This window comes from Phyllobates terribilis, unplaced genomic scaffold (assembly GCF_046119375.1).
Source record: "Phyllobates terribilis strain yellow unplaced genomic scaffold, ASM4611937v1 Scaffold_4__5_contigs__length_816908805, whole genome shotgun sequence".
Lineage (NCBI taxonomy): Eukaryota > Metazoa > Chordata > Amphibia > Anura > Dendrobatidae > Phyllobates > Phyllobates terribilis.
The window spans coordinates 530,438,361-530,510,449 of record NW_027362764.1 but is presented as its reverse complement, the minus strand read 5'-3'; positions in this window follow the sequence as shown (position 1 = coordinate 530,510,449).

Here is a 72,089-nt window from a genome sequence, read left to right as displayed (position 1 = left end):
TTTACGCTTCTCCCTGGCGGGAAAATCGCATGCGGATTTTACATGTGGTTTTCCCGCCAGGTAGAAGCGTTTGTGAGGCGTCTTTGCAGCGTCTTTGCATGCATTTCCGCATGCGGGTTATCAAGCACTTCTCCAAGTGATTTAAGCATCACTTGGAAAAGTGCTTGACGACTTGATCACACTATATAAATCCATGCAACCGACATGGATTTATATAGTGTGACTAAGTAATAGTTAAAAAAAAAGAATCAGAATGGTAAAAAATAAAAAAAGAAAGTTTATACTCACCTACCGATGCATTCTCTGCCCCGTCCGGAGTCTTGAGCGGCTCACGCTGTTGTGTGCAGGACCTGCGGTGACGTCATTGAGTCACGTGATGGGTCACATGACTCAATGACGTGGCAGGTCCTTCACACAACAGCGCGACGGAGGGAAAACATCAGAAGATAAGTCTAAACTTTATTTTATTCTTTTTTTTACAGGTTCTTTGGTACCCAGGTCTGGATGAGAGTCTCCTCTCCTCCAGACTTGGGTACCATCCGCACATTGATTCCGCATGCGGAAACGCAAAATTAATGAACATGCTGCAGATTTTTGACCGCAGCATATACGCTGCGGAAAAATCCGCAGCATGGGCATTGACATTGCGGAATGCCATTGGGGATCATGGGCTGCGGATATACATGCGTTTTACAAGCGTTTACGCTGCGGAAATTCCGCAGCATATACGCTTGTAATACGCAATGTGGGCACGCAGCCTTATTTCTGGAGAATGCCTTTAACCCCTTTACCACCCAATTCTGTTTTCACCTTTAAGATGAAGCCAAATGTTACAATTTTGACCAGTGTCACTTCATGTGGTAATAACTTTAAAAATGCTTCAAAGGATCCCACTGATTCTGAGAAGGTTTTTTCATGACATATTGTACTTCATGATAGTTGTAAACATTTTTAGATATGACTTGCGTTTATTTGTGAAAAAATTGGAAATTTAGCAAAAATTTCGAAAATTTTGCAATTTTCAAACTTTTAATTTTTATGCCCTTAAATCAGAGAGATCTGGCACACAAAATAGTTAATAAATAAAATTTCCCACATGTCTACTTTACATCAGCACAATTTTTGAAACATAATGTTTTTTTGTTAGGAAGTTATAAGGGTTAAAATTTGACCAGCGATTTCTCATTTTTCCCCAAAAAATTTACAAAACCATTTTTTTAGCAATCACATCACATTTGAAGTGACTTTAAGGGATTTCTATGACAGAAAATACCCAAAACTAACACCATTCTATAAACTTCACCCCTCAAGGTGCTCAAAACCACATTCAAGAAGTTTATTAACCCTTCGGGTGCTTCACAGGAATTAATGGAATGTGGAAGGAAAAAATTAACATTTAATTTTTTTTCACAAAAAAATTACTTTAGACCCAAATCTTTTTATCTTCACAAGGATAACAGGAGAAAATGGACCACAAAAATTGTTATGTAATTCCTCCTGAGTATGCTGATACCCCATATGTGGGGGAAAACCACTGTTTGGGAACATGGCAGGGTTCAGAAGGGAAAGAGCACCATTTGTCTTTTTCAGCGCAAAATTGGCTGGAATCGAGAGCGGACGCCAAATTGCGTTTGAAGAGCTCCTGATGTTCCTAAACAGTGGAAACCCCCCACAAGTGACCCCATTTTGGAAACTAGGCCCATCAAGGAACTTATCTAAATGTGTGGTGAGCTTCTTGAACCCCCAGGTGCTTCACAGAAATTTATAACGTAGAGCTATGAAAATAAAAAAAACACATTTTAACTTTTAGCCTAATTTTTTTATTTTCACGAGGGTAACAGGAGAAAATGGACCCCAAAAATTGTTGTGCAATTTCTCATGAGTACGCCAATACTCCATATATGGGGGAAAACTACTGTTTGGGCACACGTCAGGGCTCGGAAGGTAAAGAGTGACGTTTTGGAATGCAGACTTTGATGGAATGGTTTGTGAGTGTCATGTCGCATTTGGAAAGCCCTTGATGTGCCTAAACAGTAGAAACCTCCCACAAGTGACCCTATATTGGATTTAATCTAGTGTTTTCTTCATATGTGAATTTTATAATGTGGTGGCATATACATAAATTGTGTAGAGTGCATCAGGTTGGCATACGTGAGTTGAGTAGTGTACATCAGATTGCCATACTTGAGTTGTGTAGTGTCAGGTTGGCATACATGAGTTGTGTAAGTCAGAAATTAATTTAGTAGTCCATGGATTTGTGGTACAGTCTGAAGCATAGTCGTAGTTAGGGACTTACAGGGGTTGTCTCAAATTTGTAAATTATTCCCAATCTCTTGGGGTGTATCCCAGGTTTTATTTTCATGTTAAGCCTGTTTCTGTGACGCCCTGCGGCTGCAGGCTGTCACAGAACTCCTGGGTATTGCGCAGATGGATTCTCCCCAGTGGCCTCAATACATGCAGACACCTCCGCCCAAGTCCAATAGATGGAGCCCTGTCAGGTATATATATACTGGGGGGTGGAGTTCAGGAAGTCAGTCAGTGGGAAGCAGTGAGTGTGACACGATGCTGCAGCACCAGACAACCTGAAGTCTGTGTAGCTGAAAGCCAGGCTAGGCCCAAGCTGCGGGCTAGTCTGGCCAGTGAGAGCCTAGAGTGGGCTAGAAGGCAAGGAGAAGAGAAGAGCCATGAGGGACAGAGGAACCACAGAGGGTTCGTCCCCTGATGCAAGCCGGGCAACGGGCCCGAGCCTATTGGGATCTCTATGCCCAGTAGGGAATCCGGCATACAGAGGAAGATTTCATATCCCTCAGTCCACCCGTGAATACCGCACATTCAGAGGACTAGGTACCACGAAGGCCCCAGCATCCAGGGTTCATGGTAACAAGTGGGAAAGCCCTCGCCGCCAAGACGGGTGAGAGAAACATCAAGGGAGCTAGACCCTGTCCCAGGCAGGTCAGAAGCTCCAGGGAGAGAGACAGGAAGATACAGAAAGGAGGCCTTACACCCGCTCACTGGGGAGCAAGTCCAGAAGTGCACACCACCTACAAGTACCCCGGACCGTACCTGACTACCATCACCAGTAAAGGTACTGAAGCGAACCCCTGTGTGCGTGTCTGTTCTTCCTCTGACCCGGCTGGGTCCCCTCTCTCCTGCATATCTTCACACCACCCCTGCCCCGGGGGCCCGCTCCACCTGTGGGGAGCAGAAACACCTCAGCTGCCATCCCAACGCCCCCGGAGGTCTGAAGCAGCCCTGGTAATCATTACCAGGTACCACAGGTGGCGTCACAAACTATTTACTTTATTTTTATTTTCTATCCAAGTTCCAATCCCCTTTTTCAAGAGTGACCCCAGGGTATGGGCCCGGGAGCCGACCACCGCGACATCCCCAAACCAGGTAAAGGCCCGGGTACCGAGTTATCCCCATCCCCTGGGCGTGACATCGCTGTTCCTGTGCGCCTTAAAAGACTGTAACACTTACCGTGGTGAAGTTTTCCCGCCAATTGCCGCTGTTTCCCGGCATTGTCCTCCATTTTCGAGTCGCCGCCCGGGAAGAAGAGGGGCGTAACCGCGGGAATCGGAGAGGCGTGACTGCTAGAAGTGCACGATGCTCAAGCCCCGTCTCATGCACTGACGCAGCGTCAGGTCCTGGAAGGAGACCGCTGTGCCAGGAAGCGCACGCCCTACGTCAGAGACGCAAGGTCCTGCACCGGAGTTGCTCGACGGGCAACTCCCCTGTTCCCGTCCGGAGGACCGCAGCCAGCGCTAGAAGCCAGAAGGTAGGCCATAGTTAACTAGGGAGGCACAGCTATGGCGGATGATCAGCAACACGTTGGGGCCCCAGTTAATGCCCCAGATGACCAGTCTGCACCCGGCGCTGCTCAGGCAGGAGCAGTCGCCACACCAGCAGGAGCTGTGGCATGGATGGTGCCCATGGCTCTAAAGCATGCCCTAAATGTTCAGAGGGTGAGGCAACTGCTGGAACAGGACACCCTGACTGAACGGGAGGATGACCAGGACGGGTCACCTACCTTCCATCCCCAGGCGCAGCCCAGGAGGGGGCGCCCTTGAGCTACTAGTTCCCCGGTAGCTCTCATGTTAAGTATAAGTTAACCTGAACTTGGAGTCCTAGAACTATGAGCGGTCCCACCATTGTACATAGTTTGTACCTCCTGAGGTGCCCCCTGGTGGTTTACACAAGACCACTACCACTAAAACCTGCTTGGCGTGGCCGAACCAGTGGTCCTACACCAGTCCTGCAGCCCACCCAGGACCTTCGTTGGGGGTTTGAAGCAGGTCCCCCACAAGCTAGCTTACCCGGATGAGAGGGACACACCCGAGGAGGGATCTCATCAAAACTGACCGTTGCAGAAAGTAAAGTTGTGTTGCTGCTAATGTCCGTGTGCTCAATTGTTATAAAAGTATTTTATATATATTAAAAAGAGAGAAAATATATATATTTTTTGCAACAAGTCAAGTATAAACTATGTTTATTAAACCTGTTATTGCAACGTTCAAGCTACGTGCCTCTCATAAAGGGAATAAAAGTTGTTGTAATGTTTAAAAATATGTTATCCTTGTGTTACCTGTTATACAAAAATTTGTTTCAGTCCGGGAGTACTGACTTTTACTAGGGGAGAATGTGACGCCCTGCGGCTGCAGGTTGTCACAGAACTTCTGGGTGTTGCACAGATGGATTCTCCCCAGTGGCCTCAATACATGCAGACACCTCCACCCAAGTCCACTAGATGGAGCCCTGTCAGGTATATATATACTGGGGAGTGGAGTTCAGGAGAAGAGAAGAGCCATGAGGGACAAAGGAACCACAGAGGGTTCGTCCCCTGATGCAAGCCGGGCACCGGGCCCGAGCCTATTAGGATCTCTATGCCCAGTAGGGAATCCGGCATACAGAGGAGGATTTCATATCCCTCAGTCCACCCGTGAATACCGCACATTCAGAGGACTAGGTACCACGAAGGCCCCAGCGTCCAGGGATCGTGGTAACCAGTGGGAAAGCCCTCGCCGCCAAGCAAGACGGGTGAGAGAAACATCAAGGGAGCTAGACCCTGTTCCAGGCAGGTCAGAAGCTCCAGGGAGAGAGACAGGAAGATACAGAAAGGAGGCCTTACACCCGCTCACTGGGGAGCAAGTCCAGAAATGCACACCACCTACAAGTACCCCGGACCATACCTGACTACCATCACCAGTAAAGGGTACTGAAGCGAACCCCTGTGTGCGTGTCTGTTCTTCCTCTGACCCGGCTGGGTCCCCTCTCTCCTGCATCTCTTCACACCACCCCTGCCCGGGGGCCCGCTCCACCTGTGGGGAGCAGAAACACCTCAGCTGCCATCCCAACGCCCCCCGAGGTCTGAAGCAGCGCTGGTAATCATTACCAGGTACCACAGGTGGCGTCACAAACTATTTACCTTCTTCTTATTTTCTATCCAAGTTCCAATCCCCTTTTTCAAGAGTGACCCCAGGGTATGGGCCCGGGAGCCGACCACCGCGACATCCCCAAACCAGGTAAAGGCCCGGGTACCGAGTCATCCCCATCCCCTGGGCGCGACATCTCCACTCACAGTGAACCTGTGGAATACCACTTGGTCTTCAAGCCCTATTAGACGACAACTTGTACCACTGGGATTGTCTTACAACTACCAAGCATATTGTGCTTTGTAACCATCAATGTTAATGAAAGAAATCCTGAAAGACCAGTACTTCATAGAGTGACTCCTCCAAACCCCCTACTCCAAACTACTTGGGCAACTTCTCAAATGCAATATTCTCTCATATAAAATAAAAACAACCTATACTAATCTCTGGTGCTGGTGTCATTTTACCGATGTCGGAGCCTGGTCTTCAGGGGCATGCATGACATTAATGTGCCACATGAGCCCTTTAGCCAAATAGTGGCAGCTTCACTCTCACTTCCCCTGGATGAAACTGACACTCGGAAGAAGTGAGAGCTACTGCTGCTCTACTCCTCTGGATGTCAGTTACGTCTGAAGGAAGTGAAAGTCTAGTGACCACTGTTTGGCTGCAGGGCTCACAATGTCACAAATAACAGCATCATGTGAGCCCCTGGAGATTAGAATTCAACATCGCAGGAAAAGTGCAGGCACCGGAGGTTAATATATGCTGTTTATATTTTATACAAGGGAATATAACAATATTCCAAGTAGTGGACAACCCTTTTAATTACCCATATTTTTCCATGGAAACTATCTAGTTAATCTAATTGTGTTTCATGCTATAGCAGCTAGTATCAGCAAGAAATCATAAGGGGAGAAGGTTAGCAAAAGGCCCTCTGCATAGCATCGTCACAGCACAAATATCTTCTAATGACACCCACTGTGAGCTGGGACTGAGTCACTATATGGTCATATTCACATGTTCAGTATTTGGTCAGTATTTTGCATCAGTATTTGCAACCCAAAACCAGGAGTGGGTGAAAGATGTAGATGTGGTGCATGTGTTTCTATTATATTTTTCCTCTGATTGTTCCACTCCTGAGTTTTACTTACAAATACTGATGTAAAATAGTGACCAAATACTGAAAGTGAATATATTCACACCTTTTCTGAAAAGTTGCAGAGGCTGCAACACCATTAAGCAAAAGGCACCACTAACCAAACAACACCATGAAGACCAAAGAGATCTCCAAACAAGTCAGGAACAAAGTTGTTGAGAAGTCCAAATCAGGGTTGGGTTATAAAAAAAATATCCCAATCTCTGATGATTCCCCGGAGCACCATCAAATCCATTATCATCAAATGGATAGAACATGGTACCACAACAAACCTGCCAAAAAAGGGCCGCCCACCAAAACTCTCAGCCCGGGTAAGGAGGGCATTAATCAGAAAGGCAGCACAGAGACCAAAGGTAACCCTGAAGGAGCTGCAGAGTTCCCAACAGAGACTGGAGTATCTGTCTATATGACCACAATAAGCCGTACACGCCATAGAGGTGGCCTTTATGGAAGAGTGGGCAGAAAAAAGCCTTTAATTATGCCCAAAAATTGTAAGGCTTATTTTGAGTTTGCCAAAAGACATGTGGGAGACTGCCCAGATGTATAAAGGAAAGTGCTGTGATCAGATGAGACCAAAATTTAACTTTTTGGACACCAAGGTAAACGCTATGGCGCCAAACCAACACAGCTCATCACCCCAAGAACACCATCTCCACAGTGAAACATGATCGTGGCAGCATCATGTGGGGGGATGTTTTTTGCCAACAGGGACAAGGAAAATGGTCCGAGTCGAGGGGAAGATGGGTGCTGCAAAATACAGGGATATTCTTGAGCAAAACCTATTTCAGTCTGTCATTGATTTGAGACAGGAACGGAGGTTCACCTTCCAAAAAGAAAATGACCCAAAGCATACTGCTAAAGCAACACTCAAGTGGTTTCTGGGAAAAGATGTAAATGTTTTGGAGTGACCTAGTCAAAGCCCAGACCTTAATCCAAATGAGAATCTGTGGTCAGACTTGAAGATTGCTGTTCACCAGAGGAAGCCATCTAACTTGAAGGAGCTGGAGCAGTTTTGCCTTGACGAATAGGCAAAAATCCCAGTGGCAAGATGTGGAAAGCTCATAGAGACTTGTCCAAAGCGACTTGCAGCTGTAATTGGCACAAAGGAGGCTCTACAAAGTACTGACTTTAGGAGGGTAAATAGTTATGCACACAGAAGTTTTCAGTTATTTTGTCCTATTTGTTGTTTGCTTCAAAAAAACAAAACAACGCAAATGTTCACAGTTGTAGGCATGTTCTTTACATGAATTGATGCAAACCCTAAAAAAACAGTGACATTCCAGGTTGTGAGGTAGCAAAACAAGAAAAATGCTAAGGAAGGGTGAATACTTTTGCAAGCCACTGTATGTTTGTGTTAAGGTAGAATATATATATTATAGAAAATCAATTAGTTTCTTTTAATAGATTACCTAATCAGTGTGAATCAATATACCGATGATGGACTAATCTATGTGTATGTATGTATGCAAATGTGTATATGCACATGGATTTATATAACTAACAGCTTCTATTCTTATTGTAGACACTGTAATGCAGCGGCTTGCTGCATTACTAAAATGTCCAGGGGGTGTGTTCTGGCATCATCACTGGTCCTGTGCGCACAGACGGATATATAAATCCTTGTAGTTTTGAAACAGGGTGGAAGTTAAGAGGCCTGATCCCTGTGTCTGGGACACCGTTAGCCTTGGAAGGCAAGAGGCCTGGTCCCTGTGTCTGGGACACCATTAGCCCTGGAAGGCACATGGCCTGAGGGGCCACACCTAGTGAGCCTTAAGCCACAGTTTTGGCAGAACAGAGCTGATGGAAGCCGCTAGACCCGGCAAAGGTAAAAACGCTGCTTGATATGGACATTGATATTGTTACCTTGCTGAAGGCTGTATCTGGAGCCAAGCGGGCATATCTGCCACTGAAAAGGCTCTAGGATATTACATGTGTAACATGCCTGCGAGCCACTGAGATGGACTATGTTATAGGCAGTTTATGATGTTTAATAAACTGCTGGACTGTAGATTACTGGAAAACGTTGCATGTGTGCTTTAATTGACTCAGTGAAGTGAGTGGCCCTCAACATGATGAAGAGCGCTACCTTACAACACGAACAACTAAATAATTTCCTGGGAAAGACGTATGCATGTGCATGGCTGGTAACAGAGAGATTCATGTTGAGTTGGCAAAGATGGCGCTGAGAGACAAACTCACCCCCTCCCATCGTTATTCCTAAGGCGTTACTAAGGTCAAAAGATACATGGATGAACAAATTACAGTGTGTCGAGTTATCAGAAAAAGCAATACATTTTACTAATCCCATCTAGAAGGAGAATACTATTTAACCCCATGTCTACATAATAAAGTATGCCATTTGCGTGGTTCAGTCTCTGAGTGAAGTTTTTCAACCAGATTAGTAGATTTGGTTAATTAGCTTCAGTGCATGCACTCGGACATCTTTAATTTGGAGGAGAGCAGTTACCTAGTGTATCTTAAATTGGTGAAACCTCCGCATTTGCATGTCTGTCTATTGGTCACAGAATATTCGTCATACTGTTTTCTGTGCCAGCTCTCAGTTTAACAGCTGGTTTGGAGATCCGATGAATCACACTCAGAGAGTGGCAAAATTCCGCAACCTGAGAGACACCTCAGACCGCCACCTGAGGCAGGATGCTTATCTCATTTCATGGCAAAAGCAGTCCCAGTCCCACCTAGAGCACTTCCAGCCTCATTTGCATATCACTTTTAAAAACAAGATTTTTTTTTTTGCAACAGAGCAGCCATTTTTATTTAATAAATGTATGGATTCAATTTTGTTCTAATTACCTACACAAGTAGTCGGGTTCAGTTGGTAGAATGAGCTGACTAATTGACTTAAAATTTAGCAAAAATGCTTTTTTGGATCCATTTACTAGCCACCTCTATCTAGATTGCAATTAACAATTTTGAGATCAAGCGACACTACAAACAACAGTTCTCTAATAAACTCAATTTGTGCAAACAAACTGCCTGAAAGTATCAGTGTACAAGGTAGTAGATATTAAAGCTGGTGCTTCATATCTAGCATTCTTACCATTTACATATTTTTGGACTATAAGGCACACTTTTTAGAAGTACAGTATGCATTCTTCTTTACTCATAGCTACGTTTCCTGATCTGCAACTGAGTTTGTGTTGTTTTACGATTTTGGCTTAGAATTTTAGAACCAAAAAAGGATCATGAAAATCAAACATAGAAATAGACTCCTATTCTGACTTCATAATTAGGCTGGGAATGTGGGGCTCTTATGACACTGTTTCTATGGATGTCTTTATTAACCAGTACTCACACAAAATGATTTCATCAGATAGCTTTAACTCGACTGCTGAGGCATGTCCAAAGATTCCAAAGGAAGTTTTATTTTCAAGCTGAATTCTTGTATTATGCACAGGTAGCAGTAACTACAACAGCTGAAGCAGCTGCAGTGGCATTGGTAAAAAGACGTTTTGGACTAGAGATGTATAGATATGAACCTCAGATGACGATGGCTGACAAACACTGAACAAAGGAGAAAGAAGGAAAAAGTGAAGGGTGACTAACATAGGATCTGGGCTACAGGAAGAGGGACAGGATAAACTTCTAAAAGGGGCAACTCTTATTGTATAGCAGTATAACAGCAACAATACAATGACAATACAATAGTATATGATTCTCAAGTCATGGGACATGACAACCTCAATATATTGTAAATTAGCTCTGTTCATCGTAGCCTGGCAGCTTTTAATAGGGCTTACAAGATTAGGCTTTGCACAAGTTATTTTGTCTAGCAGGTCCTAGAAATACCCTGATCGTCACTGTTTCAACCCTCTACAAGGGTTTGGATATACACAGGCCCCCTTGGGTTGAGTCCACAGAGTGGGTGCTAACACATGGCAGAAGAGAAGGTAAAAGCCGGGTCAAAACCAGAGAGGTCAGAAAACTCAGAATCGTCAGGAAGCACAAAGGTCAACATAATCCAGTGTCAGCAACTGAATAACACACAGGATCAGGGCAGCAGAGGTACAAGAACTGAACCAGGGTCAGGGGTAATTTATAACTTACAACTGGAGGCAGCCAGCTAGTGTTTAATATATAATATATAGCCCCGCTCAAGGCTCACAGAAGGGAATTAATGAGATAATCATGTTCAGGAATTAACCCTGAGCTACCTGCCTTGGATGTTACCACAAGTCTCAGAATATCAAATAGAACTGGTGCATCTTTGCCCCCCATTGTCTGAAACAATGGTGCAGCACTGCTCAGCATCAAAAGTGTAAGCAGGGAGTCCAGGCATGCATGTAATATATACAATGCAATGTTTGTTTTCCTTTTTATGGAAATTTTATCAGATTTATCATTGTAAATAAATTACCGTATTTTTCAGACTATAAGACTCACTTTTTTCCTCCAAAATTTTGGAGTAAAGAGGGGGATGCGTCTTATAGTCCGGATGTGACTTATAGTGTTGCTGTGGATGGGAGAGAGGTTGGGGGTGGCAGCGACGGAGGAGCGGGTCACAGGAGGCAGGAGCCGGCGGCAATAGCTAACTCGTGTGCCGCTGTAAAAGAAAGTGAATATTCACTGCTCCCCACACCCGTAGTCCCTCCCACCTCTATGCACTAAAGCCGGCATTTAGAGGTGGGAGGAATTATGGGCATTTGTAGCAAGGAATATTCATTTTCTTTAATACCGGGCACACTGGTAGCCGCAGCCGCCAGCTCCTGCAGGAGCTGGACGATCACGTCTGCCCGCTATTAAAGAAAATTAATATTCACTGCTCTCTACGCCCATAGTCCTGCCCACCTCAATGCACTTAAGCCGTTAAGCCGGTGGCGAGAGGTGGGCGGGACCATGGGCGTGGAGAGCAGTGAATATTCATTCTCTTTAACAGAGGGCACACGTGATCACCCAGCAGCTAACACTGTGTGCACTATTAAAGAAAATGAATATTTACTGCTTTCCACGCCCATAGTCCCGGGCGTGGGGAGCAGTGAATATTCCGGCAGCTGACCACGGTGTGTGGGGGCGCATGGCTGTGACGTCATGTGCTGCTTGCATGATGAAATCAGCTGCTGGCATCAGAACAGGACACCGCTGCGAGGGAGCAGAGGGAAGGTGAGAGGAATTTATTTTTTTATGTGTGCAGTGTGATGGGGCCACATATACCAGGAAGGAGGGCCATGTATACCAGGATGGGGATGGGGGGTGCCATGTATAACAGGATGCGGACCATGTATACCAGGATGGGGGCCATGTATACTATGATGGGGATGGGGGACCATGTATATAAGGATGGGGGGGCCATGTATAACAGGATGGGGATGGGGGCCACGTATACAAGGATCGGGGAACATGCATACCAGGATAGGGAAGGGGGTCATGTATAAAATGATGGGGATGGGGGACCATATATATCCGTATGGGGATGGGGGACCATGTATACCAGGATGGAGATGGGGGGCCTTGTATACCAGGATGGGGATGGGGGCCATGTTTAACAGGATGGGGGGACATGTATACCAGGAATGGGGGTCATGTGTACCAGGATGAGGGGCCATGTATACCTGCATGGGGGGGCGTGTATACCTGCATGGGGGGCCATGTATACCTGGATGGGGGGCCATGTATACCTGGATGGGGGGCCATGTATACTAGGATCATATATATCAAGATGGGGGAGCCATATATACCAGGATGTGGACATATATATATATATATATATATATATATATATATATATATATATATATATATATACCAGGATGGGGGATATTAGTACAGAATTGGAGGACATTACCCCTATAACAGTGTCAGCAACAGATCCACCCCTAATTAAATAGATTTTGGATTACATCGCTTGGCCTTGGTGTGATATTTTTTCTTACACCTATTCAGCATAAATTTTCTTTATTCTTTTTAGCTTTCATATAATACAAATATACAATAACATAGGTATATGTGCCGCCCCAGCTGGGCCGCTGCCGTCACGGTACTGGTGCACGGCGGTCCGAGTGCTGGTATGGTCCGACCGGGGGCACACGCCAGTCTTTATCAATTGTGCGGGTTAATAATAAAATAATAAAAAGGGTTTGTGACGCCATTTGGGATTTTTGGCCTGGTATGGCACTGATGAAGATCCCTGGGAGTTAGCTGGTGATGAGCAGTGCCAGATGATTAACCCTTCCCGACCAGGGCTGGCTCCCAGGGGAGTTGGAGCAGTAATGGCGCAGCAGAAAATATTTAGCTTTAGACAGGGTAATAACCAGTTTGTATCTTTACTGGAATTCTGCAAACAGTCCCAGAAGTTTCTGTGCAATTCACATACAGGGTTTTGGTCAGACCTGCATGGTGAGGGTTCAGATTCTTTGCTGTGAGGTTGTGTAGCATCCCTGCTGCTAATTATACCTCTGGTAGACGATTCCTTGGCTCCCCAGGGGTCCAAGGTAAACAGTTACTGGATCTGTGATCCAGCAAGCAGGCAACATGATTCCTGTCAGAACACTTACTTTCTCTTGCAGCAGTGTCTTTGACTCCATGCGGCTGCTGAGCTCCCAGGTAAAACACTTTACTCCTCGTTATATGAACACCGAGCAGACTCACAGTTTAGCACAGACTCTGGAAGTCTCTGTGCTCTAGGGAATGGACCCTGCCTCATGCAGCTTGTCCTTGCAGAGAGCAGACCTCTCTCACTTGCACAGGGAACTCCATGATGGTGCTTTTTCTTCCTCACACTACAACTACAACTGAAGCATCTCCTCCCCTCTCTGAGGGATTGTGCACAACTCCCTGGTTTGGACAAAAGTTCAAAATTCTCCAGTAAGACTAAGTACCCACGATGCAGAAATGCTCCGGATTTTTCCTGAGCGTTTTTGCATCTCCCTAGCAGAAAAAACGCATGCGGATTTTACATGCGTTTTTCCTGCCAGGGACAAGCGTAATTGAGGCGTTTTGCACATGCGATTTCGCATGTGGGTTGTCAAGCGCTTTCCAAGCAATTTTAGCATCACTTGGAAAGAGCTTGACAACTTGGTCACACTATATAAATCCATGCAACCGGCATGGATTTATATAGTGGGACCATAAAAGAATGGTAAAAATTAAAAAATAAATATTTTACTTACCTTCTGATGGCCCCCGGTGTCCTTATCCGATGCGTCTGGCCTCCCCGGTGTCTCGCGGTTGTTTAAAAGGACCTGCCATGATGTCATTTAGTCATGTGATGGGTCACGCGACAGCTGATGTCAGCGGTCGCGTGACCCGTCACATGACTAAATGACATCATGGCAGGTCTTTTTAGACCATCGCGAGCTGCCAGGAAGCTAGGATGGATCGCTGAGGAGACCGGGTGCCATCATAAGGTAAGTATAATGTATTTTTTTTATTTTAATTCTTTTTTTTTACAGGTACTATGGTACCTGGGTCTGAAGGAGAGGCTCCTCTTCTCCAAACCCGGGTACCATCCGCACATTAAATCGCATAATATCCGCATGTGCACATGTAGTGATGCGGATATTATGCGATTCAATGCAAATCAATGGCGGTGAAAACGCCGCGATTCTGCAAAATAATTGGTAGTGCTGCAGATTTTTCCGCAATGATAATCCGCAGTGGAAATTTCCGCAGAATGTGCACAGCACATGTGGAATATCATTGGGGAACATGGCAGATTCCCTCATTGTCTTACAACTTTCTCAAGGCCATCACCTCTCTCTACTAATCGTTATTATTCCCGTTCCTCCACAGGAGCACTTGACAGGTTTCTAGTCAAATTTTTTCATGGTACCAAAGAAGGACGGCTTTGTTTGTCCCATCTTGGACCTCAAGCACTTGAACAAATGTGCCCATCTATTCCATTTAGAGATGGAGTCCCTTCGATCAGTGATAGTGTGTCACCCCAGGCCTGGATGCCACAAATATTAAAGGCTGTGTCTGAGAGCAGGAGGGAGGTTCCCTGGTCAGGGACCATTAGCATGCAGCACCTCCTGTCCCAGGCCAGTAGGGGGAGCAGGCTGCCCCTATAAAAGCTGGAACTGGGGCAGGGTTAGAGAGACCAGAACCCACTTCTGAAGTGACCAGAAGGGTTCTCAGAGAAGAGGGACAGGTCATCTGCAGCTGAGGAGTCCGTGAGGCAAAGGAGAGACTGCGAGCCAGGGACAGAGGCGACGAGAGCCGGTCCAGGCTGAGAGAAGTACACAACCGGACATTGGGGTCTGAGGCTGTCAGGGTTACAAGCCCAGCAGCAGAGAACCAACCCGCGAGGGATTTCAGGTCCCTTGGCCTAAGAAGCCTGGAGGCTCCGCCACACAGAGGGACCAGTACACCAAGGAGAAGCAAAAGGTACCCAGGGCCCGAGTCGCAAGCCATACACACAAAGTACACGGCCAGCTCAGTGACGTGGGCTATTACACCACGAAAAAGGGGGATAGTCAGCAAAAGCATAGAGAGGGAACGGTAGGCCTACACACTCACCCTGACCAGTGGGGCTCGCCCGAATGCTCTCAGATACCCAGGCCCACTCCTAACCGGTACTCCTGTTGGGTCAGTAATAACATCTGCAATAAAGACCCTGGACTGTTTGAAGCGGACTCTGAACTCTTACTATTGCGGCCTGCACTATCACCCCCAGCATTCACCTACACTGCCCTGAGGCTACACTCTTCCCGTGGGGAGTTCTCCTACCCCTGTGCTGCACACCAATACCAGCCTCAGTGGTCTGCCTCGCAGCGGCGGTTGTCTCTGACCGCAATCCACAGGTGGCGTAGTTGGACATTCAAAACACTGATAAATAGACTGCCACAATTTGGTCTGACCACCCTGAGCCACGGGATCGGGTTGCCACTACTACCCCCAGCATCGCATAGAAGCCCGGTTCCAGGTGCCTCACGGCCCAGGGGGCGAGTCAGCTTTGGCGTAGTCGGCAGGATTGTGACCAACCCGCCACAAACGGGTATTGCGTGCCTGAAAAAGACGTTATACTTACCTGAGTGAAGTTTCCCGCCATTCGGGGCCATTTCCCGCCAATCGGAGCCGTTTCCCACCATCGGGCACCATCTTTGGGACGCCGTGCAGGAAGAAGAGGGGCGTGAACGTCAAAAACGCGCGAGACCTGAAGCTCCGCCCTACGCTGAGACGCTGCGCGAGGTCCTGGAAGGAGATCCAGCGGACGCCGACATCATCACAGAGCGACGCAAGGTCCTCGCCCAGAGCATCGCGAGCGGAGCCGCGGCCTACGGAAGAGGATCCCCGGAAGGTAGGCCACGGTTAACTAGGGGGGAGGAAGATGTCGGACGCGGAGGGACTCTCTACCAGCAGCGTAGCCGCTGCAGTTGTGATGCCGTTTTCCATGCCCTATATCCCCGGAGCGGCCTGGCTGCCACAGTATGCCGGTGAGTCGCATACCTTGGGCGACTTTAAAGAAAGGCAGTATAGCCTGTTCAAAGTTTATCCCCTGACAGAAGAACAGAAAGTAAGCATACTGATAGGGCAGTTAACTGGTGCGGCCCAGCGGGAGGTAAAGTCTTGGACAGCTGAGGAGAAAAGGACTGTAAGGGGGGTTCTGACTGGTCTACCTGACACCTTTGATACCCGTACCTCAGCAGAAATCAAAATGCGGTTCTATGGATGTAAGCAGCAAGCTCAAGATAGCATCAGAGATTATGCCCTAAATTTACAGGAAGCCTTGGGGGCAATTAAGCAAGCTGACCCTGGCAGCGTGCAGGATACCGATAAACTGTTAACTGATCAGTTCATAGAAGGTCTGCTGTCCAGCGCCCACAGAACCCAGCTGCGCCTTATGGCCCTACAGAACCCCGATTTGACTTTTGCACAGTTCAAAGATAGGGCCATCCGGGTGCTCCGAGAACCCGCACCAGGTGGCGCTGTAGTTTCCCGGCACCCTGCCATCACTTACCACCAGGAGGCAGCGCCCTACCCTGCAGACCTTGTGGGGGCTGATGCGCAGGCCCTAAACCCATCCCCGCCTGCAAACCTGCACCATCAGGTCCAAGAACTGATAAAGATTGTTGCTGCATTGACCAGGACCGTACAGTCGTTACAGATGGACCCGTCAGGACCAATCAAGCTGGCTTCCAGTCCGGAGGATGTCCCGTGGTGTTGACAGAGGAGGATCCCGTCGTTCAGAGGGAGGCCCGCCGATCGTTACACTGAGGATGGACAAACGATTTGCCGCCGTTGCAGCCAGCCGGGACACGTAGCCAGGTACTGTACTTTAAATGGGTCCGACCAGGGGCAGAGGGCCAACCCCCAGGCATAAGGTCACCAGGCCCGTCTAATTGGCGTGATAAGTACGTAGGGGGATGCCCGGTTTTACCTGTAGTGCTGGACAGTATCCCCATGAGTGCACTGCTGGACACCGGGTCCCAAGTGACTACCATCCCCTATGTACTTTTCAAGCAGTACTGGAGCAACACTGACATAACCCGCTATCCAGACAGTGACTTGAGCATCATCGCCAGCAATGGTCAGCCCGTGCCGCAGGTGGGGTTCAGAGAGATGACCATTAAGATTGGTAAAGTTGAACTGCCGGCACAGGGAGTGATCATTGTGGACATTGACCGTCGAGAAAGTCACCCTAAAATAACCTTGGGTACTAACGTGATTGAAAATTGTCTTTCAGAAGTGATTGTAATTTTGCAGCAGGTGGCGATGAATGCGAGCTCCAGCCAACAGAGGGTCCTCCAGAAGGAGATAAGAGCCCTGATGAGACGGCAACAGGTAGAACTGTCTGGTGGTGAGATCGGTAGCGTGAGGATGAGCGACCCGTTCCCCATTGCCATGCCTCCCAAAAGTGAAATGATGATCTGGTGTCGGACTGCAATCGGGTTAAGAGGGAGAGACTACCAAGCCATGGTAGAACCCGTGTACTCAGACAGCAGGCCCACCATTTTGACAGCCCGGGGGTGGTTGATGTCCGCCATGGAAGGGTGCCCGTCCGGATCTTAAACATTGGGGAAAGGGAAGTACACTTGCCCCGGTACGCTACACTAGCCAAATTGTATGCTGTCGAACACAATGCTCTCAGGGTCGTGGAACCCTTGCCTCCATCTCCACCGGTGGAGGGTAATGGCTCCCAGAAACCTAAGGAGGACTGGTGCCAGAAACTCCACTTGGGTGCTGACTCCACTCCCTTGCACCAAAAACAAGGAGTCTACCGGGTGGTTCAGGAGTATGAGAGAATCTTTAGTAAGCACCCGCTAGACTTCGGCAGGGTGAAAGGGGTAGAACACCACATCCCCACGGGGAGCCACCCACCAATAAAAGAGAGATACAGACCTGTACCCCCTGCACATTATCAGAACGCAAAGGGCATGCTGAGAGAAATGAAAGAAGCCGGGGTCATTAGAGACAGCTGTAGCCCCTGGGCAGCCCCCTTGGTTCTGGTAAAAAAGAAAGACGGTACCATGAGAATGTGCGTGGACTATAGACAAATCAATCGTATCACCCATAAAGACGCGTACCCGTTACCAAGGATAGAGGAGTCTTTAGCCGCACTAAAATTAGCTAATTTCTTCTCTACTTTGGACCATACTAGCGGGTACTAGCAGGTTCCTGTGGCAGAGGCTGACAAGGAGAAGACCGCCTTCACCACCCCGATGGGATTGAGTGAATTCAACTGTATGCCATTCGGGCTCTGCAATGCACCCGGGACCTTACAGAGGCTGATGGAATGCTGTCTAGGGCACCAAAACTTCGAGACGGTCCTACTTTACCTGGACGACGTGATCGTCTATTCAAAGACGTACGAGGACCATCTAAAGCACCTGGCCGAGGTGTTCGAAGCCCTGGCAGGCTATGGCATGAAAGTGAAACCCTCCAAGTGCCATTTGTTAAAGCCGAAGGTACAGTACCTGGGGCATGTGGTGAGTGCAGAAGGAGTAGCCCCCGACCCCGACAAGGTCACAGTAATCAAGAGCTGGCCAAGCCCCTCAAACATCAAAGAAGTGAGGCAGTTCCTCGGGTTGGTAGGCTACTACCGACGGTTCATCCCCGGGTTCACAAAAATGGCAGCTCCAATGCAGGACCTCCTGATAGGTCAGTCTAAGTCCAGAAGTCAAAAGTCACTCTTCAAGTGGGACAAGCCGGAAGAGGAGTCCTTCCGCCAGCTGAAGATGGCCCTCACGGGGGATGAGATCCTGGCCTACCCCGATTATGGCCAGCCTTCTATCCTCCACACAGACGCCAGTAATGTGGGGCTGGGAGCCGTACTGTCACAGAACCAACAGGGCAGATAAAGGGTGATCGCGTATGCCAGCTGGAAGCTAAGGCCCACTGAAAGAAACCTGGAGAATTACAGCTCCTTCAAGCTAGAATTCTTGGCAGTGGTGTGGGCCATCACAGAACGGTTTAAACATTACCTGGCCTCCGCAAAGTTCACTGTGTACACGGACAACAACCCGTTGACACACCTGGACAATGCAAGACTTGGTGCCCTATAACAGCGGTGGATGGCCCGGCTATCAAATTATGACTTCACAATCAAATACCGGGCAGGCAGAACCAACGCCAACGCAGACACCCTATCAAGAATGCCCCACCTACCCGAAGGAGAAGAAGACTCGGAAGAGCTAGAGGAAGTAGAGCTCCCTGCGTTCCACCGGTATGGGGCCACTCAGTATTCTCACCGGGTAAGAGACAAAGACCTAACCACCATCATGTTCAACCCCTTACCCCACCACGGCTAGGCTGAAACACAGGATAGTGACCCTGCAACTCGCCTGGTGAAAGACATGTTAACCCAGGCAGACGCTAGCCCTGGCCCGGACGCTCCAGAGGAAGCCAAGCAGTTATGGAAGGAGAAAAGCAGGCTATTCCTTTACGAAGGTAAGCTGTGCAGAAGGCTTGTCAACCACCGGAAGCACGAGCTGGCCTGGCAGGTAGTGGTCCCGAGACGGGATGCAGCAATGGTCCTGGAGGCCTACCATGACAGAGCGGGACACTTCGGGTGGAAGAAACTGGAGTTCCTACTGAGAGAGTGGTTCTACTGGATCGGTATGAGAGGGGCCATCGAGAAGTGGTGCAGGGACTGCGGCCCATGTCACCTCAGAAGGAACGACGGTACCAGCCAGAAGACACCCTTGAGGCCCATCGTCACCAGGCAGCCTCTTGAGCTGGTAGCTCTGGACCATGTGAAGTTGGCTCCAAGCCGGTCCGGCTACATCTATGCCCTCACGATTGTGGACCATTACTCCCTGTTCTTGGTGGTGGTCCCGGTTAAAGACTTGACAGCCAAACAGCGGCCAGAGCCTTCCAACAACACTTCTCCCATCTACACGGGTATCCGGAACAGTTCTTGACAGATCAAGGTCCAGCATTTGAGGCGGAAGTCTTCCAGGAGTTCTGCAACCTCTACGGCTGTAGGAAGATTCGGACAATGCCTTACCACCCGCAAACCAACGGGCTGTGTGAGAAAATGAATAATATTGTCATTGATCTCCTCAAGACGTTGCCCCTGGAAGAACGCAGCCTGTGGCCGGAGAAGCTGCCAGACCTGATAGACTTGTACAACCATATCCCGGTGAATGCTACCAACAGCACCCCGGCTTTCCTGATGCGAGCAAGACCAGGTAAGCTGCCTATGGACCTGGAGATGGGAGTCCTGACACCCGAGGACACCTCCCCAGATGCGGACTGGGATACGGAACGGCGGCTACAGTACAAGAAGGTACAGGAGAGTGTGGAGAGGAGTCTGGCTCAAGCGAGAGAAAAGCAAGAGAGGCTCTTCAACCAACACGCCCTTCTGGTCCCCTGGAACCTGGTGAGCAGGTCCTGAAGTGGAAGAGGAAGCTTCACAAGCTAGATGACCAGTGGGAGAGAGCCCCGTACACAGTACTGCAGTCCGACCACAACAACCCGAAGGTATGTGTAATTACCAAGGATGGAGGAGAAACCACTAGCACTGTCTCCAGAGACCACCTAAAACGGTGCCCCGAGCAACTACAGAGTGCAGGAGAAGATCAAGATGACCTTGAGCCCGCAGTGGACAAGGAAGAAATGGTCAGCACCGTTCTCGGAGAGTTCCCCCGGTCCTGGACTCAGATAAACGATGCCATAGTGGTACCCGTCCTACACTTCCTTCAACCTACCCAGCAGGAGCCTACAGGAGAGCAGGAAGAACAAGAGGAACAAGCAGCCCCGGAGGCAGAAGAACCCATGCCAGCAGCCCAGGAGAGTCAACCCTCTGCTGACAGTGAGCCTGCCATGCCTGCGGTAAGCCAAAGGACCCGCAGACAGCTGCCTGCCCTGCCTGTAAACCCAGCTAGTAGCTGTACCCTAAATGATAGTGGGGAAAGCCAGGTTAGACCACCACCATACAGTGGGTTACGCAGGTCAACCCGGAGCACTAGGGGTCAAGTACTGGCTCGCTGGAAGATCTAAGTACAAAGTCTACATTTACCTGTAAATATTTAATGTTTTATGGTTGTTACCTGATAATTAATAATGTTTTTCCAGTTTTTCCTAGTTCAATGGACTGACAGGTCATGAACACTGAATGGCCGGAACTGCGGAACTGTCTTGTAGATAGTTGCACGTGGTGCCCTCTTGTGAAGATGGCCACAGAAGAAAAACCTATCCGGCGTGGCTCCCTTGTGGCCCAAAGTAGTCAGCTCGGCCTTGTCGCCACGCCCAAGGCAAGGAACTTGGGGTTTATGGAGACAGGTCCCCACACCGTGGAAAACTTCACCTTGTTGGGTGATATGGACACCCGGTCACGGAAGCGCCGTGACCTTAAGGACAAAATGTGCTTGTAAATATGTTATGTTATTGTTTATACCCTGTTTGTTTTTGGCCAAAAAGGCTTAGTCCTGGAGTACTAAATTTTACTAGGGGGGAATGTGTCACCCCAGGCCTGGATGCCACAAATATTAAAGGCTGTGTCTGAGAGCAGGAGGGAGGTTCCCTGGTCTGGGACCATTAGCATGCAGCACCTCCTGTCCCAGGCCAGTAGGGGGAGCAGGCTGCCCCTATAAAAGCTGGAACTGGGGCAGGGTTAGAGAGACCAGAACCCACTTCTGAAGTGACCAGAAGGGTTCTCAGAGAAGAGGGAAAGGTCAGCAGCAGCTGACGAGTCCGTGAGGCAGAGGAGAGACTGCGAGCCAGGGACAGAGGCGACGAGAGCCGGTCCTGGCTGAGAGAAGTACACAACCGGACATTGGGGTCTGAGGCTGTCAGGGTTGCAAGCCCAGCAGCAGAGAACCAACCCGCGAGGGATTTCAGGTCCCTTGGCCTAAGAAGCCTGGAGGCTCCGCCACACAGAGGGACCAGTACAGCAAGGAGAAGCAAAAGGTACCCAAGGCCCGAGTCGCAAGCCATACAGGCAAAGTACACGGCCAGCTCAGGGACGTGGGCTATTACACCACAAAAAAGGGGGATAGTCAGCAAGAGCAGAGAGAGGGAACGGTAGGCCTACACACTCACCCTGACCAGTGGGGCTCGCCCGAATGCTCTCAGATACCCAGGCCCACTCCTAACCGGTACTCCTGTTGGGTCAGTAATAACATCTGCAATAAAGACCCTGGACTGTTTGAAGCGGACTCTGAACTCTTACTATTGCGGCCTGCACTATCACCCCCAGCATTCACCTACACTGCCCTGAGGCTACACTCTTCCCGTGGGGAGTTGTCCTACCCCTGTGCTGCACACCAACACCAGCCTCAGTGGTCTACCTCGCAGCGGCGGTTATCTCCGACCGCAATCCACGGGTGGCGTAGTCGGACATTCAAAACACTGATAAATAGACTGCCACAATTTGGTCTGACCACCCTGAGCCACGGGATCGGGTTGCCACTACTACCCCCAGCATCGCATAGAAGCCCGGTTCCGGGTGCCCCACGGCCCAGGGGGCGAGTCAATAGCCTCTATCGAACCCAAGGAATTCCTTTGCTCAGTGTGTAAGGGACCATCGGTGGTGAGGTTTGATTCTTGGTCCCAAAGCACCCTGTTGCGGAACTTCTGAGTGTGTGTATGCGATCTAAGGGTTTGCTGCTTACCCATTTTTAGGCCACAAGTGGTTTGATAGTATGGGGACGTTGAAAATACGTCATGAATCAGTGAGACTAGAACCCGTAGTAAAAAGATTAAAACTTTCTATACATTTCTTCCGCATCATGCAGAGGCTCTTTCAGTGAGAAAATTACATTTCAATAACATTGGTATGATTCAATAATGACAGAGTACTTTTCAATTTTCCTAGATCTGACCTCTACTTTTTTATCCTCCACTGTAATGGGTACCTTGTGTCCCTTCCTGGTTGAAATAGGACTTTACTAAACCTCCAGAACTAGTTAACACGATGCCTTTTTGTAGCCCACTTCTAGCTGCTGAGGGGAATTACACCTCCCTCAGCTCTGTTTATTGCTACAGCTAGTACTCACTGATGGTGAAAGGAACCTTTTTATTATTCCTCCAATCTCTACACTCCGGCTGTACAGGTAATCAGTTACTGTAACTCTTGGTCTGGAACTTGCTTTCCCTTTAAATCTTCTGTCACTGAACACAATTTCCAACCTGTGCCCCCTCCTAATCAACAATGCTTCTTATCTCTTCAATAGCTATCCATCAACTGCCTAAAGCCCCCGTCTCACATAGCGAGATCGCTAGCGAAATCGCTGCTGTGTCACGGTTTTGGTGACGCAACAGCGACCTCACCAGCGATGTCGCTATGTGTGACACTTTGCAACGATCAGGCCCCTGCTGTGAGGTCGCTGATCGCTGCAAAGTGTCCTGGACCATTTTTTGGTCGTTGCTCTCCCGCTGGTCAGCACACATCGCTGTGTGTGACCAGCGGGAGCAGCGATCAGGCTGGTAACCATGAAAAACATCGGGTTACTAGGGGCACACATGCACCTAGTAACCCGTTGTTTATCATGGTTACGAGCCTGCTAAAGTGAGCGGTAACCTCCCGCTCACTGTAGCAGAGTGGTAACCATGATAAACAATGGGTTACTAGGAGCGCATGTGCCCCTAGTATCCCGATGTTTACCATAGTTACCAGCCTGCTTCTGCTTCAGCAGGCTCGTAACCAGGAGCAGGACATCGTGGAAAGATTCTTTCCACGATGTCGCTGCTCCCCTGATCGTTGGTGAGCCTGCCTGTTTGACAGCTCACCAGCGACCACATAGCGACGCAGCAACGATCCCTGACAGGTCGTATCGTTATCGCGATTGTTGCAGCGTCGCTAAGTGTGACGGGGCATTAACAAACAGGAACTAAGTTCCTACATGCCTTTTAACTCCTCCAAACCTGTGCTGGCACTAACCATTGAACCTGATAAAGCTAACTAAATTGTTGCAGAACACAGTATATATAAAATCACATGTAAAACAGGTTAATACATTACAATCAATGGACATGTGTGACATGCAGAAGTAGTGCTGTTGCTTCCAAAGCATCCAGCAATTGTTACAAATAACTCAAGCACAGGAGACAGGAAGCGTTGTGCTTCAGAAGCATCTAGCAACTAGAGGGGTTAACACAGTCACAGGAGACAGGGAGTGTTTTAGCAGAGCCCCAGGGGTATTTTATGGAACTTGTTATTGTAGTCTGGCTGAAGTCGAAGAGAAAGGAGGTGCATTATCTGGATCTGACGGAAGGCCACTGGACAGGATTCAGATCAGGAGAGAAACTAAACACAGGTCAGATAAACTCCCTGAACTAACAGTGTAGAGTATTATAGGGCAGGAAGATAAGGACTGGAAGGAATTGTGTCACAGGGATCATCTCCCTCATCAAACCCTCCCCTCCTCCATTTCCATGCAGGATAAAGAATGCTGTGTACTATTGTGTCCTTGTGAAGGAAAAGCCTGTGGTTGTGTATGCATAGAAGTGTGCTGCTAAGAGATCTAATCTATGCTGAATTATGCTACTGAAGAGCCTGTAATACTGTGCCTTGTGAAGAAACTACTGTATTGTTACTGGAGCCGGTTGCTCAGGAAACTCAGACTGTACTGTAATGAAGATTGTTGCTGTAATATCCCTGAATTGCACTGGTCGTGCTTCAGATTAAATTCCACTGTTAAACTGTTGAAAAAGACTCTTGTCAGATGTGTCTGGTCAGCAACTGAATCTATTGTGTGCCTGAGATGAGAGAAGCCCTCCATTACTAACCTCTTGGTAAAATGGTCGCCACTTTTTCAATAAAAGACACGGCCAGAATAAATTTTAATGAAATAAAACACACATGGTTCTACAATTTTTTTTATTACACGCCTCCGAAAAGCCCTCGATCTCCTGAAAAAATGAGAAAAAAAGCAAACAACAATATTCCTCACCTGTCCGCTGTCAAGGACGCAGTCCATGTAACTCCAAGTGACCCACGACGATCCGGGTCAATTCTACAGCTGTGACATCAGAAATCACTGATGTCACAGCTGTAGAATACAGCACTGTATACTGACAGGGGTGTAAAATTACCCCCTGTCAGTATACAGGCTTCAGGAGGTCACTGGGGTTCATCAGCTGAAGATCAGCTGATGTGCCCCGGTGAGCTAGACACCATGGGAACATTCCCACTGTGAGCATCAGCTGATTGGTCATGAGACAGATCAGCTGATTACTGGCATCAGCAATCAGCTGATGGTAACGTGACCATCAGCTGATTCCTGCCGCACTAATCAGCTGATAGCCTCGTGACCATCAGGTGATCGCTGACATCACCGATCAGCTGATGGTCTCGTGACCATCAGCTGATCAGTGACGTCACCACAGGTCCTGCCAGTACACTGCGGGGTGCGAGCCCACGCCCTGCAGTGTACCGCTGGCCGCCGATGAGAGAGGATCACCGCCGGGAACTAGGAGGACAGGTGAGTATGAGGATTTTTCTTTTCTTTTTACTTTTTTATTCATTCTTTTTTTTTACTAATGCGGGCACGCGGGCTGGGAAGAGCAGACTGCTGCTTCTCCCATCCATGCTGCTCTCGCTGTTATCAGCCAGAGCAGCGGTTGGATGAGAGGAGTAGCAGCCTACTCTCCCGACCCCGGTACCACCTGCAACGCGATTCCGGCGCGATTTTGCACCTATTGATTTTCATTGAAACGCAGCAAATCCGCAGGTATAGATATTATACATGCGGGTTTTCTGCGATTCAATGCAAGTCAAGGGGCGCGAATTTGCAGCGGAATCGCGCAAGAATAGGTTATGCTGCGGTTTGTGCCGCAATGGTATTCAGGTGCGGAAATTTCCGCATCATGTGCACAGCACATGCGGATTATCATTGCTATGCATGGCAGACCTTTTACCAAGCAGTTTTAATGTGAAACGCATTAAAACTGCATAGTGTGCACTCAGCCTTATATGAACTTGTTGCACCAGATCGATGCAGGCTTACAGAAAGGCTACCAGCCAGATGAGATCGTCGAGGGGGTGGTGAAAGCGATCAGCCCAGGACTAAAGCTCCGTAGTATGCTAGAAATGAAGAGTCAATTGATCTTGCAACAGGTGAAGATGATTTTAAAAGGGCACAATAAAGAAGAGGGTACTTCAGAATTGTTCCACCGACTCATTAACCTCTCACAGAAAAATAATGAATCACCCCAAAGTTTCTTGTTCAGAGCAATTGAACTGAATGATAGACTGTTGTTTGCATCCAGAGATGTAGAAGTGGAGGAGAAATTTGATGCTGGACTAGTCCAGAAGAAGTTCTTGAGATCATTGGGAGCAGAGTTAATCAGCAAAGACATCAAGTTGCAGCTGAAACTGTTATGTTCTGCTACCAGAGCTAAGGAAAGAGAGGAGATCTGTCCCTACGATAGAACTCAGCTGAATCCCTACGATGTAACAGGGAACCTGATCCTGCGATCAGACCTGCTAAAGTCCTAAGCTAGTCTGTACGAAGACCTATAGATGTGGGGGAGGAATCCCTACAAGTACTAAGGACTGGGAGGAATATGGGACACCTCCTAACAGAAATAGTAGCAGACAGACGAACAAACAAACAAAATATATAGAACATAGAGGTCAGTAAACCAAGCAAACTAACAGAGCAAGACACAGAGCACAGGCTAGCTAGAAAGTAGATATACAATGAAGTCCAGCAAAGCCAGAAGGGCGGAGCAGGATTAAATAGGCCAACAAGGTCATGTGACCAGCAAAGGAAAAAAAAACCTAACAGCAAGGTTCTAACAGTACCCCCCCTTCTAAGAGGATCCTCCGGATCCCCTAGGACCAGGCTTATCAGGAAATCTCCTGTGAAACGCTCTGATAAGTCTGGACGCGGAAACATCATCTGACCTCACCCAAGAGTTATCCTCGGGTCCGAAACCTTTCCAGGCCACAAGATACTGCAAACTACCTCTATACCGTCTAGAGTCAAGGATGCGAGAAATTTCATATTCCCCGTCCTCCACCACCGGAGGAACAGAGGCAGAGGCGTCACCATCCGACACAACAGCTTTTTTTAACAGAGAGACATGAAAGACCGGATTAATTCTCCAGGAGGTAGGAACCTCCAACCTAACAGCAGATTGGTTGACAACCTGAAGCACCTTAAAGGGCCCTACAAACTTGGGACCCAATTTCTTAGAAGGAATCCTCAACCGCAGATTCCTAGAGGACAACCAAACCATGTCACCAACAGCGAACAAAACCTCCTGTCGTTTCCTATCAAAGTAGTCTTTAGATTTTCTGTTGGCCTCCTGAAGATTACCACGCACATCCGTCCAAACTCTTTCCAAATCACCGGAAAAATTCTCCTCCTCAGGCACGGCAGATCCCAACTTGGAGAACGACCCAAACGACGGATGTCTCCCAGAACAACAAAAAAAAGGCGAACAACCAGCAGAAGAAGATGTATGATTGTTCAGAGCAAATTCGGCAAGTGGCAGAAACTCAGACCACCCCTCTTGATTGTCTGCCACAAAACAACGCAAGAACTGCTCAACATCCTGGTTTTTCCTTTCTGTCTGGCCATTAGATTCAGGATGATATCCGGACGAAAACGACAAATGAATTCCCAACCTGTCACAAAAGGCACGCCAAAAACGAGCCACGAACTGAGGACCCCTATCAGAAACAATGTCAGTAGGAACGCCATGAAGTCTGACAATTTCCTTGACAAAGGCCTTAGCGAGAGTTTTAGCGCAGGGCAGTTTGATGAAGGGAACCAAGTGACACATCTTGCTAAAACGGTCCACGACCACCCAGATGACAGTAAAACCCTCAGAGGGGGGAAGGTCAGTTATAAAGTCCATAGCCAAATGTGTCCAAGGAGCACTGGGGACCTCCAAAGGACAAAGCAACCCCGCAGCAGGAGTATGTGAGGACTTAGATCTAGCACATACAGTACATTGGCGTACCCACTTAATGACTTCCTTCTGCCATCCAGGCCACCAAAAACTGCGACCCACCAGTCTCTTGGTCTCAGAGATTCCGGGATGACCTGCCAACCGAGATTCGTGACACTCAACAAACAAATCTCTCCTAAAGGTCCCAGGCACAAACAACCTCCCATGAGGAGTGTTAGATGGGGCATTCTCCTGAGCTTTAAGAATCTCATCTTCCAAAACGGAGTCTAAAGCAGCTATCACAACACCTTCTTGTAAAATGTTTTCCTCTTTCTCAGCACCGACTATGGGAGAAAAACTGCGAGACAAGGCATCCGCCTTAACATTCTTAGTACCAGGGATGTAAGTAACGGAGAAATTAAACCGCGAGAAAAACAGTGCCCACCTAGCCTGACGGGCATTCAGGCGCTTGGCAGCGTCAAGATATATCAGATTTTTATGATCCGTAAGAACCTGAACGGGAAATTCCGCACCTTCCAAGAAGTGGCGCCAGTGTTCAAATGCGAGTTTAATAGCCAATAATTCCCGATTACCAATATCGTAATTCAATTCAGTCTCCGAAAATTTTTTTGAAAAAAAGGCACAGGGATGTAATCCATCCCCGTTATCCTGAGACAATACTGCGCCAACCCCCACAGAGGAAGCATCAACCTCAACCAAAAACGGCCTAGTAACATCAGGCTGCATAAGGATGGGAGCAGAGGTGAACCTCTCCTTGAGATACACAAAAGCTTCAATGGCCTCAGAAGACCACTGAACCGCATCAGCACCTTTCCTGGTGAGATCAGTCAGAGGTTTGACAATACTAGAAATTTTTTTTATGAATTTTCTATAGTAATTGGCGAAACCCAAAAACCTCTGTATCGATTTCAAACCAATAGGCCTAGGCCATTCCTGCACAGCCTGAACCTTAACCGGATCCATCTCAAAACCTTTGCTGGAGATAATGTAGCCCAAAAAACTAATTCTCTGTACAGCGAACTCACATTTCTCCAGCTTAGCAAAAAGCGAATTGTCCATTAATAACTGTAATACCTCACGCACGCTCCGCCAATGAGACTCCAGATCTGGCGAATAAATCAAAATGTCATCCAAATACACAACCACATTTTTACCGATCAAAGGTCTAAGGATGTCATTAATCAGATTCTGAAAAAATGCAGGAGCATTAGTAAGACCAAAAGGCATAACCAGATTCTCAAAATGACCCACAGGAGTGTTAAAAGCAGTCTTCCATTCATCACCCTCCTTCATGCGCAACAGATTGTATGCCCCCTTAAGGTCAATTTTAGAGAACCACTTGGCCCCCAATAACTGGTTAAACAGATCAGGAATCAATGGCAGTGGGTAAGGATTGCGTACCGTAATTTTGTTAATCTCACGAAAATCCAGACAAGGACGTAAACCGCCGTCCTTTTTTTTTTACAAAAAAAAATCCAACCGCCACAGGAGACTTAGAGGGCCTAATGTGACCGGCGGCCAAACTTGTCTGTATGTATTCCTCCAAAGCCTTCCTCTCAGGAATAGTAAGGTTAAATAAACGACTTTTAGGAAGAGTCGCTCCAGGGACAAATTCAATAGAACAATCATAGTCTCTATGGGGAGGCAAAACCTGCGATTCTTTCTCAGAAAAAACTCTCCAAAAATCCTGAATAGGAACAGGCAATTCTCCCCTATCCAAAGCTGCAATACGCCCGTTACAACACTTGTCATAACATTTATGGCTCCAGGATTTAATTTCACTGGTAGACCAATCCAGTACAGGATTGTGACATTTTAACCAGGGCAATCCCAATATTACTGGAGAAGGCAAGTTATTCAACACTACCAAATCCAATTTCTCATGGTGAACACCATTAATAGTGAGAGGAAATTCACAGACCTTGAGAGTAATATTCTTCAAAGGGGAACCATCCACAGAAACCACAGCAATGGGGGATGATAAAGGTTCAGGTTTTAAATTGAGTTTTTCCACGAATCCCCCATCAATTACATTCAGTGTAGACCCGCAATCAACAAACACCCGAAATTCCATTAATTTTTCCTGAGCAATCGTGGAAGCAGCTAAAAATATACCCTTGGAATTTAAACAGGCAATACGGGCGTGACTGACCATTTTTTTTTCTTTCTTCATACGAAGCTCACAGCCTTTAATCAAATGACCAGATTTTCCGCAATAGAAACACAAGCCTTTCGAAAAACGACGGTCTTTTTCTTGAGAGCGAGGTGCCACCGATCCAATCTCCATCGGTTCACCACTGTTAGTACACACATTATCATAACCAGAAACTGACATAGCAGAGGATTTGCTCTCATTAACCCTAGCACGCAGTCTTCTATCCACCCGTATAGCTAATTGCATAGCCTGTTGCAAATCCTCAGGTGTAGGATAAGCAATTAGCAGGTCTTTAACCCTTTCACTGAGCCCAGCAAGAAATAGACTTTTCAGAGCAGAATCGTTCCACCCTGTTTGAGTGGACCAACGACGAAAATGAGTACAATATTTTTCGACATTACCTGATCCTTGTTTTAGACGTCTCAACTCAGTCTCAGCTGATGCGACACGGTCAGGATCATCATATAATAGTCCTAAAGCAGAAAAAAAACTATCCACTGATCTGAAGCATGTATCACTAGGTTGCAAAGAAAAGGCCCACTCCTGAGGCTCTTTGCGCAAAAGTGACATTATGAACCCTACGCGCTGGGATTCATCCCCAGAGGACTTGGGTCTCAAACGAAAATACAATAAGCAAGCATTTTTAAATGAAAAAAATTCTCGATGTTCACCAAAAAATAAATCCGGCAAACATACCTTAGGCTCCAAGAAATGTGCTCCAGAACAGTTACTCACGTGCTGACGGAGCTCGGCCACTTCCAGAGAGAGTCCCTTCAGGTGTTTAGCCAAATCCTGAACCGACACCATGATGGAACAAAAAAAAAAAAAAAAAAAAAAAAATCTTTCCTTAGAGAATTTGCTGGCTGGACTTACTGTTATGTTCTGCTAAGGAAAGAGAGGAGATCTGTCCCTACGATAGAACTCAGCTGAATCCCTACGATGTAACAGGGAACCTGATCCTGCGATCAGACCTGCTAAAGTCCTAAGCTAGTCTGTACGAAGACCTATAGATGTGGGGGAGGAATCCCTACAAGTACTAAGGACTGGGAGGAATATGGGACACCTCCTAACAGAAATAGTAGCAGACAGACGAACAAACAAACAAAATATATAGAACATAGAGGTCAGTAAACCAAGCAAACTAACAGAGCAAGACACAGAGCACAGGCTAGCTAGAAAGTAGATATACAATGAAGTCCAGCAAAGCCAGAAGGGCGGAGCAGGATTAAATAGGCCAACAAGGTCATGTGACCAGCAAAGGAAAAAAAAACCTAACAGCAAGGTTCTAACAGAAACAGTACCGAGAAGTTCCTGGCATTCTGGACGAAGAAGTCCTAATTGAAAAAATGAATGAGGCAGCTAGTTTGGAGTCAGAGAGCGAACAGAAGTTAAAGAAAGGCTGTGCTCCTAAAATCACCAAAATGAGTCAGCTGAAGTTGGAGACCCCCGGAGGCCAGTCCAAAGATCATCATGGAGACCCTCCAGTGCCACCTCCAAGTGGGAACCTTAAATCACCAACAAAAGAGAGGACCGCTAGTGCTGACTGGGAGGAAGTAGTAAGAGAATTGCGAGCCGAGATGATTGAGGTGAAAAAGTTGATTCGTTCCAGGCCAGAACCTGTATCCCTAAGACCCAGGAGTGGGTTCCAAAACAGAAGATACCCGGCTTGTCAAGCGTGCCTAAGATGTGGTGAGGAAGAACATTATGCCAAGAAATGCCAATGGTCACAGTCGTTTGGGTTAAAACTCAGGAGGTTGTGACTCGTAATCACAACACGTAGGAGGCCCCAGAAACAAATCTAAATCTCACCATGCCCCAGAACGGCGCATGAGGTAAAACGGTTGCGTCAGTACTATCCCTAAGTGTGTTCCCATCTGCAACAGCTGCAAGAGAGGCAGGGGCATCAGTTACTTAATGCCCAGTGCGGAGGTCAAACAATGTACTCCTGGGAGGAGGATTCATTGGTCAGTAAAGATAGCCTTATCAATCTAATCGGTGAAAGGTGCTTTATACAGTGCCAGCTAGATAGACACCTGGTGAAAGCACTGTGAGCCACAGGAGCCCAAGCTTAGAACCAGTGGAACTCCACAGCAAAGCTGTCAACCAGACCGAAATCCCGTTCATAGGGTGGGTAGAAGTGACTTTCCAAAGAAGAACAGCAACACCATTGAGCTTTTGGTACCTTTTCTCTGACCAGTGATCAGAATGTGGCAGAGGATCCTATCCTGGGTTTTAATGTAATCAGTGAGGTCATCACAAAACACAAGTCAGGGACGCTGGTGGTGGATGCAATTGCCACATCACTTGCCATACCCAACAACGTGGCCGAAAATGTGATTCATAGAGAAAAGAAAGCACAGAATACAATGGACCTAAAAGAAGTCAAAGTAGGCTGGCGCCCAACCATCATCCTGGCAAACCAAATGGTGGGGGTGAGGTGTGCAGTCCGGGTAGAACTGGGAAGAAAAGTCCAGAAAAGATTGTTTGTGCCAAAAGACTCCTCAGACCTTCCGGAAGGCCTAGTTCAAGGTGAGACTGTTCTTACGATCCCTACTGGTGGGTTTGCTTGAGTGACAGTACCGATGATGAATACTATGAAACACGAAATTAGACTGGATCCAAACACTGTGTTAGGACACATTGAAACCGTTAAAACGGTACATAAAGCCAGTGTGAGACCCGCCCAGGGGTCTACCGTGAATTCAGTCTCACCACCAAGGAACAGAAGTTGCCCAGGGGAAGAAATTCCACGACCCATCTCAGGGTCCTGGGATCCCCCAGTATCCCTGGAACATTTGTGTGCTGAAGATATAGTGATAGCAAAACAGATGCTGAGAGAAGACTGTCATGCATTCTCTAAAGATGGAAATGTAGCACCCTGAGGATTCGGCTGCTACAGGGGTATTGCACCTCAAGCCAGAGGTGTGATATTCCACTCCCGGGTAAGGATGGAGTGTGGAACTGAGCTCAGTTAGCTGCATACACTACACACATCCCATTTCCGGGGGACAGACCGATGGTACTCCCACTAGGTATATGTGCAGGTACGACAGTGTCTGTCCCTGGCTGGAGTGGGAGGGGGGTGGAACATCCCGGTAGTGTAGGGGCAGATAGGGGGAGCAGTCTGGGTAATGCTAGGAGCTCATTGGGTGCTGGTCACCTGAGCTCACACATAGAGGGAGTATATAAGGTGGGAACCATCTTAGATCAGGGTCAGACAGGCAGACAGTTACCAGTCAGTCTGTTGTAGAGGGTCAAGCAGTCCTGAAAGAAGAGAGAGAGGAGAAAAGAAGGACCCAGAGGGGAAGAAGAGGGAACCCCAAGAGCCCAAATACAACCAGAAGGGTGAAGGGTTGGCACAAGGGTACCGGATCCCAAGCTGGTGGAGGGCACTAATCCTCAGCCAGAGACCGGAGGTTGTGGGCAGGATCTGCCACGACCCCCCACTAAATCCACTGCGAAGGCACACCGAGTATAGGGTCAGGGAACCCAGAGACAAGGGTTTTACCAACAAGAGGCCCGAGGGAGCCGGACATAAGTGGATCCCTGGTGGGGAAGGCCAGAGAAAAGGAACGTCAGAAAGGGAGCTCAGGATCACGCTCCAGAATTACCTGGGGGTTGGCCGAGTCCAGGACCTGGTGGATGCAGCACGGCTCGGGCGGTCACTCAAGGCCGGAGTGACCAGCACAACAGCAGTAAGTAAAAACCCTGAACTGCACAGCCCGACTCTGAGTCTGATTACCATCCTCACTGCACCACCACAACCACCATCCTCTACAACTGACCCCCTGAGGCTATACCCCTCCCGTTGGGGGTTATACTACCAGAAGCTGCACACACACCACCAGCCTCAGCGGACCCTGCTGCAGCGGCGGCCGTATTGACCGCAAATCAACGGGTGGCGTAGTCGACACTAAAGAACATCCAGCAACATCTGTAGGACTGCCACACACTGAGTTTGACACCCTGGGCACGGACCGGGTCACCGCCACTCGGAGACTACAACCCCCATCTGATCCGGCTCCGGGTATCCCCCAAACAACACTGGCCCAGGGGGCGCGTCAGAAAGGTCCTCAGTGCTACCCATACCTGCTCCATCGTGAGACTCTGCGGGATCCTACATCACACACCACTTGACCGGACGTCCTGCTCATCGTCGCGATTAGGTAACAGGAACCAGGAACGCTCGCTACCACCGGAGCCTCCGGCCGGGACTCCGTGTGCGGCGCGACGTAGCCAACCCATTCGACTCACATTACCAGGTCAGTACCTGCGGATCCACCCAGCACCACCAACGTGTGCAGTTTCAGCACATCCACGTGCCTGCAACGCCAGCAGCCACCACCATCCCTACAGGTACGCGACCTCTATACCGACGTATTAGGCTCTGCTGCCCTTCATTTTATGCTCAGTATCACGGACAGTGACTCCAGAAGCACCTGAAGGGGGCTCATTTTCTTTGCTACGTCAGCAGTCAGCCACTACCATCCTAATAGGTACGCGACCTCTGCACCGACTAAACAAGACTTTGCTGCGCGCCATCCATACTCAGCATCACGTACAGTGATTCCTGAGTACCTGAAGGGGAATCATCCTCTCTCCCTATTTACCAACCTCAGTGCCTTTTGTAATATTAAGGACTGTACTCAGTGGTATACAGGACCAATATCTCTATTATAAGGTAATCTCTATGAAAAATTGCAGCACCCAATACTCTTATCCCCTTATCAAATAAGATATCATTACTATGCTATACTAACCTTACCCTAAATTCTACCAATTTAACCTAGCTGCCTGCAGCCACGTGAGCACACTGCTCTTGCACTCTACTAGCAACTTCCAGCACCCCTAAGGACTCAGGTATATCGCCATCTATTGGTCCATCTGCGTGCAGCAGCTTTGCTTCCTTGTTTTCTCTAAATATCCCCTTTTTCCCCACAGACTTGGACTTCAGACTAACTTTCTGAAGCCGTTCCACCACCCTGCAGCAAACACCTTACTACCCTAAACAGGTATTACTTTTTTCCTACACTGTACTTGAGATTAAACCCTCAAGAGCTAGGCCTATCTAACTACCCCTACCTCCCTTTCTCTCTAGGCCTACTCCATCTACTGCAGACCACCACCCACCACACCGCCTGAAGCAAGCATCAAGTCACCTTCTAATTAACACGTTACTCAGCGTCACTTTTTAACTTGTTTTTAGGAGGATAGTTGCCTCCACTTATTTTATTAAACCCCTTATATGTCTGACACCCAATTTTTTAACTACCTTTCTTACTGATGTATAATTACGAATAAATTCTCTTATTTTAATATCTGTCTACAGCCACTTCTTCAGTTTCTCCTCAACTACCTAGACCAGCGCAGATACCCTATCTTCGTTCATTCTCTAAAGATGACTCTGATATAGGCTGTATCCCGTCGCTGCAATTGAAAATCAATTTGAAAGACATGACCCCAGTAACCAGAAGTTACATGTCTGTGCTGAAACCATTACACTGTGAAGTGAAAGAGTATTTACTAGATCTAATCAACAGAGGTTGGGTCCAAAGTAAAGTCGTCTAATTCCTCTCCTTTTGTTTGTGTTAGGAAGAAGGACGTTACGTTGAGACTCTGCTGTGATTACCGGGAGCTAAACTGGAAGTCAATACCTGATCGGCACCTGATACCAAAATTCAAGATATGCTGGATAGCCTATCAGGAAGTACCTGGTTCTCTGTCCTCGATCAGGGTAAATCATACCATCAAGGGTTTGTTGAAAAGTCCAGTAGACCCTTGACAGCAGCCATCACACCATGGGGTTTATATGAGTGGATCCCCATACAGTCTGGGCTCAGTTCAGCTCCAGCAGAATTTCGGTGGAGCATGGAGACCTGTTTGGAAGGATTGAGGGACGATATCTGCCAGTCGTACTTGGATGACAATCTGGTACATAGCAAAAACTTCCGGGAGCATGTTGAACACGTGAGGACCGTATTACAGCGGTATCAACAGCACGGAGTTAAGTTGACTCCAAAGAAGTGTGTACTGTTCAAAAGGCAAGTCCGATTTCTAGGGAAAATTGTGTCCAGAGAAGGATATACCATGGACCCAGCAGAAGTCGCTCCGGTACTGGCCTTAAATGGCAAGCAGCCCTCTACTGTCGGGGAGTTGAGGCAGATCTTAGGATTCCTCTCCTACTATCGTACTTACGTTTGGAACTTCTCCAGGACAACAGAGTCAACAACACCCATGGAGAAAAAGAAGAACCCGGGTAGGACCAGGCTTAAAAGAAACAAAACCGTTTCGTCCCAACAGACCATTCTCTGGACAGTAGACCACCAGGAGGCATTGGAAGAACTAGTAGACTACCTGGTAAAACCACCCATCTTGGGACATCAACTTACCATTTGTTCTTTGTTGTGACTCTTCTCAAGTTGGACTGGGAGCTGCCCTGTATCAGCCTCAAGATGGAAAATTGAGAGTTATCGGTTACGGTTCTAGAACGTTGAAAGACGCTGAGAAGAATTAACATCTACATTCTGGAAAATTGTAGTTCCTGGCATTGAAATAGGCTATCTGTGAACGATTTAGAGATTATCTCTACTACTGCAAAGAGTTTGAGGTATATACTGACAACAACCCTTTGTCCTATGTCCTCACTGCAGCCAAACTGAATGCAACAGCTCAGAGATGGGTCACTGAACTAGCTGACTTCAATTTCAGCATCAAGTACCGGCCAGGAAAATGCTATGTGGATGCTGACAGATTGTCAAGAATGCCACGAGAGCCTGAGGAGTTCATGCAAGAATGCTCGGAGGAAGTCAGTCTGGAAGCAATTGAGAGCACTACCCAAGCAGTGCAAGCTTATCAAGAGGAAGACACACCATTGTGGTGTCCGTTGACAGTGGAAACCACCATAAAAGCGAGAGAACAAGATCACACCCTGTCCATTCAACAACTACCAAAAGGAAAATTCCGTAGAGCACAACGGGAAGATCAGATAATTGGTAGAATACTACTTTATGTGCACCAAAATCGGTTTCCAAGTTAATGGGAGAGAGATAATGAGCCATCAGCAGTATCTGTTTTAGTTAAAGAATGGACGGAGCTCTACCTCAGTGAAGACGGTATCCTGTATGATAAAGAAGGACAAAACCGGCAGTTGGTACTACCAAGAGTATCCCGTATGTTGGTCTTCAAAGAACTCCATGAAAACATGGGGTACCTGGGAGTGGAAAAGACAACCAACTTAATCCGTGAACGTTTCTTCTGGTCGTACATGCAGAGAGATATTGTGAGGTACGTGACCAGAGAGTATGGGTGTCTGAAAGATAAACGCTCCAACACTTCAACCCGGGCACCTATGGGCAACATCCAAACTACGTATCCGTTTGAGATGGTCTCAATAGACTTTCTACATCTCGAGACGTGCAAGGGTGGTTACGAATACATATTGGTGGTGAAGGACCATTTTACTCAATTTGCCCAAGCATATGCCACCACCAATAAAGCTGGTCAAACAGCGGCAGAGAAGATCTTCAATGATTTTGCTTACTTTAACAGCTGACTAGAAGAAAGACCGGATGAGTTCTCTGTCAAAAGTTATGCATGCCTATAACTGTCCAAAGTAGTTACGGAAGGACAGAGCAAGAGTAAGGAGTACTATGATTGAAAACGTACGAAAAGCTCCAGCAGAAGAGGTGCTGATTGTTTTAATTGTGTTAATTGTTTATTTCTTACAGGAATCCTGCGAGAAAGAGGTTGTAAGAATAGGTTGTTATCAGTGTTTATAAATGTTATACCAATTTGACAATGACAAATTTATTTATATAGTTACTAAGTGTAACGAGTCTGGGAGGTGGAACCTCTGAGCAACTATACAAAGGGGAAGTTCTTGTAAGGAAGCGGGTGGCTCCCAGGGGAGCGGGCAAGAGTCTCTAGACAGGCAGGTGGGCACGGCAAGTGTCTTCCACCGCTGTGCATGCAAGCCAATCCCCTGTCCATGGTGCATGCGAAGATGCCTCTTGCCCTGCACCTATCGCTGCACACTCTCAAGTAGCAGCATCAGGATGCACGTCCACGTCCTTGTCCCAGTGCAGCGTTGAGTTGTCCAAACCCCAGTCCTTGGAACGCAAGCACAAATACGCAGCCAACGCCCCACAGGCCACACTACTAAATTCTCACATTTCACGACTGCTTGCGCTCAAAATGTTGCCTTTTAGGCTCGTGGAGATGGAAGCATTCCGCAACCTGATGGCGGTGGCCGTCCCTCGGTATTCAGTCCCCAGCCACCACTATTTCTCCCGGTGTGCCATCCCAGCATTACACAAGTACGTGTCCCAAAACATTAGCCGTGCGCTCAACAACGCATTTACCGGGAAAGTAAACCTAACCACGGACTCATGGACAAGTGCTTGTGGGTAGGGATGGTACATCTCGCTGACGGCACGCTGGGTTAACATAGTGGAAGCCGGGACCCAGTCGGACCTTGGGACGGAACACATCCTCCCGATGCCAAGGATTGCGGGCCCTAGGTCAATCAGGGTTGCCCCCACGGTCTACAGCTCCTGCACCTCATCCTTCTCAGCCTCCTCCTCCTCTTCAGCCTCCATCTCCGAAATGACCACATCAGTCACAAGCTGGAAGCACTGCAGCACTGCCTCGGCCAAGCGGCAACAGGCTGTGCTGAAGCTAATATACTTAGGTGACAAACCACACAATGCTGAAGAGTTGTGGGCAGCTCTGAAAGAGCAGGCAGATCTATGGCTCACACCGCTGAACCTACAGCCAGGCATGGTCGTGTGTGACAATGGCCGGAACCTGGTGGCGGCTCTGAGGCGAGCTCACATACGTACCATGCCTGGCCCATGTGCTTAACCTCATGGTTCAGCGATTTCTAGAATCCTACCCAGAGCTGCCGGATCTGCTTGTTAAAGTATGCCGCCTGTGTGCCCATTTTAGAAAGTCACCTACAGCTTCCTCCGCCCTTGCCGTGTTTCAGCAGCATTTGCAGCTTCCGGCTCACAGACTGGTGTGTGTTGTCCCCACGCGTTGGAACTCTACACTGCAGATGTTGGGAAGGATTTGTGAGCAGAAGAGGGCAGTTGTTGAGTACCAGCATCAACAAGGCCATCGGTATTCAGTTCAGACTCCACACATATGACCTCAGGAGTGGACATGGATGTCAGACATATGTACCATCCTCCAAAACTTTGAGGACTCCACCAAGATGGTGAGCGGCGATGACGCCATAATTAGCGTCATCATCCCGCTTCTCTGTCTTCTGAAATGCTCTCTGCTCACAATCAAAGAGGATGCATTGCAGGCGGAGCACGATGAGATGGAGCAAGGAACCATACAGGGTGATTACACACAGCCCAGCCTCATCTCATCCCAACATGTATTGGGGGACAATGAGGAAGTGGAGGAGGAGGAAGAACAAGAGCTAGTTTCAAGCGCTATAGACGATACCACCTGCACAGCTGTAATACCGTCTGTTCAGCGTGGATGTCCAGAGGACAGAGAGGAGGAGGAGGAGAGCATGATCAGTCATCACCTTGGTGAGGACACGGAAGTCTTGCCTCTTAGTAGTCTGGCACGCATGGCTGAGTTTATGTTACGCTGCCTTTCACATGACCCTCGCGTTCTCAAAATTTAGGGTGACAGTCATTACTGGTTGGTGATATATATATATTTATATCTCTTATTCCTGAGGCAGACAGGTCTGCAAAAAAGGGGCTGTACCAGAAGGCCCTTGTTGCGGAACTATTAAAAAAATTCCCATCTGAAAACGCTGGCTGGCACACTTTGTTGGAAAACCAAGGAGTACAGGTGAGAGAGACACAACTTCAATCCAGCAGAGGCAGGGGAACACTGTCAAAGTTCTGGGAGAATTTTCTCAGCCCCTCCCATCGCACAAGCCCTGAGGCGCGGGGTACTCTATCAAGGAGTGCAAAGTTTGGGAAGATGCTGAGGGAGTACCTTGCCAACCGAACCAACGTCCTCCGTGATTCCTAATTATTAATTATTGGGTATCCAAGCTGGATACGTGGAATGAACTGGCTCTCTATGCCTTGGAGGTCCTGGCCTGCCATGTTGCCAGTGTTTTATCAGAGCGGGTTTTTAGTGCCGCTGGTGGAATTATAACTGATAAGCGCATCCGCCTGTCAACTGAAAATGCTGACAGGCTGACTCTTATAAAAATGAACAAGGGCTGGATTGGGCCAGACTTCTCAACACCACCGAATGCTAGCAGCGTAACATAAACTCAAATCCAGTGTCTTTTCTGGGGAGGCGTATTCCCATGCACCTTTTCACACCCAGACATGGGTATACGCTTCCTGATTTTGGCTATTTGCTCTTGTCCTCCTCCTTCTCCTCTTCATCCACCACCATATCACCAGGGTGACCGTGGTCCGTGATGCAACACCCACATAATTTTTTTAAATGGTGTTTATTATGCCCATAAAAATTATTTTTTATACAGTATGTTCATGTATACCCTCCAGGGGTAAATGTTTGTCAGCCCATACACTTAGTGCATGGGCATTATAAGTATAGGAGGTCCGCTCCTTTCTAATGGGAACATTTTTATGAGGCCCTCCTCCACATCTCTTCCAAGGGGCATTGGAGTGCCTCCCAATTTTTGGCAGCCCTTGCATTCACTGCATAGGCAAACACAATGGGAGACCCACTTCCTAATAATTGGAACATTGTTTTCAGGAGGCCCTCTGACCTCCACGTCTCTTCCAAGGGGCATTGGAGTGCCTCCAAATTTTTGACAACCCTTGCATTCACTGCATAGGCAAACACAATGGGAGACACACTTCCTAATAATGGGAACATTGTTTTCAGGAGGCCCTCTGACCTCCACATCTCTTCCAAGGGGCATTGGAGTGCCTCCAAATTTTTGGCAACCCTTGCATTCACTGCATAGGCAAACACAATGGGAGACCCACTTCCTAATAATGGGAACATTGTTTTCAGGAGGCCCTCTGACCTCCACGTCTCTTCCAAGGGGCATTGGAGTGCCTCCAAATTTTTGACAACCCTTGCATTCACTGCATAGGCAAACACAATGGGAGACCCACTTCCTAATAATGGGAACATTGTTTTCAGGAGGCCCTCTGACCTCCACGTCTCTTCCAAGGGGCATTGGAGTGCCTCCAAATTTTTGGCAACCCTTGCATTCACTGCATAGGCAAACACAATGGGAGACCCACATCCTAATAAGGGGAACATTGTTTTCAGGGGGCCCTCTGACCTCCACGTCTATTCCAAGGGGCATTGAAGTGCCTCCAAATTTTTGACAACCCTTGCATTCGCTGCATAGGCAAACACAATGGGAGACCTATTTCCTAATAATGGGAACATTGTTTTCAGGAGGCCCTCCTCTAAGTCTCTTCAAAGGGGTATTGGGGTGCATCCAAATTTTCAAAGTGGTATTGGGGTGTGTCCAAATTTTGGGTAGCCCTGCCACTCACTGCATACGCAATAACAGTATACGAGACCCACTGTTTAGTAATGGGAACAATAAAACATAGCCTGCTGATGGCTCTCTAAGAATAGTGAGGTCCGACTGCAGGCCCTTTAAGAATAGTAAAGGCCGTTTGATTGTCCTATAAAAATAGGCTTTTTGACTTTCAGAGTCCCTCCTTCATAAATGAAACACGATGTGTCTGATGATATCTCACACCACATGGCCAGATAAGGTTGCAAAATGTTAAAATGACATTTCCTAGTGAATGCATTTGTCACTGTTGAAAGCAATGCAAAAGTGAAAAAACGCATCAAAAACGCTACGTGTGAACATAGCCCTAGGTGTGGAGGAGCATTTTTGTTTTTGATTATTTAATTTGCTTTATATACAAGTCATTACCCTGGAAAGGATGTTCTTTAACATATTTCCCAGGAAAATCCATTTTGGTTTTGTTTTGGTATGTTTTATTGTGAGTCCGTAAAAGTGGCGTAATACCTCTGACAACGTTGTTGACAGAAGTGACCTGGGAGTCAGAAATGCTTCCAGGGGTCTTCCCCATGCTGTCCCCATGTCATTTGAGCACTGTTCCCATCGATTTGGGCAATTTTTAGGCCCTCTGCCGACCGCCGGGGGGAGCCACCTGAAAAATGCTCGAGTTTCCCATAGACTTACATTGGGCTCGTTGCTCGGGTCGAGCACCCGAGTAGTCCAATGTGCTCGACCTGAGAATGGAGCACCCGAGCATTTTAGTGCTCGCTCATCACTAGTTATCTCCTCTTCATCACGGGATGCACTCCCTCAGACATTATTCTTTCGTGTTCCAACCATTTATACATAAGTGTGCTGGGCAAGATGGCGGTGATAAGAGAAACAATTTCCACACAAGACTTCTCCAACTCACTCTTCTGTCATGTTGGGGCAAGATGGTCCCCTCCCTGGATCAACTAATCCTTCTGCTACTTTGAGTCAAGAAGTTGCTTGCCTGGTGGAAGTACTCGCTTCTCATTCATTGCAGAAGATCCTTCTATCCGGTTCATTGGGAGGTCATGACAATGAACATCGGACTCCTCCGTTGGGGAGCAGTGTTCCAAAAACTTACAGCTCAAGGATGCTGGAAGACTCAGGAGACTTCACTTCCCATCAACATCCTGGAACTCAGAGCCATCTATCTAACTCTTCTTTATTGTCAGGATCTTCTGACAACGCCATGGCTGTGACATACATCGAATCACCAATGTGGAACTGGAAACCAGTCGGTTGTAGCAGAGATATTTTGTATCTTGACATGGGGGAAACAAAGGGTCCCAGCGATTTCAGCAGTGCATTTCCGAATTGGACAGCTGGGTCACCGACTTCCTAAGCCACAAAAGGCTATTTGCTGGGGGGGGGTGGTCTCTGCATCTGACATTCTTCAACCAGATCTGCCTATAATGGCGCACGCCAGACATCACTCTGTTGGCATCCAGATTGAACAACAAGATCCCTCAGTTTTTATCCAGGTCTGGGGATCCTCTAGCGATTGACTATGATGTCCTGGTGATCTCCTGGTCCCAATTCATCCTTCCATATCTGTTACCTCTTCTGCCACTTATACCAAAGCTAATCAAGAAGATCAAGGTGGAAGGAGTGCCAGTCATCCTCGTAGCTCAGGACTAGCACAGATGATCCTGGTATGTGGAAATAGTCAACCTTCTTGCAGTCGCTCAGTTCAAACTTGAAGATCATCCACACCTGCTTTCTCAGGGTACCCTGTTCCACCAGAATTCACAGTCTCTCAATTTAAGGGCTTGGCTGTTGAAGCCGCAGTGCTAAGAGATTCAGGTTTTTCAAAAAGGTAATGCAGATCATAATTAAAGCAAGGAAGCTCTCTTCCTCTTGTATCTAACATAGTACATGCAAGGCCTTTTTTTGTTGGTGTGAATCCAACCAAGCCGCCCCATGTTTTTTTTGCCTCCTTTCACTCCTGGCCTTTTTACAGTTGGGTCTTCAGTCTGGTTTGTCCTTCAGTTCTATCAAAGGTCAGGTGTCTACTCTTTCCATCCTTTTGCAAAGGAATCTGGCCTCCCGATCTCAAATCAAGACTTTTCTACTCTGTGTCTTCCTATTGGACTTCCGTGGACCTTTGGGACCTCAATTTGGTGTTGGATGCTCTACAGGTCTCTCCCTTTGAGTCCATTCGGGATATTTCTACACTTTTGCTCTCCTGGAAGGCTACTTTTCTAATAGCAATCACTTTCATTAGGTGAGCAGCCCTTTCCAGTCATTCCCTGTTTCTACTTTCCATCTCAATGAGGAGATTGTTCTTCCCTCATTCTGTCCTTCCCCTTTTCATTCTTCTGAGCATTCCCTAAACAAATTGGACCTTTTCAAAGCTATGCTTCTCTATTTGTCAATGACTGCTTCCTTTGGACACTCAGATTATTTGTTCATGATCCCCGAGGGTCATCGTAGAGGTCTCCCTGCCTTTGAGACTACTATTACCAATTGGATCCTCTGTACCATTCTGCAAAAGTATTGGGTGCAGTGTGGACTTCCTGGGCCCTTCATCATCAGACCTCTGTTCTGCAGATCTACAAGGTTGCTGCCTGATCCTCTGTATATACCTTTTTGTAGTTCTGCAGAGTACACACCTACACCTCAACAGATGCAAGCCTGCAAGCAGCAGTAGCACGGGTTCTGAGCTAAGAGATTTGCTTCTGCTCTTCAATTTTTTCCTTTTATTTCCTTCCTACTTTTGGGACTGCTTTTGGACATCCCATGTTTTCCTGTGTCCCCCAATGAACCTGTAGAGAAAAAAAGACTGTGGGTACTCACCATTAAATCTCTTTCCCTGAGCCTTCATTGGGGGACACAGCACTCACCATTTTTGTGCCTCTGTTGGGTCAGTCTGTGGTTATTCTATGTTGCTTCTCCTACTGCTCTCTTATTAATTGATTAGCTGTGTTCCAGTTGGTGGGTGTAGCCTGTTGCGGAAGAGTCAACTTTCTTTGTATAGTGTTAGCCTTCTAGTGGCAGCAGCATTCTCTCATGGTTTCCTCTGTCTCCCAATGAAGGCTCAAAAAAAGAGATTTTATGGTGAGCACTAAAAACTAAACTAAAAACACGGAATAATTTTGATGCATCCTAGTTGTAGATTAAAAATTCTTACTACCACTCTCCTAATGGTCTAATCAAGTAAAATCACTAGGATGTATGCAAGGCAATAATTATAAATTCTGAAAAATAAAAGAAATTTGACCACTCTTGAGTGATATTGCCACGGATTCCATCTGTCATATCTGTTGGCTGTCAATTCAGATTTAAAGAAAGGAGTTAAGTAGCATTAAGTCATGAGAAAGCATAGGTAGTTTTTATGTGAGATTTAATGAAAGGTAATTTACAACATTTGGCTAAGTGAATGAACAGTTATATAGTAATCTTTATACTTATTTTAATGCGTCCCATATACCTCAGTGAGCAGTTTATTAGTGTAAGGTATTTAGATAGAGTACTTTAAAGAGGTTGTCCACTAATTTTACATTGATGGCCTACCCTTAGGATAGGTCATCAATGTCTGATCGGCTGGGGTCCAACACCAAGCACCCCCGCTGATCAGCTGTTATTGGTGTCAGTGGCGGCCACCAGAAGTACTCACTTGCCGAGCTGCTCCGTCTACTTGTCGTGGCCGGGGCGTGGTACTGCATATCCGCCTCCTATTCAAATCAATAGGAGGTGAATGTGCAGTACCCTGCAGCAACCACTACAAGTGAGTACTTCCGTCCGGAGGCCGCCGCTGCCACCAATAACAGCTGAGTGGCGGGGGTGTCGGGTGTCAGACAAGGACAAGCCATCAATGCAAAAGTAGTGGACAACCTCTTTAAGGTAAAAGCACTTAGAGAGCTGGTCCAAGTTGTGGGGTGCATAGGCCCTCTAATGTACTACTACTGTGTGATTGACCAGAACAGGAAGTGGAATAGAGGTAAGTGACCATGAGTTCTCACTGAATCTAGGTCATAATAGAACATTCATGAGTAAAAGCTTCGGTAACACAGGCGAATATATAAAGGTTTACATCCGAGGTCATCTTTAGTTAATTACTAGTGTTGAGCGAACATGCTCGACACTGCTCGGTACTCGCCCGAGCATCATGCTACTCGGGATGTTCGGCGAGCACCGAGCATTTCTGGGTTACTCGGGCGGGAGCTCGGGTCTCCGCCCTGCATGTTTGGCGCTCTTGACAGAGCCAATGAACATGCAGGGATTGCCAGCCAGTCACTGTAATGCTGCAGCCATGTTGGTTGTGGGCATTACAGTGATTTGCTGGCCGCACAGCATCACCTTGAGTATTTAAAACGGGGCGCCGCCATCTTGGACACAGTCGCTCCAGATTAGACAGTGTAGGGACAGCGCTGCTGATTTAGGGAGAGATATAAACTGCGAAATAGTTAGTGTAGGGTCTGTAAAGGCTACCAGAACAAACAAACAGTCCTTTTCAGGACTAATATCCATCCCAGATACCAGGCAGGCAGGCTGTATAGGAGACACAGTGGTTATACCAGCAAACGCTGCATTACAGTCCTGTGTGCTCCTGTTGTTGAAATTGCTGGACTTAGCACCAGGTGTCGGGGGCCAGGAAAAATCCTTTTTTTTTCATCTAAATCCTCCTTTTTTTTTCCTCCTTCACACTGTACAAATACCCGTCTTATTAACCTTTTGGGGTGTGTCCCCCACCCCCCAAAAAAAGCGTGTCTCTGATTTTTCAGACACAAATATAACTGTTGAAAATAGTCTGGTGTAGGCTAGAGAAACAGAAGTGTTGTTTTGCACTTTCACGGTTCAAACCTCTGTATTATCCATTTTGGGCCATTTGTATCTAAAAAAAAAACAGTTTGAGTGTGTCGCTCACTGTTCAGCCGCAAATATCTCTATTTAAAAAAGTGTGGTATACCCCAGTAAACAATAACTGTGGTTTTGCCATCCCACGGTAAAAAATCTCTATTATTCAGGTTTTGGTAGTTTTTTCCGTAAAGAAAAACAGTAGTGTCTCCTGACTGTTGTGACACAAAAATATATCTGTTGAAAATAGTCTTGTGTAGGCCCGACATCCCAGTGTGGTTTCGCAGTTCCACGGGTCAAATCGCTGTACTATCCAGTTTTGGGCCTTTGGTATCTAAAAAAAAAGCAGTTTGAGTGTGTCGCTCACTGTTCAGCCGCAAATATCTCTATTTAAAAAAGTGTGGTATACCCCAGTAAACAATAACTGTGGTTTTGCCATCCCACGGTAAAAAATCTCTATTATTCAGGTTTTGGTAGTTTTTTCCGTAAAGAAAAACAGTAGTGTCTCCTGACTGTTGTGACACAAAAATATATCTGTTGAAAATAGTCTTGTGTAGGCCCGACATCCCAGTGTGGTTTCGCAGTTCCACGGGTCAAATCGCTGTACTATCCAGTTTTGGGCCTTTGGTATCTAAAAAAAAAGCAGTTTGAGTGTATCGCTCACTGTTCAGCCGCAAATATCTCTATTTAAAAAAGTGTGGTATACCCCAGTAAACAATAACGGTGGTATTGCCATCCCACGGTAAAAAATCTCTATTATTCAGCTTTTGGTAGTTTTTTCCGTAAAGAAAAACAGTAGTGTCTCCTGACTGTTGTGACACAAAAATATATCTGTTGAAAATAGTCTTGTGTAGACCTGACATCCCAGTGTGGTTTCGCAGTTCCACGGGTCAAATCGCTGTACTATCCAGTTTTGGGCCTTTGATTTCTAAAAAAAAAGCAGTTTGAGTGTGTCGCTCACTGTTCAGCCGCAAATATCTCTATTTAAAAAAGTGTGGTATACCCCAGTAAACAATAACGGTGGTATTGCCATCCCACGGTAAAAAATCTCTATTATTCAGCTTTTGGTAGTTTTTTCCGTAAAGACAAACAGTAGTGTCTCCTGACTGTTGTGACACAAAAATATATCTGTTGAAAATAGTCTTGTGTAGGCCCGACATCCCAGTGTGGTTTCGCAGTTCCATGGGTCAAATCGCTGTACTATCCAGTTTTGGGCCTTTGGTATCTAAAAAAAAAGCAGTTTGAGTGTGTCGCTCACTGTTCAGCCGCAAATATCTCTATTTAAAAAAGTGTGGTATACCCCAGTAAACAATAACTGTGGTTTTTCCATCCCACGGTAAAAAATCTCTATTATTCAGCTTTTGGTAGTTTTTTCCGTAAAGAAAAACAGTAGTGTCTCCTGACTGTTGTGACACAAAAATATATCTGTTGAAAATAGTCTTGTGTAGGCCCGACATCCCAGTGTGGTTTCGCGGTTCCACGGGTCAAATCGCTGTACTATCCAGTTTTGGGCCTTTGGTATCTAAAAAAAAAGCAGTTTGAGTGTGTCGCTCACTGTTCAGCCGCAAATATCTCTATTTAAAAAAGTGTGGTATACCCCAGTAAACAATAACTGTGGTTTTGCCATCCCACGGTAAAAATCTCTATTATTCAGCTTTTGGTAGTTTTTTCCGTAAAGAAAAACAGTAGTGTCTCCTGACTGTTGTGACACAAAAATATATCTGTTGAAAATAGTCTTGTGTAGGCCCGACATCCCAGTGTGGTTTCGCAGTTCCACGGGTCAAATCGCTGTACTATCCAGTTTTGGGCCTTTGGTTTCTAAAAAAAAAAGCAGTTTGAGTGTGTCGCTCACTGTTCAGCCGCAAATATCTCTATTTAAAAAAGTGTGGTATACCCCAGTAAACAATAACTGTGGTTTTCCTCTTCCACGGTTCTAATCTACTCTTTATTACCCTTTTTCCATTGATAGTGCAAGTGTAAGCTATTTTACTTCATTTACAATGGGCAAGGCGCGTGGCAAGGGACGTGGAAGTGGACGTTCTGGCTATGGTTCGTGCAGAGGACGGGACCGTGGCCAAGGTGAAAATGTGCCACAACCAACAGCCACATCATCTCGCTCCCACTTCTTGACCGAGTTACTAGGGAAGCACAGAACAACACCAGTATTGAGAACTGATTAGTGTGAACAGGTTATTAATTGGATAGCAGATAATACTTCCAGTTACCTGGGCACCACCACCTCCGGTCTGTCTTCCACATGGTCAACTCTTAGTAGCCGTGAGTCTCGACCGCATACTCCTCCTCACCCTGATGCTCCTTCCTCCCACCATGCCGAGAGTCGTCAGACAGCAAGTGATCCCACACTTGGACACTCTGAAGAGCTGTTCACTGGTCCATTTCCATATTTGGGCCCCTCGCCTGATACGCTTGAAGTGGTGGAAGAGGAGATCCCATGTTGCCGTGCCCAAATATTTGAACAGCCACGGCCACAGGAAGTCGACGTTGGCAATCTGTCACAAGAGGTGGACGATGACAAGACACAATTGCCAGGAAGTGAGGAGGAGGATCGTGGTGCGCAAGTGGAAGAGGAGGAGGTGGTGGATGATCTAGTAACTGACCCAACGTGGAAGAAGGACATGCAGAGTGAGGCCAGCAGCACACAGGGGGAGGGAGGCAGAGCACCCCAACAGGCAGGAAGAAGCAGTGTGGTGGCCACAGACAGAAGGCAGGCAACCGTTCCCCGTAACACCAACACGAGGGACGTTGCCAGTACAAGCGGTAGGTCTTCCAGAGTCTGGAATTTTTTTAAAGACTCTGCTGATAACCCCAAAAAGGCCATATGTTCCACCTGCCATGCCAGCATCAGCAGGGGTGACAAAACTACCAGCCTGACCACCACCAGCATGATCAGGCACATGGCAGCAAAGCACCTGACTTTGTGGGGCGAAACCCAGGGTCCACGACCAGTGTCAGCGGGTGTCACCACTGCTTCTTCCACTGTTGTGCGTGCAATAGAACCCCCTGTTGTGTGTGCAAGGCAATCCCCTGTCCATACTGCATGTAAAGATGCCCCCTCCTCTCAGTCTTCACTTGTTATGGCAGTTTCTCAAGAAACAGCATCAACGTCCACGTCCACGTCCCACCGCAGCATTCAATTGTCCATATCCCAGACCTTTGAACGAAAGCGGAAATTCGCAGCTAACGCCCCACAGGCCACAGTCCTAAATTCGCACATTTCACGACTGCTTGCATTGGAAATGCTGCCTTTTAGGCTGGTGGAGACGGAATCCTTCCGCAATCTTATGGCGGTGGCCATCCCTCGGTACTCGGTCCCCAGCCGACACTATTTTGCCCGGTGTGCCATCCCCGCACTACACAAGCACGTGTCCCAAAGCATCTGCCGTGCCCTCAACAACGCAGTTACTGGGAGAGTCCACCTGACAACGGACACGTGGACAAGTGCTTGTGGCCAGGGACGGTACATCTCTCTGACTGCACACTGGGTAAACATAGTGGAAGCCGGGACCCAGTCGGACCTTGGGACGGAACACATCCTCCCCACACCGAGGATTGCGGGCCCTATGTCAGTCAGAGTTGCCCCCACAGTGTACAGCTCCTGCGCATCCTCCTCCTCCTCCTCCTCATGTTCAGCCTCCATCTCAGATATCACCACATCAGTTACAAGCTGAAAGCATTGCAGTACTGCCTCCGCCAAGCGGCAACAGGCTGTGCTGAAACTCATAAGCTTAGGTGATAAACCTCACACTGCTTGTGAGTTGTGGACAGCTGTAAAAGAGCAGGCAGATCTGTGGCTGAGATCGCTGAACCTACATCCCGGCATGGTCGTGTTTGACAATGGCCGTAACCTGGTGGCGGCTCTGAGGTGGGGTGAGATCACACACGTACCATGCCTGGCTCATGTGCTTAACCTCGTGGTTCAGCGGTTTCTTAAATCGTACCCCTCGTTGCCAGATCTGCTCGTGAAAGTACGCCGCCTGTCAGCTCATTTTCGCAAGTCGGCTACAGCTTCCGCCGCCCTTGCTGTGTTGCAGCAGCGTTTGCAGCTTCCGGCACACCGACTGGTGTGTGATGTCCCCACACGTTGGAACTCTACCCTCCACATGTTGCAAAGGATTTGTGAGCAGAAGAGAGCAGTTATGGAGTACCAGCTGCAACAAGGCCATCGATATTCAGGTCAGACTCCACACATAAGACCTCAGGAGTGGACCTGGATGTCTGACATATGTACCATCCTGACAAACTTTGAGGAGGCCACCAAGATGGTGAGTGGCGATCACGCCATCATTAGTGTCAGCATCCCACTTGTCTGTCTTTTGCAACGCTCTCTGCAGAGAATTAAAGAGGAGGCATTGCAGCCAGAGTATGATGAGATGGATCAAGAAGCCGTAGCAGGCGATTACACACAGCCCAGCCTCATCTCATCCCAACATGCATTGGGGGACAATGAGGGAGAGGAGGAGGAGGAGGAGGAGGAGGAAGAACAGGAGCTGCTATCATGCGTTGTAGACGGTAGTACCTGTACAAGTGTCATACCGTCGGTTCAGCGTGGGTGGCCTGAGGACAGGGGGGAGGAGGAAGAGGAGGAGGAGGAGGAGGAGGAGAGCATGGTCAGTCGTCATCTTGGTGAGGACACGGAAATCTTGCCCGTTACCAGTCTGGCACGCATGGCTGACTTTATGTTACGCTGCCTTAACCGTGACCCTCGCGTTGTCAAAATGTTGGGTGACAGTCATTACTGGTTGGTGACACTTGTAGACCCCCGCTACAAGGAGAACTTTCACTCTCTTATTCCTGAGGTGGAGAGGTCTACAAAAATGGGGCAATACCAGAAGGCCCTTGCTGCAGAACTCTTAAAAAAATTCCCATCTGAACACGCTAGCGGCAGAGGTCACAGTTCGTTGCCCAACCAAGGCCTACAGGCGAGAGAGATGCAACTCCAATCCAGCAGAGGCAGGGGAACAGTGTCAACGTTCTGGGACAGTTTTCTGACACCTGCCAAGCTTACAGGCCCTGAGGCGCGGGGTACTCTCACAAGGAGTGGAAAGTTTCAAAAGATGGTGAGGGAGTACCTTGCCGATCGTACCAGCGTCCTCCGTGATTCCTCTGTGCCTTTTAATTATTGGGTATCCAAGCTGGACACTTGGAATGAACTCTCTCTGTACGCCTTGGAGGTCCTGGCCTGCCCTGCCGCTAGCGTGTTATCGGAGCGTGTTTTTAGTGCCGCTGGGGGAATTATAACTGATAAGCGCACTCGCCTGTCAACTGGCAATGCTGACAAGCTGACCCTTATCAAAATGAACAAGGGCTGGATTGGGCCAGTCTTCTCATCACCACCAAATGACAGCAGAGTAACATAAAATCAAATCCACTGTGTTATTTCGGGAGGTGTATTCACATGCACCGCTTCACACCCACACATGGGTATATGCTTCCTCGTTTTGGCTGTTTAATCTTCTTCTCCTTATCCTCAGCCTCCACCACCACTATACCACCAGGGTGCCAGCATTGCAAGTTCCTCTGTCCTTATTTTTGGCAGCTTTTGCTTGCAAGGCATAAGCAAATACTATGGGACACCCACTCCCCAATAATGGGACTTATGTTTGTAATATGCTGTACTGCATGGCTCTTGTAAGGGGCATTGCAAGTTGCTCCGTCCTAATTTTTGGCAGCTTTTGCTTGGAAAGCATAAGCAAATACTATGGGACACCCACTCCCCAATAATGGGACTTATGTTTGTAATATGCTGTACTGCATGACTCTTGTAAGGGGCATTGCAAGTTGCTCCGTCCTAATTTTTGGCAGCTTTTGCTGGGAAAGCATAAGCAAATACTATGGGACACCCACTCCCCAATAATGGGACTTATGTTTGTAATATGCTGTACTGCATGGCTCTTGTAAGGGGCATTGCAAGTTGCTCCGTCCTAATTTTTGGCAGCTTTTGCTTGGAAAGCATAAGCAAATACCATGGGACACCCACTCCCCAATAATGGGACTTATGTTTGTAATATGCTGTACTGCATTTGACGCGCCCCCTGGGCCGTGTGTACACGTGTGTGGGATACCCGGTGCCGGGTCTCTGGGGTCTGTAGTCTCCGTGGCGGTGACCCGGTCCCGTGGCTCAGGCTGGTCAAACCAGTGGCAGTCTTTCTTAGGTTTTGAGGTTAATTGTCCGACTGCGCCACCCGTGGATTGCGGTCAGGGAGTACCACTGCTGCGAGGCAGACCGCTGAGGCTGGTGTTGTGTGCGCAGCATAGAATGGGATAACTCCCCTCGGGAGGAGTATAGCCTCAGGGCAGTGAGTGTGGATGATGGGGGTGATGGTGCACGAGCGCAGCAGGAATGACTCAGAGTCTTTGCAGTGCAGTTCAGGGTCTTTACTGATGATTATAAGGTAGACCCTCCCGGGAGTACTGGCTAGCATAAGAGGCCTGGTCAGTCTGTGAGCAAGCAGGAGTTCCCCTGGCCAGGTCGAGTTGTAGGCCTCCCCATCTGTCTACACTCTTCCTGGCTACCTTGCTGTAAGCGGGTAGAAGTAGCCCACGTCCCTGAGTGTACCGTGTAGTGCTCACCCGTATGGCTGGTGACTTGGGGCCTTCTGTTAGCCTCCGCTCCACGACGGCGGTGCTGGTCCCTTGCTTGTGACTGAGCCTCCGGGCTTCTATGGCCAGAGGACCTGAAATCCCATGCCGGCTGGTGTCTGCTGCTGGATATATAAGTCCTCACAGCTTCGGACTCCTGTGTCCGGTTCCTATTGTCTTCTGCCAGGGCGAGCTCTGCTCAGCTTCCAGCCCCTGGTCTTTAGCTCCTAGCTCCTACAGAGCTCCTTGCTGTTACTTTCCCTTGCTCTCACTCTGACTCTGACTGTTCTCTGACTCACTCAACCCCGCCCCAGATCCAGTTTATAAGGGCAGAATTCTCCCCTCCCAGGATTGGGGCAGGAGGATGTTGCATGTTTAAGGGATCCTGACCAGGAAACCTCCCACTTGCTCTCCGACGTAATATCTCTATTACTGTGGTGACCAGACCCCTGGGGTGCCACACATGGCTCTTGTACGGGGCATTGCAGTTCCTCATAATTTTTGGAAAGCCTTCCATTCACTACTTAGGCCAACAGTGCACAGGAGACCCAGTTGCTATAAATGGAAAAAAAGGTTTAGTTAACGCCCTCTGACCTCCATGTCATTTCCAAGGGGCATTGGAGTGGCTCGAAATTTTTGGTAGGCATTGCACTCACTGTATGCCCTATAACTGTGTAGCCGAACCGCTCCTTTTGTTACAGAAACATATCCTACAAGACATATCTGGTTGACTGGCCTGATATTGATGTGAATAGTCCCTGTTCCTCCTGCTCTTTCTCCTTTGCCACTACCTCATCCATCATTAATCACCTGAAGGTTTGTTTTAACGGGAGTCATAGAACTTGGATAGTAGCAGGAAAACATCCAGCAATCCTCGGAGGAGGTAGGATATGCGCCAAAACGCTGACCACCTCAGGCCTAGCCGCTACTACATACATGCGCTTGCATTACAACAAAACAAAGCAGATGCTAACTTCTATCATCCTCATCATGCTCTTCACCTTGGCACTCTCAACTCCCCTGATTGAGAAGCCACGGCCCACCGGTGGAGTCTGATAGTCCGGTGGGCTCGGCCAATGCTGCCCTAAAGCAGGCCAGGCTAAGAAAAGTGTGGGAAAGGTTACCGGGACAAATAGGGGTGGCTGAGGACCGAGTATGGACACCCGGCCACTCCCTGGAGGCTTGGGAGCAAGCGGGGACACCCGGCCACCAGGCGGCTGGGGACTGAGTATGGATACCAGGCCGCCGACACAGCCATGGCGTGGTGGCCAGATTCCGCCTCCACATGCCTAAAAGGCCCAATTTAAAGTGCAAGCAAGCAAGCAGTATGGTATTGCAGCCTGGGGGTGGGTGGGTGGCAGGCTGCATACTTGCGCTTGCATTGCAAGGAATGGGAGAGGTACAATTGAACACTGCCCTGGGACAAGGACTTGAATGGGGATAGTTGCAAGTCTGCAACGACAGGTGCACGGTGGGAGGCATCTTCGCATGTACCATGAACAGGGGTTTGGCATGCACACACTACAGCGGAATAGGCTCTCCTTCCCACTAAATGCACTGGGGAGGGCACAGGTAATGTTTTGGTATACGCGCTTAATCTTATGTATAAGGCACACCAGGACAAATATGGGCGGCTGGGGACTGAGTATGGATACCTCACTGCCGAAGCAGCCATGAGGTAGTGGCCAGCTTCGGCCTCCTCCAAACTAAAAGGCCCCATTTCAAGTGCAAGCTAGCAGTATGGAATTGCAGTCTGGGGGTGGGTGGGTGGCAGGCTGCACACTTACACTTGCATTAAAAGAAAACATAGCAGATGCTAACTTCTGTCATCATCATCATGCTCCTCACCTTGGCACTCTCAACTCCACTGATGGAGAAGTCAGGGCCCACCGGAGGAGTCTGGTTCTCTGGTGGGCTCGTCCAATGCTGCCTAAAGCAGGCCGGGCTAAGAAAAGTGTGTGGGGGGATGTTCCAAGGAGAAATAGGGGCGGCTGGGGACCGTTTATGGACACCCGGCTGCCCCCAGGCGGCTTGGGACCGTGTGTGGACACCCGGCCGTGGGGCTGCTGGGGACCGAGTATGGACACCCGGCCGCCAGGCGGCTGGGGACTGAGTATGGATTCCAGGCCGCCAACACAGCCATGACGTGGTGGCCAGATTCCGCCTCCACATGCCTAAAAGGCCCAATTTCAAGTTCAAGCAAGCAAGCAGTATGATATTGCAGCCTGGGGGTGGGTGGGTGGCAGGCTGCATACTTGAGCTTGTATTGCAAGGAATGGGGGAGGTACAATTGAACACTGCCCTGGGACTAGAACTTGCATGGGGATAGTTGCAAGTCTGCATCTTCTGATGCGGTAAGGATCACTTATGATGGGCACACTTTTAGACAGTGACCTGGGAGTCAGAGATGCTTCCAGGGGTCTTCCCCATGCTGTTCCCTTGTCTTTTCAGCACTTTATGCATGTGTCACACAGCACATGGCCAGATAAGGTTGTAAAATGTTAAAATTACATTTCACGGTGAATGCATTTGTCATAGTTGAAAGCAATACAAAAGTGCAAAAACGCATAAAAAATGCTACTTGTGAACATAGCCGAAGATGTGGAGGAGTATTTTTGTTTTTGGTCATTTATTTTAACTTATACACAAGTCTTTACCCTGGAAAGGATGTTCCTTAACATATTTCACAGGAAAAAGTTTCACTTTCGTTTTTGAACGTTTTATTGTGAGCCTGTAAAAGTGGCTTAATACCTCTGACCACGTTGTTGACAGCAGTGACCTGGGGGTCAGAAATGCTTCCTGGGGCGATCCCCATGCTGTCCCCATGTCATTTGAGCACTGTCACTATCGTTTTGGGCACTTGTTAGGCTTTTAAAAGACTGCCGGGGGTGCCACCGCAAAAATGCTCGAGTCTCCCATAGACTAACATTGGGCTCGTTGCTCGGGTCGAGCACCCGAGTATCACGGCGAGCTCGGCCCGAGCTTCGAGCACCCGAGCATTTTAGTGCTCGCTCAACACTATTAATTACCCATTCTGGGTTATAATGAAGTTTGATTAACTTAATTTTGTTCTGATTAGTAAAATTTATTAAAATTGTTGTTAGTAAATTTAAAAATGTATTATGAAATTATTTGCAACAGTTTCTATTGGGGCTACATGGTTTAATCCGACACTGTTAGGTTTGCTATATATTGGGGCAATAAGCTAACTTTGCAGTAATGGAAGAAATGCTGTGTTTTTATTTTTTTGGCTGGCTAGATACAATCTCTGATCACAGCGCATGGGCCCACTAAGGCCTAGAGGCATGCAGATAGCCTTGGGTGCCGGATGTCACTTCAGGCGTTCTGCTGGATTGTCTTGTAGACTGACTACTCACACTTGGTCTGATGATTGCACTACATGGACATTGTACCTTAGATAAGAGCCATTTGTGTAATGATTCATTGGTATTTTTCTGCAGATTAGGAAGGCAGGAGAAGTGAATCCGCATGCTGCCCCAAGAATCTATATATTCTTCTCACATCAAGGGCACAACTGTGAAATGCAGCCAGTTTGCAGGTCAGGAGTGTCAAGCCCTTCATGTGTCCCCTGGCATCACGGTTGGCAGATCCAATCAATCATGTAGACACTTACTCTCTGTGTACTTCGACTATATGTCATAGTTTCTGACAAATGCTTTATTAACATTATGTCAGATCATTAAAGATACTGTCTATGAGATGGCAATGTTGAGCCCCCCAAGACTTCAGACTGTTACATTCCTAGACTTTTTTAAAAAAAAATTATTAGCTCAAAAGTTATTCTGGTAGTTAAAAAAAATATAATTTTTTCATTGTTTTGTTATATACGCAATGTTAAATGAAACAATATACTATATATCTAGTTCTCACAAAGACTTACTTGAATGGACACAATTTGATCCTCTTTGTCTAATGAAATATTGTTTGTTATGGTTGGTGGACAGAAACAACTTCAGAGTCTTTCCCAGTGATGATTGTAAGTACATCATCATTTTCATCGAAAAGTAATACCATCACAACATAGCTGTAACAAAACAAGACAAAACAATTGTGTAATAATCACTGACCAAAATAAGCTGACCTAACAAACAAAATGAAGTGTAATCACCTCAATTTCTATAGATGAATTAGGCTGACAAAACATGTCGTTCTGTTCTGCAAATTCATCTCGAGATGATAATGCTGCAGGCACTTTGGATGGATCCTTGTAAATCCTCAGCGGTGACCTGAGCATGATCGAGACTTATTTCACTTGCGCTTGACAATGCACAACCAGTGAGCTGTCAGTGAAGTACCAGCGGGAGGCTAAAGGTAGGGACTACAGCTCGTGAGGCAGAGGCTTGAGGTATGCTTTTTCATACCCAAAGCACTTGTGGGCTTATTTCCATATGGATATAAACATGGATTTATTGATTATGGAGCAAAGCATTTAACATAAAAACGGTATGAATTGGCTTGTCTTTTTAAGAGCTATCTGAGCACATAAACGCTTTAGCAGGGTGAACTATCCATGATTATATATTGCCTTTTGATAAAGGAAATAATCTATACAGCTATTATAATTCATAATTTGCCAATATGTTATATTACTTGTTATATGTCACCTACTGCATATACCAGCTTTATAAAATCATGTTTAGTTTAAGATATTTTCAGAAATGAGGCATCTCCATGTCTTTTGAATTATTGATCCTTGAAAATGTATAATTGCTTATGTTTGCATTATTTAATTATTCCTATTGCAAATTGTCTCTTCAGAATGGAAGAGGACTAGAACTCTAGTGCCACCTACAGGAAGTAGCAATCCTAGAAGTCAATAGTGACCCTTTAACGAGCCTTATCACATGACTTAGAATAAAAAGCCAAGACCAGAAACTCAATTTGCAGACACCGTGTTTCAGGGTACTGCCCCTCGTCAGTGCAAAGTGTGAGTTCTGGTTTGGCTGGATGAGAGGCGTCAGACCGGTATCTAGGGGTAATATTTCTCCTTGCGAAGAGTGACATGTTAAGCACATCAGGTGAGGAAACTTTTAAAGCCGCAATGCTGCTCTGGGAAATATGCAAATTGTCTCTTCAGAGAGGTAGAGGACTAGAACTCTAGTGCCACCTACAGGAAGTAGCAATCCTAAAAGTCAATATTGACCCTTTAACGAGCCTTATCACATGACTTAGGATAAAAAGCCAAGACCAGAAACTCAATTTGTTATTATTCCTGGTTTACAATTATTACTGGTTTACAACATTCTTTACTTTGAGCAGATGCTGAAAGCCAATTGCTGGGAGCCAGAATTTAGATTTAAATACTGAACCCTTTTAAGCCATGTCAAATCACTCACTCATATTTATAGGGTTCCCACATACCCCTTTTTACATCTTTCTTTTTCTCTGTTCATTGTAACTTTTATTCTAAATATCCAAATTACCTGTAAAGATGGGTGTTTTGCTTGGAATGCAGATTTCTAAATCAGCTGGTGGAGAAACGGGCATATCCAGCAGCCTCAGTTCTCTTGGCAAAGCAATCCAAACAGTAGGATCTAAAGGTTGGACAAAAGCAGCTGCAGGCGAGATGCCTTACCAGCCTTTCCTTTCCTCCTCCTCTGCAGGTCTTGCTTTCAAGACTTTGGCCACAAGAGATGTTGCCGATCTCTCTTACAGGTGACTCTTTTAATTATCTTTTAAGTGTTTGTACAATTTACGTGTTTGTCCTACTAACTAGTTGTGCAGCGTGTGGTTGGGAAAATCGTTACACACTGTGGCTTTCACGGATGGCAATATACGCATCCCAGGGCTGTGTTTGGTCAAGAGGTTCTATGTGTTCCTGGAATATTAGTGGTCACTACAGCCCCATAGCGTACTAATGCTGAGTACTTGGACTATTTGACTCCCCCATATTTATACTTCACAACGATAGTCTGCTCATTACTCTGATAAGTTTGGCATGGATAAGAGTAGGCTCATTTGATTTGCAAGGAAGATCGGTACTCCACAGCAGGTGGAGGAGTTACCTGCCTGGTTCCTTGGTTGTGCACATAAAAAATAAGAGAGAGGGCATAGGAAGTAATGTATCTGTTATATGTTGTTTGCAAAAGATCCACACCTGGTCTGGTACCACAGCCACAGGTGCCAAAATGAGTGAGGCTGTCACTGTACCTCCACCTATTGGGAGGAGTGCAGCCGCTGTTTTACAATGGGGATGAGGGAGGTGTCTGTAGTCTGTACCCAGTGCTACAGAAGGAAAAACCATACAGATATACTGAAGATGAAAGAGATGAGTCAGACTGGTGCATTGCTGTATCTGCACCAAAGAGCCCACAAGCAAGGAGCTAGACTTGAAGGGGGGACTCATTCTAGACAGGTCCTAGCTGGTGTTTCGACAAAATCAGCAATAGTGATTGCCCACAGTTCTGGAGCGATCAGCAGAAACATCACTAGGCAAATTGTCTGTACAAACAATTGTGTGGAAAAAATTGAGAAAGAGTGTGAATCAGGTGCCTTTTAGCAGTCCCTCCAAAACACCTGTCATATCAGCACAATAAAAATTGCCTCCATAGAAGGAGTTGGTGCCACAGTTATCCAGACTTGACGGGCAATGAACTAAGGCCCATAATAAAAGAAACTCCTTGATAAAACCCATATGGTTTTGCAAAGCACCTAAAAATCGTATGCACTTGCCACAACCAAAACTGGACAGACCTGGCGATAGTACTTAAGACACTTTGTAGGATAACAGATTATCACCTCTTAATTGATAAAATAGGTTGAGTGGAAGATGTCAAGCAGGACCTGAAAACACACTGACAAGAATAGAGTCCCCGTGTGACAAGAAAAGGGACATTTTCCTGGAATATCAGGTTATCCAGGGACCAAAAGAGACAGTAGCTGAATACAATGACAGATCCCATGGTCATAGAGAAGACAGATGGACTGACAATAGCTATTATTGTAGCAGAATACATGACTGGGATGACTACTAGTGACAATGAGACTGTGATCTCAGCCCAATGACTTGAAGCATCATCTGAATCCTTACTCCCTCTCTCAGAACAAGACTCAGACTAACACTCACCTTTAAGATTTTCAAAAGTGAGTTTCTCTTTCCATGTGTAGTGAGCACAAATGTGCTAAGGAATTTGAGAATTTCACCAAGTCAGCTGCCTCATTGTTCTTTATGACTGTCAGCACTCCTGACACAGTACTGGATTCTGCACCAGAATGCATTCGAGACCTCTTTGTCTGACTTAGGACAACTGACAATTAGTGTTGAGCGATACCTTCCGATATCGGGAAATATCGGATCGGATTGGATCGGACCGATACCGAAAAAGTATCGGATATCGCCGATTCCGATACCGGAAACCAATGCAAGTCAATGGGACATAAATATCGGAATTAAAATAAACCCTTTCTTTCCTTGTAGGTTAATTCTACATGAAGGAAAACAACTAAGAATAATGTAGAATGTATTGGGGGAGGTGGGGGAGACAATAAAGGCATAGAGGTTTAGCCCAGTCAAATGGAATAGCAGGAATTACTATTTTTTTAAGATGTTCTGAGTTACGGAAATATTAACTATGTTAAGTATTTTTATATTTTGTCAGATATTTATGTTTCACTACTTCCATGCTCTTCACCTTCTTTTTTACTTCTCCCACACTTTCTCCTTCATCATCCTCAGCATCTTTTTCATCCACTTCTTCTTCACCTTCTTCTTCTTCACCTTCTTCGTATTATTCTTTTTTTTACATTCTTCATCTTCTTCATATTCTTCTTCTTCATCATATTCTTATTTGTGACAGGCATTCCTGTAGTTGTTATCTATAAAAGGTTGGACATTACACCTTTCGTTCTGCCCGTCACAAAAGATTCACAACAGGATTTGTCCGCGTTCAGTTTGGCCTGCAGCAGCAGGTCTTTTCCAGGGGCACCACGAGGAGGAACGGACTCACCCCCATACACTGCTTAGTCATATTCTGCTTATAATTTAGATATTATCTTTTGCTCTGAATTTTAATCTTATGCTTAATGTTCTTCCACTTTTTGTTCTGCAGCTTCTTGTATTTCTGCTTCTTGGTTTTCTGTCTCTTGTTCTTCTGTATCTTGGTACTTGTCTTCTCTTCTTTGTCCTCTTGGTCAACTTCTTCAGGGTGATCTTCTTGGTCTTCTTCAGGGTGGTCTTCAGGGTGGTCGTCTTCCGGGTCCTCGTCTTCGGGGTCCTCGTCTTCTTCGGGTTGGTCTTCTGGGTCCTCGTCTTCGGGGTCCTCGTCTTCTTCGGGGTGGTCTTCAGGGTCCTCGTCTTCTTCGGGGTGGTCTTCAGGGTCCTCGTCTTCTTCGGGGTGGTCTTCAGGGTCCTCGTCTTCAGGGTCCTCGTCTTCTTCGGGGTGGTCTTCAGGGTCCTCGTCTTCAGGGTCGTCGTCTTCGGGGTCCTCGTCTTCTTCGGGTTGGTCTTCAGGGTCCTCGTCTTCAGGGTCCTCGTCAGGGAGATCCAGAGTGATTACCAAGAACCATTTCAAAAAGCTTGAACTTGGAAATGTAGCAGAAAGTACAAGAAGGCTGAGGAACTATCGAGGACCAGCTGACGGTACTGGAACCCGGATGGGTAGCAGAAGGTACAAGAGCCAATGGAACTACCGAGGACCAGCTGATGTTACTGGAACTCGGTTACTAAGCAGGAGGTACCTGTGCCAGAAAGCACTACCAAGGACCAGCAGACGTTGGTGGAACTTGGATACCGAGAAGGAGGCACCTAATCCAAAGGCACTGCCGAGAACCAGCTGACGGTACTGGAACCCGGATGGGTAGCAGAAGGTACCCATGTAAAGAAAAGTTCAAGGCCGCGAGCCGGCCGCAGTTACCAAAACCCAGAGTCCTACAGGGGGTGCTTGTCCTATTGGCACTATGGAACCAGCCTTCATTGCCAGATCCCGCAGCCCACATAGGAGTCACCTAAACTGCAGGCACCATAGAGTCGGCTAACCCGACCGCAACACGACAGGACAACGCATTGGAGGCAAAGTGACGTTGACACTACCCGGAAACAGCTGGCGTGCTGGAACCAGGCTGGGCAGGAGGGAGTACCCGTGCCAAAGACACTGCCGAGAACCAGCTGACGGTACTGGAACCCGGATGGGTAGCAGAAGATACAAGAGCAAATGGAACTACCGAGGACCAGCTGACAGTACTGGAACCCGGATGGGTAGCAGAAGGTACAAGAGCCAATGGAACTACCGAGGACCAGCTGATGTTACTGGAACTCGGTTACTAAGCAGGAGGTACCTGTGCCAGAAAGCACTACCAAGGACCAGCAGACGTTGGTGGAACTTGGATACCGAGAAGGAGGCACCTAATCCAAAGGCACTGCCGAGAACCAGCTGACGGTACTGGAACCCGGATGGGTAGCGGAAGGTACCCATGTAAAAAAAAGTTCAGGGCCGCGAGCCGGCCGCAGTTACCAAAACCCACAGTCCTACAGGGGGTGCTTGTCCTATTGGCACTATGGAACCAGCCTTCATTGCCAGATCTCGCAGCCCACATAGGAGTCACCTAAACTGCAGGCACCATAGAGTCGGCTAACCAGACCGCAACACGACAGGACAATGCATTGGAGGCAAAGTGACGTTTACACTACCCGGAAACAGCTGGCGTGCTGGAACCAGGCTGGGCAGGAGGGAGTACCCGTGCCAAAGTCACTGCCGAGAACCAGCTGACGGTACTGGAACCCGGATGGGTAGCAAAAGGTACAAGAGCCAATGGAACTGCCGAGAACCAGCTGGCGGTGCTGGAGCCCAGGGTAAATACTAAAAACAGAGGAGCCAGAGGTGTATTTGGAGGAGGTTTTAAATCCGTAGTACAGTGGATGTGGACAAAGCAGGAGAATTTGCCGGACACACAGCTGGGGATCAGCTGACGTTACTGAACCCCAATAACACTGGAGCAAGCGTTGACTGTGCAGACGGCACTTCTGAGCAGCAACTAGCGGTATTGGAGCCCAGGGTAAATACTAAAAACGGAGGAGCCAGAGGTGTATTTGGAGGAGGTTTTAAATCCGTAGTAGAGTGGATGTGGACAAAGCAGGAGAATTTGCCGGACACACAGCTGGGGATCAGCTGACGTTACTGAACCCCAATAACACTGGAGCAAGCGTTGACTGTGCAGACGGCACTTCTGAGCAGCAACTAGCGGTATTGGAGCCCAGGGTAAATACTAAAAACGGAGGAGCCAGAGGTGTATTTGGAGGAGGTTTTAAATCCGTAGTACAGTGGATGTGGACAAAGCAGGAGAATTTGCCGGACACACAGCTGGGGATCAGCTGACGTTACTGAACCCCAATAACACTGGAGCAAGCGTTGACTGTGCAGACGGCACTTCTGAGCAGCAACTAGCGGTATTGGAGCCCAGGGTAAATACTAAAAACGGAGGAGCCAGAGGTGTATTTGGAGGAGGTTTTAAATCCGTAGTACAGTGGATGTGGACAAAGCAGGAGAATTTGCCGGACACACAGCTGGGGATCAGCTGACGTTACTGAACCCCAATAACACTGGAGCAAGCGTTGACTGTGCAGACGGCACTTCTGAGCAGCAACTAGCGGTATTGGAGCCCAGGGTAAATACTAAAAACGGAGGAGCCAGAGGTGTATTTGGAGGAGGTTTTAAATCCGTAGTACAGTGGATGTGGACAAAGCAGGAGAATTTGCCGGACACACAGCTGGGGATCAGCTGACGTTACTGAACCCCAATAACACTGGAGCAAGCGTTGACTGTGCAGACGGCACTTCTGAGCAGCAACTAGCGGTATTGGAGCCCAGGGTAAATACTAAAAACGGAGGAGCCAGAGGTGTATTTGGAGGAGGTTTTAAATCCGTAGTACAGTGGATGTGGACAAAGCAGGAGAATTTGCCGGACACACAGCTGGGGATCAGCTGACGTTACTGAACCCCAATAACACCGCAGCAAGTGTTGACTGTGCAGACGGCACTTCCGAGCGCCAACTGGCGGTGTTGGAGCCCAGGGATAAGAATGAAAACAGAGAGGAGCCAGAGGTGTAATTGGAGCAAGTTTTAAATAAGTAGCACAGTGAATATGGACAGAGCAGGAGAAATTGCCGTGAACACAGCAGGGGAACAGCTGACGTTACTGAACCCCAATAACACCGCAGCAAGTGTTGACTGTGCAGACGGCACTTCTGAGCGCCAACTGGCGGTGTTGGAGCCCAGGGATAAGAATGAAAACAGAGGAGCCAGAGGTGTAATTGGAGCAACTTTAAAATGTGTAGTACAGTGGATGTGGACAAAGCAGGAGAAATTGCCGTCCGCACAGCAGGGGAACAGCTGACGTTACCGAACCCCAATAACACGGCAGCAAGTGTTGACTGTGCAGGCAGCACTTCCGAGCGCCAACTGGCGGTGCTGGAGCCCAGGGATAAGAATGAAAACAGAGGAGCCAGAGGTGTAATTGGAGCAACTTTAAAATGTGTAGTACAGTGGATGTGGACAAAGCAGGAGAAATTGCCGTCCGCACAGCAGGGGAACAGCTGACGTTACTGAACCCCAATAACACCGCAGCAAGTGTTGACTGTGCAGACGGCACTTCTGAGCGCCAACTGGCGGTGTTGGAGCCCAGGGATAAGAATGAAAACAGAGGAGCCAGAGGTGTAATTGGAGCAACTTTAAAATGTGTAGTACAGTGGATGTGGACAAAGCAGGAGAAATTGCCGTCCGCACAGCAGGGGAACAGCTGACGTTATGTAGCACCCTGAGGACTCGGCTGCTACAGGGGTATTACACCTCAAGCCAGAGGTGTGGTATTCCACTCCCGGGTAAGGATGGAGTGTGGAACTGAGCTTAGTAGGCTGCATGCACTACATACATCCCATTTCCGGGGGACAGAACGACGGTACTCCCACCAGTAAATGTGCAGGTACGACAGCGTCTGTCCCTGGCTGGAGTGGGAGGGGGGTGGAACATCCCAGTAGTGTAGGGGCAGATAGGGGGAGTAGTCTGGGTAAAGCTAGGAGCCCATTGGGTGCTGGTCACCTGGGCTCACACATAGAGGGAGTATATAAGGTGGGCACCATCTTAGATCAGAGTTCAGTTCAGGCAGGAGGAGAAGAGCAGAGGAGCTCAGCCAGGAGGGCTGACAGGGAGCTGTGGCTCCGGCTGGGCCCAGCTTCAGAACAGAGCCTGCTGAGAGAGAGAGAGAGAGGAGTAAGAAGGACCCAGAGAGGAAACAAGAAGAGAACCCCAAGATCCCAGAATAAGGACAGAAGGGTGAAGGGTTGGTGGACAAGAGTACCGGATCCCAAGCTGGCAGAGACCAAAACAAACCTTAGCCAGGAACCGGAGGTCGTGGTCAGGATCTGCCACGACCCTCACCAAATCCACTAGAAAGGCACACCAAGTATAGGGTCAGGGAGCCCAGAGGAGGCTTGACCACCAAGAGACCCGAGGGAGCCGGCCAAAAGTGGATCCCTGGTGGGAACGGCCAGAGGAAGGGAGAGTCAGAAAGGAGCTCAGGACCACGCTCCGGAATTGCCTGGGGGTTGGCCGAGTCCAGGACCTGGTGGATGCAGCTCGGCTCGGGTGGTCACTCAAGGCCAGAGTGACTAAAAGGACACCAGTAAGTAAAAACCCTGAACTGCATCTCCCGACTCTGAGTCTTCTTACTGCACCGTCACAACCCCCACCATCTACACCTGCTGCCCTGAGGCCATACCCCTCCCGTTGGGGGTTATACCATCACTGCTGCACATATACCACCGGCCTCAGCGGACTGCTCTGCAGCGGCGGCTTCAAAGCCGCACTCAACGGGTGGCGTAGTCGACACATCAAATTAACATCTACTGCCATAGACTGCCACTTAGTTTGACACCCTGGGCACGGACCGGGTCACCGCCACAAGGACTACTACCCCCATACAGATCCGGCTCCGGGTATCCCTTGAACATGGCCCAGGGGGCGCGTGAACTTTTGGCGTAGTCGGCAGGATAACGTGCCCGCAATCACCGGGTACTGCGTGCCTGAAGAAAAGTTCACACTTACCTCAAAAAGAGTCTCCCGCCGATTCCAGAGGGTCCCCGCCATCGGACGCCGTCACAGATCGTTTCCCGTCGGTTGCCCGCCATCTGCAGCTTTTTCCCGCCATCTAAGAAGATTTCCCGCCCTGGCAGAGCGGACGCCATTATGGGCGTGCCAGAGGGTGGCAAGAAGCCACCTCCCATCGTGGGCCAGGTCAAGGAATGGCGCCAAAAGCGGAAACCGCCCCCACCAGCAGAGACTGTGATGTTAGAGATGTCCATCAGCGTGGGGGGACTGCCCCTGGAACTGACAATCACTAAGTTGCCCCGGGACCACCCTCAATGTGGGCGGATACCAAACAAAACAGAGAAGATGGGTGCAGCCTGGAGGAGTCTGGAGAGGAGTCTGGAGGAGTCGTACCCGGAGATGGAGGGGGAGGCAGGCAGCACCGACCCAGCGGTCAGGAGCCTGCTGCAAGCGACAACCCCAGAAGGCCTCGTGGAGATCCTGGCGCAGCTCCCCAGAGATCGGGAGCATGCACGGACCGCACTGGAGGGCTTGGCTCAGAGGATGGCCCGAGTGCAGCGAGACGTACTGGCCACATGGAGCAGAGAGATGGCCCTGCAGGCAGGAACCCGCCAACGGAGCACGCCACCCGAGACGAGGAGTCAGACCGCCTCTGAGGATGGCGCAGGAGGAATCAAGGCCGGAGACGACGCCGAGGAAGGAGCTAAAGAAACGGAGGCAGGTAAAGGGGACGTCACTACCCTGAGCCGAGAAGCCGTGAGCCTGCCCCAGCTCCCCATGAAGAGCCCGAAATTTCCCCTGCCGTGCCCGTCGTTGCACCGTCACCGCTCCCGACTAGGCCTCAAACAGAAGCCGCGGCCACGCCCCCTGTGACGTCACGCGCCTCAACCTTGAGCGCGGCCAAGCAGGAGACGCCACCGGCCTGGTCGCAAGGCCAAGTGCCCCCGGGCGCCGCAGTGCCAACAGCGCCCTCTACCTCCACTGAGCCACCGGCCTGGTCGCTGGGCCAAGTAACCCCGGGCGCCGCCGTCTTCACGGTGCCCTTTACATTCAGGGTGCCCCAAGCCTGGTCGCAAGGCCTGGTAAACCCGGGCGCCGCTACCACCACCGCGCCCTCAACGTCCACAGCGCCACACCTGGGTGAAGACCTATTTGCCCAGCACACTTGCCCGGATGGGCAGCCCTTTGTGTGGCCACCGGAGTACCACCAGCCCCGACTCCGGAAAGAAAGACCCCTGGATGAGCCCCTGATCCCGGCTCCGGCGCCCGTCAAGATGACCCCGCTCTCATTAGAGGAGGCGCAGTTCGAGTGGGACCCCGCAGGAGGAGACCTCATCGGGTTCACTCAGGAGACCCGGGCGGCCGCAGCTGAGCGTGCGGAGTGCTGTCGCCAGCAGTTGGACGTCTTTGACCGAGAACGAAGAGAGAGGCGGGTCCGTGAGCAGCGGCTGCAAATAAAAAGTGCAGAACAAAAGAGCCGGACCCGAAGGAACCCCCGTGCAGCCCACGGTCCCCATGCCACCGGGACTGTAATTAAATTCCAGTTGCAGCACGGTTGGGGCTTCATCAGAGATCATCACACCCCCGGCGACGTCTTCGCAACCAGAAGAGATGTCGAGTCCCACCTACCGGAGGGACACAGAGGTCGTTACCTTTACCTGGGTGACGAGGTCACATTCACACGGCACCAATGTGCCAAAGGACCCTATGCCCTTCATGTACACCGTTTGACAGAGGAAGAGCTGAGGTGTCAGGAGGAGCAAGAGGACCCGGACGGGTCTGAGGAGTACAGGGAGGAGGCATCAGGAGGACGCCGTTACTAGAGTACGGTAAAAAAGAACTGTGCATAGTTACCCGTATGTTCCTTCTTCCCACTGACCGAGGACTGAGAGCGGTCATTCTTTCCTTAATCCCACTGGTCGAGGACTGAGAGCGGTCATTCTTTCCTTAATCCCACTGGTCGAGGACTGAGAGCGGCCACCTCCCTTTGTATATAGTTGCGCTTTTTAAGGCGCCCCCTACTGGTTTTATAAGGAACTGTGTTTTTCCAGAAGAGACTGTTGCACTTTACCCGGTCACAAGTTGCACCGTGGCCGGAGGAACAAGAATGTTTACTATGAAAAGTTTTATATGAAAAGTTTTATGCTGATGATATATATAATGTTTTATATGTTTATGATGTTTTTGAAAAAAATTTGTATGTTTTTGGATGTTTTTATTCTTTTACAGCCCGAGGACGTGCTGTGATTTACCAGGGGGGAATGTAGCACCCTGAGGACTCGGCTGCTACAGGGGTATTACACCTCAAGCCAGAGGTGTGGTATTCCACTCCCGGGTAAGGATGGAGTGTGGAACTGAGCTTAGTAGGTTGCATGCACTACATACATCCCATTTCCGGGGGACAGAACGACGGTACTCCCACCAGTAAATGTGCAGGTACGACAGCGTCTGTCCCTGGCTGGAGTGGGAGGGGGGTGGAACATCCCAGTAGTGTAGGGGCAGATAGGGGGAGTAGTCTGGGTAAAGCTAGGAGCCCATTGGGTGCTGGTCACCTGGGCTCACACATAGAGGGAGTATATAAGGTGGGCACCATCTTAGATCAGAGTTCAGTTCAGGCAGGAGGAGAAGAGCAGAGGAGCTCAGCCAGGAGGGCTGACAGGGAGCTGTGGCTCCGGCTGGGCCCAGCTCCAGAACAGAGCCTGCTGAGAGAGAGAGAGAGGAGTAAGAAGGACCCAGAGAGGAAACAAGAAGAGAACCTCAAGATCCCAGAATAAGGACAGAAAGGTGAAGGGTTGGTGGACAAGGGTACCGGATCCCAAGCTGGCAGAGACCAAAACAAACCTTAGCCAGGAACCGGAGGTCGTTGTCAGGATCTGCCACGACCCTCACCAAATCCACTAGAAAGGCACACCAAGTATAGGGTCAGGGAGCCCAGAGGAGGCTTGACCACCAAGAGACCCGAGGGAGCCGGCCAAAAGTGGATCCCTGGTGGGAACGGCCAGAGGAAGGGAGAGTCAGAAAGGAGCTCAGGACCACGCTCCGGAATTGCCTGGGGGTTGGCCGAGTCCAGGACCTGGTGGACGCAGCACGGCTCGGGTGGTCACTCAAGGCCAGAGTGACTAAAAGGACACCAGTAAGTAAAAACCCTGAACTGCATCTCCCGACTCTGAGTCTTCTTACTGCACCGTCACAACCCCCACCATCTACACCTGCTGCGCTGAGGCCATACCCCTCCCGTTGGGGTTTATACCATCACTGCTGCACATATACCACCGGCCTCAGCGGACTGCTCTGCAGCGGCGGCTTCAAAGCCGCACTCAATGGGTGGCGTAGTCGACACATCAAATTAACATCTACTGCCATAGACTGCCACTTAGTTTGACACCCTGGGCACGGACCGGGTCACCGCCACAAGGACTACTACCCCCATACAGATCCGGCTCCGGGTATCCCTTGAACATGGCCCAGGGGGCGCGTCAGTTACCGAACCCCAATAACACGGCAGCAAGTGTTGACTGTGCAGACAGCACTTCCGAGCGCCAACTGGCGGTGCTGGAGCCCAGGGATAAGAATAAAAACAGAGAGGAGCCAGAGGTGTAATTGGAGCAAGTTTTAAATAAGTAGCACAGTGAATATGGACAGAGCAGGAGAAATTGCCGTGAACACAGCAGGGGAACAGCTGACGTTACTGAACCCCAATAACACCGCAGCAAGTGTTGACTGTGCAGACGGCACTTCCGAGCGCCAACTGGCGGTGTTGGAGCCCAGGGATAAGAATGAAAACAGAGAGGAGCCAGAGGTGTAATTGGAGCAAGTTTTAAATAAGTAGCACAGTGAATATGGACAGAGCAGGAGAAATTGCCGTGAACACAGCAGGGGAACAGCTGACGCTACTGAACCCCAATAACACCGCAGCAAGTGTTGACTGTGCAGACGGCACTTCCGAGCGCCAACTGGCGGTGTTGGAGCTCAGGGATTACAGTTCAGGTGGTAGAAACATGAACAGAACAGGTGACCTGGATACTGTTGCCAACCAATTATTTATTCTGGAAGAGGACTGGCAAATTCATGAGAGATCCAGGCCTTGTTCATTTTGAGAAAAGTAAGCCGGTCAACGTTATCGGAGGATAGTCGCATGCGACGGTCTGTTAGTACACCACCTGCGGCACTAAAGACGCGTTCCGATAATACACTAGCAGCAAGGCAAGCTAGCACCTCCAATGCATACTGACTAAGCTCTGGCCATGTATCCAGCTTACAGACCCAAAACTTGAAGGGAGAAGAGCCGTCTGGGAGTACACTAAGAGGGCAAGACATGTAGTCTGTCACCATCTGACGGAAACGTTGCCTCCTGCTGACTGGAGCCGTCTGTGATGGTGTAGCCATTTGTGGCGGCGGGGACACAAAACTTTGCCACATTTCGGCCATAGTGGTCTTGCCTTGTGCTGAGGCGCTGCTTCTGCTCCCTCTTTGTGCAGAGCTTCCTCCACTGCCTCGACGCACTGAGCTGCTTTGTAAAGCACTAGCAGCACTGCTCTCGGTTGGAATGGAGAACATGATGGAATGCACCAGTGCGTCTTGGTACTCCCGCATTTTACGCTCCCGGTTCAACGGTGTTATGAGGCTTTGTAAGTTGTCCCGGTAGCGAGGATCTAGGAGGGTGGACACCCAATAATCAGCCGTGTTGAGAATGTGGGCGATGCGGCGGTCGTTTCTCAGGCACTGCAGCATGAAATCAACCATGTGCTGCAGACTGCCAATTGGCCAAGAAACGCTGTCCCCTGCTTGAGGCGTGATCTCTGCCTGCTCTGCATCACCCCACCCTCGCTCTAGATACTGACTACTAGAGCATTGTGTACCTCCCTCCTCTGGACAGATGTCTTCCTCATCCATTGACTCCTCCTCATCCTCCTCACAAAGTGTCCCCTGCCTAGGCCTTTGTGAGGAACCACGTTGCGCAGACTGTAGAGAAGCAGATGGCATTTGTGACTCCTCATCCTCCACCTCTTCCAAAACCTCGTCCCTTAGTGCTTGCAGTGTTTTTTCAAGCAGGCAGATAAGGGGGATACTCATGCTGACTAGTGCATCATCTGCACTCGCCATCCGCGTGGAATAATCGAAGGCACGCAAAACGTGGCAAATGTCCTTCATAGAGGCCCACTCAGTGGTGGTGAAGTGTGAACGGCGCGCACTGCGACTTGTTTGCGCCTGCTGCAGCTGGTACTCCATTACTGCTGCCTGCTGCTCACACAACCTCTCCAACATATGTAACGTTGAATTCCACCTGGTGGGTAGGTCACATATGATGCGATGTTCCGGAAGACGTAATCGGCGCTGCAGAGCTGCAATGCGTGATCTTGCATTGCTGGAACGCCGCAAGTGAGCGCACTCTATGCGGACCTTGTGAAGCAGTGCATCAAGATCCGGATAGTCCCTCAAAAAACTCTGCACGACCAAGTTGAGCACATGTGCCAGACATGGGATGTGAGTGAGGTTGCCTAGGCCCAGAGCTGCCACCAGATTTCGGCCATTGTCACACACTACCATGCCTGGCTGGAGATTCGCTGGCACAAACCACACGTCGCTCTGCTGCTTGATGGCATTCTAGAGCTCCTGCGCTGTGTGGCTTCGATTCCCCAAAGAAATTAATTTTAATACGGCCTGTTGACGTTTGGCCACGGCTGTGCTCATATCGGTCATCATAACAGGTAACCGTTCACGGGTCGATGTGGAGGTAGACCGTGACGGCTCCTGCAGCGCTGATTCAGAGGAACTGGAGTATGAGGAGGAGTCAATGTGTACAGACTGGATTCCTGCAATCCTTGCCTTGGAGTTGGCAGAACACGTACAGCGCCACTCTCAAGATTTGTACCCGGCTCCACAACATTTACCCAATGGGCAGTGAGGGAAAGGTATCGTCCCTGTCCATGCTTACTGGTCCACGCATCAGTGGTCAGATGGACCTTGCTACTGACGGCGTTTTGTAGCGCATGTTTAATTTTTCCCTCCACATGATGTTGCAGGGCAGGGACGGCTTGCCTGCTGAAATAAAAGCGGCTGGGCACGTTGTATTGTGGGACTGCCAATGCCATAAAGTTACGGAATGTGTCAGTCTCCACCAGCCTGAATGATAGCATTTCAAGGGCCAGTAGTTTAGCAATGCCAGCATTCAGAGCCTGTGCTCGGGGGTGGTTTGCCGAGTATGGGCG